General features: G+C 40.0%; 1 protein-coding gene and 1 non-coding gene across 3 annotated transcripts; both read right to left on the bottom strand.

Moving 5' to 3' along the window:
* Positions 1–15,705: 15,705 nt before the first annotated feature.
* TRNAS-CGA (transfer RNA serine (anticodon CGA)) lies at positions 15,706–15,787 on the bottom strand. The gene has a single exon. It is a non-coding gene; the product is annotated as a tRNA-Ser (tRNA).
* A 1,282-nt stretch (positions 15,788–17,069) lies between these two features.
* Positions 17,070–29,811, bottom strand: LOC104093861 (probable beta-1,4-xylosyltransferase IRX9H). Of its 2 annotated transcripts, none has more exons than XM_009599695.4 (4): positions 28,070–29,811; positions 27,424–27,673; positions 27,014–27,220; positions 17,070–17,391 (listed from the first exon to the last, which is right to left on the bottom strand). In XM_009599695.4, exons 1-3 carry the CDS (start codon positions 28,969–28,971, stop codon positions 27,044–27,046), a joined length of 1,329 nt encoding a protein of 442 aa, XP_009597990.1. In that variant the 5' UTR covers positions 28,972–29,811; the 3' UTR covers positions 17,070–17,391; positions 27,014–27,043. The 2 variants fall into 2 exon arrangements, with proteins under 2 accessions (XP_009597990.1, XP_009597989.1); XM_009599694.4 differs by having other exon boundaries at positions 17,070–17,386.
* Positions 29,812–60,948: the final 31,137 nt, after the last annotated feature.

Raw genomic sequence — 60,948 nt, 5'->3', positions numbered from 1 at the left:
CGGACACTCATCAAGCGCCACTATGTTGATAATCTGCACGAGTGGAGTGTGATATGGATCATAATTTATGCAAAAATAGTAACACGTTGCCAAGTATTTGCATGATAAAAGTGCATAAAAACAATAAATAACACGGTAAAGATGAAAAAGAAAAGCAAGATAAAAGAAAGAAGTCAGTTTAACTCATGAAAATGTGAGAGAACGTAATGAAGCAAATAGGAAAATAGGGACAGGAGAGTCATGATATAGCAGTCTTAGACAAGATGAAAGAAGCGGGAGAGGGCGTACATGTCATAGCAATAAAGGCAAATAAGGGAAGGGATGTGCATGCCATAGCAATTTAGACAAATAAAGGAAAATAAGGGAAGGAATGTGCATGCCATAGCAATTTATACAAAAAGGGGAAATAAGGGAAATAATCCACATAATTTAAATTTGTTATGGCAAGAGCCTAAGTATTTCCCTAGCAGAGTCGCCATGTTGTCGCACCCGATTTTCTCGTGAAGGCGAGTTTCGATATGTGACAACTCTTTTAAATAGGTATTAAAAGATAAGAGTCACCACCTAACAATTTTTAAGGTGCGTTAAGGCAACTATTTGCAAATAACTCTGTTTGACTCAACGTCACCAAAGTTCGGGTAAGGGCTCAAATTACCTCAAAGGGAAGGTGTTAGGCAATATTCAAAGTCCACAATTGTGGGTCCCGGTCGATGTTTACACTATGTGGGTTAGATAATTAAGCTAGGTGATCAAATAAGCAAAGAAAAATGTAGAAGTTGAAAAATTTATTATAATATAAGAATTAACTATATGACTAATTGATACAAGTCTTAAAAAATCACAAGGAGTGCAATTACGTCGAACTTTGATAGTGCGAACAGCTAGTATAGAAAAGAATGGAGGGTCTTATGTTTTTTATCCTAAAGGATCACCCCGTGAAACATAAATAATACTTTACGTAGTATTGAGGAGCACGAGCAGCATTTGAGATTAGTGCTTCAGATCTTACGGGAGCAGAAGCTTTATGCTAAGTTCTCCAAGTGTGAGTTCTGGTTGGATTCCGTGGCATTCTTGTTGCATGTTGTATCGGGTGAGGGCATTAAGGTGGATCCCAAGAATATTGAGGCAGTTCAGGGTTGGCCTCGTCCTACCACGAAGACTGACATCAGGAGTTTCTTGGGGTTAACAGGGTATTATTGTCAGTTTATGGAGGGTTTCTCGTCTATTGCAGCGCCCTCAACTAGATTGACCCAGAAGGGTGCTCTGTTCAGATGGTCCAATGATTGCGAGGTAAGCTTTCAGAAGCTCAAGTCTGCCTTGACTACAACACCGGTTTTAGTGTTGCCTTCCAGCTCAGGGCATGTATAATATGTATTGAGATGCTTCACGCATTGGATTGTGTTGCGTATTGATGCATGATGGGCGAGTTATTGCATATGCTTCACGTCAGTTGAAGCCCTATGAGAAGAATTACCCCGTGCATGATTTGGAGTTGGCCACGGTAGTTCATGCTCTCAAAATATTGATGCATTATCTTTATGGGGTGTCATGTGAGGTTTACACCGATCATCACAGCTTGCAGCATTTGTTCAAGCAAATGGAACTTAATTTGAGGCAGCACGGGTACTTTGAGTTATTAAAGGACTATGATATTACCATCATTTACCATCCAGGCAAGACGAATGTGGTTGCAGATGACTTGAGCAGAAAGGCTGAGAGTATAGGCAGTTTGGCATTTATTTCAGCGGAGGAGAGGCCATTGGCTTTGGACATTCAGTCCTTAGCTAACAGACTTGTGAGGTTGGATATTTCAGAGCCCAGTCGAGCTCTTGCATGCGTTGTGGCTCAATCTTCATTACTTGAGCAGATTAAGGCTCGTCAGTGCGATGATCCACACTTGCTGGTTCTCATAGAGACGATACTACAGGGTGATTCCAAGGAGGTTACTATCGGTGAGGATGGTGTCCTGAGGCTCCAGGGTCACCTATGTGTTCCTAATGTTGATGGTTTGAGGGAGTAAATTCTAGAGAAGGCGCACAATTCTCGGTATTCTATACATCCAGGGGCTACGAAAATGTATCGCGATCTGAGGCAGCATTATTAGTGGTAGCAGGTGAAGAAGTATATAGTTGAGTATGTGGCGAGATGTCTAAACTGCCAGCATATCAAGTATGAGCACCAGAGGCTAGGTGGCCTACTCCAGCAGATGGTTATACTAGAATGGATGTAGGAGCGCATCACTATGGACTTCGTTGTTGGGTTTTCGTGGACGTTGAGGAAATTTTATGCCATTTGGGTCATTGTTGATAGATTGACCAAGTCGGCACATTTTATTCCGGTGGTGACTACTTACTCTTCAGAGAGGTTGGCCCTGATTTACATTCAGGAGATTATTCGGTTGCATGGTGTGCCTATTTCCATCATATCAGATAGAGGCCCTCAGTTCACTTTGCATTTTCAGAGGGTAGTACAGAGCGAGTTGGGTACCGAGTAAAGCTCAACACATCTTTTCATCCACAGATCGACTGGCAGTTAGAGCGGGTAGTTCAGATTCTGGAGGATATGCTCAGGGCATGAGTCATTGACTTCGGAGGGCATTGGGATATATTCTTGCCCTTGGCCGAATTTGCTTACAATAATATTTATCAGTCGAGAATCGAGATGGCCCAATTTAAGGCTTTATATGGTAGGCGATGTCGTTTTCCCATCGGATGGTTTGAGCCCGGTGAGGCTATGTTATATGGTACTAATTTAGTGAAAGATTCCTTGGAAAAGGTAAAGTTGATTTAGGAGCGACTTCACATCGCACAGTCCAGAAAAAAGAGTTACGCGGATCAGAAAGCACGTGACTTATCATTTATGGTGGGCGAGAAGGTTCTCTTGAAATTCTCGCCGATGAAGGGAATCACGAGGTTCGGGAAGAAAGGTAGTTGAGCCCAAGGTTTATTGGCCCATTTGAGGTATTGAGAAGTTGGGGAGGTTGCTTATGAGCTTACTTTGCCTCCTAGTCTATAAGAGTTAATCCGGTCTTCCATGTGTCTATGCTCCGGAGGTATCATGCCGATAGGTCGCACGTGCTAGATTACAGCACGGTTCAGCTAGATGAGGGTCTTGGTTATGAAGAGGAGCCAGTTGCCACTGTTGACAGGCAGGTTCTCCAGTTGAGGTCCAAGAGGATTACTACTGTAAAAGTCCAGTGGAGGGGTCAAGCAATCTAGGAAGTGACTTGGGAGGCCGAGGAGGACATGAGGAGCAGATATCCGCACTTTTTCAGCACTTCAGGTATGATTTTAGACCCATTTGAGGACGAACGTTTGTTTAAGAGGTGGAGAATGAAACGACCCGACCAGTCATTTTTCTTTCTACATCCCCGTTCACCTAAATAAGAATCCCAGTATATTCTTTTATTATTTTATGACTTGCGGGGATGGTTGGTTTAGGTTTGGAAAGGTTCAAGTTGAAATCAAAACACTTAGTTCCTTAATAGTGGCCTATAATAGTTAAGTTTGACTTGAGTCAACATTTGATTAAATGAACTCGGAACCAGGATTTGACGGTCCCAATAGGATCGTATGATGATTTTGGACGTGGGCGTGTGTTTGGATTGGGTTTCGGATAACCCGGGAACGTTTCGGCGCTTAATGTTGAAAGTTGGCGCATTGAAGGTTTTTCAAGTTCTTTAAGTTTGGTTTGGAGTAGACTTTTGTGTCTTCGAGGTCTGTTTGGGATTCCGAGCCTATGAATAGTTCTATATGGTAATTTATGACTTGAACGCAAAATTTAGCGTCATTCCGAGTTGATTTGATAGGAATCAGACGAGCGAAAGTATTTTTAGAAATTTTTGAGTTTCATGTCGGATTCATGCATTTTGGCATCCGATTCGTAATTCTAGATGTTATCTTGGTGTTTCGATCACGCGAGCGAGCCCGTATTATGTTTTTGTATGCGTGAGTGTAATTGGGTGGGGTCCCGGGGGCCCCGAATGCAAAATGAATTGGAATCGGACTAGATTTTGGACTTGGTGGATTGCTAGTGGCTTCAGGTCTGGTGCGTTAGCACCTGCATGGAATTGGCCGTAGGTGCGAGCTCGCAGAAGCAGCCCAATGATCGCAAAAGAGGACTGGAGTAGGTTGGTCAATGGTCGCAGAAGCGGAGTGCTTTTCGCACCTACGAGCTCGCAGGTGTGAGGGGAGTGATCGCAGATGCGGGCGAGGCTAAGAAGGCCTGAGGTCGCAGGCGCGAGTGCGCAGGTGCGGACAATATCCGCAGGATTGGATACGCAAGTGTGTATGCTTCTCTGCAGAAGCGGACTTGTCTGTGCTTGGTGAGGACCGCACCTACGATGAATTTTATGCAGGTGTAGCGTCGCAGGTACGACCCAAGGTCCGCAGAAGCGGCAACCGTTGGGCAGTGAGTCTTTTTAATTCGAGACTTAGGCTATTTTACCTCACATTTCATTTGGTATTGGGCGATTTTGAGAGCACATTTGAGGGATATTCTCATCAACATCCTAAGGTAAGTAACTCCTACCCATTTTTAAGTTAATTATGCGGATTTTAGGAAGAAAAACATGGATAATTGTGAAAACTTGTGGGATTAGCGAAGAACATAGGGTTTTCGTAAATTTGGGATTTGATCAAGAATTTTGTGATGGAAATGGGAGAAAATTATGTATTTGAGTTCGGGAGCTCATGGGTAACATTTATCTTCAAAATTTCCGGAATCCGGGCATGTGGGCCTGGGGTTGAAATTTAGGAATCTTCCAATTTGGGTTGGGTAATTACTCTAATAGCTACATTATGAATTTTTGAGCATATATTTACTAGTTTATATGACTTTTGATTAGTTTCGGAGTTCTCGGTGTCGTTTGGAGAGTTCTAGTGAGGTTGGAGAGCCGGATTGAGGACTTAGGACCGAGGTAAGTCTCTTGCCTAACCTTGTAAGAGGGAACTTATCCCCTTAGGCGTATTATTGTTGTTTGCTACTTGTGTGGGGAGCTACATATGCACAAGTTGACGAGAGTCCGTGCGTAGCTATATTTCATGATATGTCAATGGACAATGATTCACATCATGCTTTTAATTGTACTATTTATGCCTACCATATGTATTAATTGTCTTGATTAGAGTTGAGACTGGGGATTTAAATTTGAATTATTTCAAAAAAGGGGGAATACCTAATAAACTATGAAAATCCATGTCTTCCCGTACCATAAGTACTTCCGCGAGCAAGGTAAATTTCTCTACTTTTATGGGATCGGTTTGTTCGCTTCGGCAGTATGTTAACACCACTCTTATAGGATCAAGTTGTTAGCCTCGGCAGTATGATAACACCACTCTTATGGGATCGGTCCGTTCGCCTCACCAGTATGATGATAACACTATTCTTATGGGATCGGGTCGTTCGCCTCAGCAGTACTGAGTACCCCTATTATTATGGGATCGAGTCGTTCGCCTCGACAACTTTGTGCATAATAATTGAAATGGCTTCCGATTTAGGGATAATTGAGTTAGCGCCTTCACGGCCAGTCATGCCATGTTGGTAGTTTGATACGGACTCCTGATTTTATTTATTGTAGTTGCTCTTATTTGCTTCATTGATACTTGTTGTATTCTCACCATGTCTACTTTATGCACTTATATTATTATTATTTGACCTCTAGTAAGTGTCTAGTCGACCTCTCGTCACTACTTCTTTGAGGTTAGACTAGATACTTAATGGGTACGCATTATTTTCCGTACTCACGCTACACTTCTGCATTGATGTGTAGGTACTGAGACAGGTTCTACTAGTGGTTACATCGGCGCGTAGCCGATCATCCTAGAACACGGCCTCGATCAGTTCCCTATTTGTTTGAATGTTCAATAAAGATGGCAGGTCACCCAGTACTCTCCTCACATGATTCTTGTCACAAGGCGCAAGGTCTTTCCACCAGTCAAGTAGTGAAGGCGGGATATTCTGGACCATACCGAACTTGGGGATTTCGTGCTTCATTTTCTGTAAACAAACAAAGGTTATCCATTTCCCCCTCCAGATTTGACTACTTACGTAATAATAGTCAATAGGTTGGCACATTTTCTCCAAGTAATACACATAATATGATAGCGTCCATTGGGACTGTGGAAATCTCGTCGGACTTTGTACAAGGCTCATCTTAGCGGGTTGTTACGTTAACAACGCTTCAACCCATACTAGGTTTAGCATGATGCGTGTACATTTCAAATTAGAGTAGGGTTTCTAGAAGGGTATACACTGGTACTCCCAAGTGGACAACTTGAGAGGGAAAGGCACGGGACCGTCGACTGCACCATTGATCGACTAGTCTATTGCAAGTAAGCCTTTTTAATTTAAAAAGGGTGATTTCAGGAAAGCGCAGACACTCATCAAGCGCCGCTATGTTGATAATTGGCACGAGTGGAATATGATGCGGAGCATGCTTTATGCTTGCATGATAAAAATACGTAAAAGCAGTAAATAAAATAGCAAAAGTGAACATGAAGAGAAAAGAAAATAAAGACAGAAAAGAGAAGTCAGTTTAGCTCAAAATATGTGCGAGAACGTAATGAAGCAGGTAGGGAAATAGGGATGGAAGAGTCATAATATAGAAGTCTTAGACAAGATGAAGGAGATGGAGAGAGGTCGTACATGCCATAGCAATTTAAAACAAATAAAGGAGAATAAGGGAAGGGATGTGCACGTCATAGCAGTTTAAAGCAAATAAAGGTGAATAAGGAAAGGGATGTGCATGTAATAGCAATTTAAAACAAATAAAGGTGAATAACGAAAGGGATGAGCATGTAATAGTAGTTTAAAACAATAAAAGAAAGTAATCCACATAAGTCAAGTTCATTATGGTAAAAACCTAAGTTTCCCCAGCAGAGTCGCAGTGTTGTCGCACCCCGTTTTCTCGTGAAAGCGGGTTTTGACATGTGACAACTCTTTTTAAATGGGTATTGAAAGAGAAGAGTCGCCACCTAATGATTTTTAAGGTGCGTTAGGACACCCATTTGTAAATAACTCTGTTTGACTAGTCAACGCCACCAAAGATCGGGTAAGGGCTTAAATTACCTCAGAGAGAAGGTGTTAGGCACTCTTGGAGGTCCACAACTGTGTACCCCGGCCGAACTTTAGACTATGTGGATTATGTAATTAAGCTAGGTGATCAAATAAATAGAAGGAAAATTCAGAAATTGTAGAGTCTTATCAAAACATATGAGAATCGGTACAAGTCTTAATAACTACAAAGGTACAAACTGTATTGATCTATGTTGAATGACTAAGTGTAAATAACATGCACATAAAAAAGAGGAGGGGGTCCTAAGTTTTTTAGCCTAAAGGATCACCCCGTGCAATATAAATAATACTTCGCAACTCTCTTAAGGTAGAGGTTACTCGTATTATTCAGCGGGCACAGACTATCATCTACTGCTACCCGATTACTATGTTGAAGTTGTTTACTTAAAGGCATTCTAATTCAATTCTATATCATTCCCTATGCGTGCACTACCCGTCCCATGCCTATGGTCCAGGAGGCTTTGGACCTAGTATTAGGTGATTCTAGACTTTACTTAGGTTTCTCAAAAATGATAAAACTAGGCGACATTCAAAACAAATAGGACTGCATACAATAGCAATAAAAGGTTAACCTCCACACATAAGCACGAAAGAACGCAAACAGATTTCTGGTTAGGTAGTAGACAGAATTAAGACGTATTATAATCATTAAGCCCTATATGCATGATTTCTATATAATTCTGGTATTTTACAGGCAGTGCTGTAATTTCTGGACTGACATATAGGCATATTAGAGCGTTACAAGTCCTATAGACAGGATATCTAATCGTTTGTGTAATAAGGTGGTGAAAACAATCCCATAATTCTATGGACATGTTCTCTAATAGTCGCATGATTAGGCAGTGAAGCCTCTTGAAAACACAGGATTAGTAGCGTCAATAAACACCCTATAGGCAGGATTTCTAACAATTAGACTTGATTTTATAACACTTTATCCCTATAGGCAGGCTATCTAAGTGAGGCAGTAGAAAAGCAGAATGAAGCAGTTGATTAATTTTAAACCTTATAGCCATAGTATCTAGATTAGCAAAAGTATTGCATTGTTGTATCCTATAGGCATATTATCTAAGAACGTTGAATAGTGGACATGGAAATAAGTGTAGCATATTTTGACAAGTTAAGTGAAGTGTGTGCATGATTCCTATCAGTGTGCAACATAAGTTAAACGAAACAAATAAGACATGCTGGATGTAATAGCAAATAGAACACATAGACCCTATATGCATGTTTTCTACCCATTCATGCAAGTATTAGAATTAACTTCCACATCATTCGTTATTACAAGTTATTACAGCCCGAATGAAATAATCAAATATAAATAATTACAGAAAAGACCACTATATACCCAATGATAGGACCAGTACAGATAACCCAGTGTTTTTCTAAGCCTCCGACAACTCCATTAGACTCAAAAACCCAGCTCATAAGACCTGTAGTAAGTTTGAATCCAACAACCAAGCCCAAAAGCAACAGACTATATGTTGAACTAACTAACCCGGGAAGAAAGCCCACACACTAATTTTCTTAAAGCTGTAAAGCTAATTATCACCAAGATGTATAGACAAAATCATGTGACATGTTGGCAGGACACACACAAGACGAGTTCATGCTTGTATTTTTAGGGTACATGATTGATTATCTTGGGATAACAGACTCTTTCGAATGAAGTTGGAAACACTAGCATGGTCAAAACCAGCTTAAGAAAATTTTCAAATAGGGGATCTGATCATGAAAAGCAAAGGGAGCAATAAAGAACAGCCTCAATGTAGTAAGTTCAATATGGAAATTAACTGTATAGGTTCATGGTCGAGCAATTACTTAACAAGATAAAGTTATCACAGTACAAGAGACAATATCAAACTTCAACAGTAAGAGAAGCAATCATCAAATCTAATACTATTTTGCCATATATGGTGAAAGAAGGTCAGCTGTAAGATTTATTCCTAAGGTTTGAACTAGTATTAAGGAGTGCAGGATTCAGCAAAATAGCAGGTCCTCATGAACGACAGAACTAAAAGAGTAACAAGTTAGGCATGGACTAAATTACTTCCTAAGCAAGAGTTTAGTTGACATAACAATCCAGGACAGGGTAGGAAAGCAAGATTGACAACAAACATCATCATAACATAGCAAACTAAATAGGTTTAGTAGAGCCGGAATTCTCAATATGCAAAGACACATTAAGAGCTAGATTGTCCCATAAAGGCTGGATATTGCATTTTACCTTACAGACTATAAGTATTATTAAATAACCCGGGATTGAACTAAGCATGGAACACACAATAAAGCTCACAATTGGTTGGCATCACAGTTAAGAATTGGTCACAGTAGAGTATCAGATACATTAGAACACATGAGTTTGTCTATCGTAAGGATGCAGAACAAAGTAGGGGATAAATTAAGGGAGAGTAGCAGGTAATAAGCATTCAAACACACATATTAAGGTAAACATGCTTAAGAGAGACAACAATCATTCATATTAAACACAGGTAATAGACAAATCAGATTTGGGAATTTTAGGCAAGTTCAAATACTAGAATAAGTTCAGAGTCACAAGACAACTTCAGAGCCTATAAGGCTGCATACAGATATGGAATAGAAACATATTGACTCACATAAATTTCAGTGGCATGAGTGTATAGAATACGAACACAAACAAAAGAGAATGAAATTGCGAAGGCCAAGGAACTTACCAGTTATCAAGTGATAAACAGATAAACAAGAAGAACAATCTCAACAGTACTCCAAATGTCAACAAAGAGGAGTAGAACCCAAAATCTCAGTGCGTCAGAGTTCCCAAGGGTTTCAGATGAACCCTTGGCAGTGCTCACACCAAGAAAAGTTAATTAGTCGAATTCCGGTGGTCCTGGCTTTCAGCCAGCCAAGAGCCAAATTTCATAATAATATAAAGTGAAAGAGTAAAAAAATAATAGTGATTAATGTCTCCTCCTTGGGGAATTTGAGAGAGGGGTTTATATAGTGTTGAATCAGGCGAGTAATCAAGGAAAGAAATCAAGCAAACATAAACCATAAAAAGAAAAATATTGCATGCAATCAGTAGAGTAACTGGTGAAGGAAAGAAATCAAATTCCAAACCCTAATTAGGGTTCCTGGGTCACAAGCCAGCAAGTAAAGGCGAGAATCACCCTTTTCTCTCATGTATATGGACATAATATCGTCCAAATTCTATAGATCAAAGTCGATCTAGTCCGATCTCAGAAGGTCATACTTGCCAAAATCGAGCAAGTACTCAAGTAATTCCACAGACGCATACATAATAGCGAGGTATTACGAATAAGGTAAGTGAATCACAGAATGATTTCATATTTTAGGTCGGAATCGGAGAAGATTAGGGGAGGCGGTTGCTAGGGTTTGTTAGAAGAGAGGGGGAGTTGAGAGTATTTTGGGGCGGCCATTTTGGAGGTAATGGGTTAGGGTTTCAAGGATTTGGGTAATAAAAATAAGGGGGAGGTTGTGGGCCATTGATCTTTGAGATCAACGGCCAGGATTTAGTGAGTGGCAGATCGGGTTAGCGGATGGGTATAGGGTAGTGGGTTGCTGGTTTTAGGTTATGGGTTATTGGGCTGAGGTTTGGGGTACTTGGGCCATTAATTTGGCCCGAATAATTGGCTTAAGATTGGGCTGGATTTTAAATACAAGAAATTAAGGGAAACTAATTTAATAAAATAATTAAATAAAATATAAAAAATACTATTTGTGAAACTTAATACTTTAAAATAATAACTGAAGATTATAAAAATATGAAAAAATTATTTTGACCCTAATTAAAATGACAAATGCAATTAATTGTAGAGTATAGGCTATTATTATAAAATTATGTAAATAGCTCAAAAAATACAAATGTAATTATATAAAATGAAGTAGAATATTATAATACATACAAGTGGGTGTAGATAATAAATTTTGATGATTAATTCATCACAAAATAATTTGAAAGGATAATTAATAAATATTTAAACAATTTAAATGCAAGAAAAAATCATTTTTAAAGCCTTAAGAATTATGAAAAATTACTAAAAGCCCTTATATGACTGTTGTAAATTGATGACGATGCAGAAATGATATTTTAAAAGTATATATAATATTTATAAAATATGGGGACAAAATTGGGTATCAACAATGATGTTGTTTAAGCTTCTTGGGTCAACCAAAACACACTTAATTTTGAAATCTAAAACATTAAGAGAGATTACCAAAGTATCGTTATGTGGAAGAATAAGTTCGTCAGCGTCCTCCTCCGTGAAAGTGATATCATCTTTCGCGACTTCCCGGAGCCTCTTGTTATGAGTCACCGATATCTTTGTTTTCTTTGCTGACGAGAAGGTCACACCATTGACTTCATTTCCTCCAAAGATCATGTTGATAGTCATCCATTGTGACCCTTCTATTGCCTTCGAAGGCTCTGCATTATCCCGGCTTCTGCCATAGTTGTTCTTAGCTCGATCACTTAAGAACTCCCTAAGATTGCCATTCTTTAACAATGTCGCCACCTCTTCACGTAGATGCCGGCAATCCCCAGTTCTATGGTCGTGAGTCCCATGATATTCACACCACAAATTGGGATCCCTCTAGCTAGGATCAGATCGAATTGGCTTCGGGAACCGTGCTTCTTTGATATTCCTCATTGCTGATACCAACTCTATTAAGCTGATGTTGAAGTTGTAATCTGAAAACCCGGGATATGTGAAGTCTCGGGCCCCTGGAACCTCCTTCTCCTATAACAACCTGTTGTTCCGGCCATGATCGGTTCTTCTATCGAGAGAAAACCTACCCGATGACTGAGACCCTTTACTGCTACGACCTCCGGTTCTTTCATACAGTAGAAACAATCTCTAAAGGATCGCCGATCTGCATCAAAGTCACTTTTAAACTGGTTTTTCTCTTGACACGTCCCTTGGTTAATACTCGGGACCCAAGTTGATCGTCTTTTATCCTTATTTTTGACTCATAACATTTATGGACATCTGTCTATGTGGTTGCTTGAAACTCGAGAAGGATTTCCTTCATCTTTTGGGAGACGTCGGAGCTCCGCGGATTTAAACCCTTTGTGAATGCCTCTGCTGCCCACTCATCTGGTATCGCCGGTAGCAGCATCATCTCTGCATGGAATCAGATCACAAATTCTCGCAGCAGTTTGGACTCGCCCTACGTAATCCTGAATATGTATGCCTTTCTAGCTTAAACCTTCCTTCCTCCGGCATGGGCCTTAATGAACGAGTCTACAAGCATATCAAAAGATTCAATTGAATGGTCGGGTAAGAGAGATTACCATGTCAGGGCCCCTTTTGTGAGAGTTTTACCAAACTTCTTCAGCAAGTCCAACTCGATCTCATTTTAAGCCAAATCGTTCCATTTTACAGCCGTGGTGTAGGTTGTGATGTGCTCCTGCGGATCCGAAGTCCCATCGTATTTTGATATGTCCGGCATCTTGAACATATTTGGAATTAACTCTGGTGTTGCGCTCGTCTTAAACGGCAATTGTGTGTATTTCTTTGAATCTGGGCCTTTTGATATTGGCGCTGCGCCCGGAATCTGATCCATCCAAGCGTGAAACTCCTTCGCATTTCGATCCATTCGTTTGTTCATTTCCCTCAATAACCTCATGAGCTCAGTTTTGAAGGGATCATTCCCGTTGTTATTCCCTAATCCGCTATCGGTCCCTACGACTTCGTCGAAACCGACTTCACCCCTTGGGGTATTGTTATCAACCCTCTGAGTCGTTTGCTTTGCAGGAACACTGGGAGGAATTAGGACCCTTCTGTTCGTGTTATTAGAGACGCCTGACTGCTTGCTTTAACTTCGTTATCTCCCGATCCTGCCTTGAAAGGTGTTTCATGATCGCTTTCTACTATTCTCTCAAGATTTTTACCGTTTCCACAACATGTTCCTCCTCCGCATCATCGGGAGTTGGTTCCCGCACATGCCGAGGGTACTATCCTTTACGAACCGGAGTTGTTTTTTCACCTTCATTACGGGTGTCGTTGATTGAGTCATCATGTTGAGGCAAATCTTCGCGTTCCTTAACGTTTTGTGTGATGTTGACATCATTATCTGCCATATCTGGTTCTTACTAAGGAAAGAATCAAAAAAGGTTAGTAATAAACGAATGAATCAAAGCAATTGTGCAGTTGTCTATGCTTTACGGTGGGCGCCAAACTATTTACCCGCAAAACGATACAGTTGAATTTGTTACATGGTTAATAGACAAATGAATTGATTTGATCCAAAAATAATAAATAGATAAGATTAAAATTGAGATTTAACGATTGAAATTGAAGATGATAATGAGCTTAGATACGAACTCCACGTCTCCGAGAGCACAAATGGGAATAATAATAAAATGAAATAAAGATGTTAATTTCATAGCAAAATATTAAAGTATAACCTTTTTTGTATAAAATGGTTCATGTCTTTACAATGGCTTATGAGCAGGGGCGAAGCTACAATAGTAAATGTGGGTTCGGACGAACCTAGTGACTTTTTCTCGAATTCTGTATTTGTATTGAAAAATTTATTAAAAGAATATAAATATACAACGACGAACCCAGTAATAAAAAAGCTTTGGGTTCAGTGGATAGAGTTTTGGGTTCGGAGGCAACCCATACGGACCACGCGGGTTCTATACTGCCCAGAAGCAGTGCAATTTTAACTCATTTTAACTACGCTTCCTTTTCCTTCTTTTGAAAAAACCCACAAACTTATTACTGAGGCGAAAAAGAAAATGACAAAAGCTCCAAAACAACCCCAGTTGTCCTTCACTTCTTTGAAAGAGTTGTTCCCCAATCAAAATCAAAAGAAAAGTGAGGGAAAGAGTTAAGGTTTTAAAGTTTTTGTCATTACTTAAAATCAAAATCAAATGTACCAACTAGTCATATTTTTCTTCAAGGTTCATCCCTGCTATTCCATCTTCTTTTATTTGCTTGCCTTTCTTTTATCTTTTGATTTTTTAAGTAAATGTTACTTGATTTTAAAATTTTTGATTCCAAAGGCTGATTTTTCATTTCGACTTTTTATATTTGTATTTGTATGCATCCCCTAAAATCTTAGACCCCTCTCTTAATTTTTCTCAGCTTTGCCACGTGAATATGATTTGTGTATTAATTGGAGGGTGGATCATATATTTTGTTCTTTTCCATTACTTATAAATTTTTATAATATTTATATGGCTTCAAAAATTTTATTGACAAACAATAAGCGATTTAAATTCTTCACCTCTTTTATTTATATTTATTTTATTGTGCAAAATCAAATTAAAGTGAGATATTCAATTTGTAATGGTTGACTACAAAATAACTTTTTAAAAATAAAATAAAATTATATTTTATAGCAATATTTGCTTAGGCTAGAAAAGGATGTGGACATTAAGCCGGTGAGGGAACTTTGCATCATCTGATAATCTTTTTCATATATTAGCAAAAAGAAAAAAGGAAAGTACAAAAACTTTTCTATGCATCTAGTATTCATTATTCAGTAAACTTTTAGAACAATTATTCACGAGATATGGAGACTTGTTAATTTGCTTAAATTTGATATTTTCTTTGGCTACTGCAATGGTAGAAAGAACTTTTAATTTTATAAAGTTTTGCATTGATGATAACTTTTTGAATGATTGTTTATTTTTTATACAAAGAAGAAAATGTTGAAACTTAAAGACCTACCTAATGATGCATCACTTTTTATTTTTCAAAACATGACGAGCCGTCAAGTGCAATTATAACGATAATGTTTATAGTCATATATTGTGTTAAGTGGCCGTTACTTTTTAAATATATATTAAATATTAGTACTCGTTTCTTAGTGTTATAATTGTGTATATTAGCTTGAGGTCGCGGTCATGTCTTAAAATTCTGAACTCATACACTTAAAATCTTGACTCCACCTCTGCTAATGAGCCTGCTATTTATAGCTCTACCTAGGGAAATAAGATTCTAGGATCAAACCCCTCTTAAATGGTAATAAAAGAGTCATTGATTTGCATGTAACGGTTGACCTTCAATGCAAATATTCTCTGCAACGATCGTTTATTTATTATTAATGAATATTCTCCCATTGAATGTTATCCGATGATAGACCTTTAGACTTCTACCACCGATTGCACTCCCTTCGAGATTTATCCTGTATCGATTACATTCGTTGTATCATGTATTGGTTGTTTTCTGACTTGCCCTTTGTCTATCTTTGATTCCACGTGTTATGTTATCATTCGACCATCAGTTGTAAACCAATTTTACCCCATACAAAAGTACTACTAGTAAAGACAATACAAGAATAAAACAGAAAGTTGAAAAAAACAATTAGCAGTTTCAAATTAATTTGTGAAATTGATTTAAACTTTTTATTTCTTTTTGTAAAGGACTAAGAGTGGCTAAGATTTATGACAAAAATAAAGTTTGAGAAGCGAGTAATTTTTAATTATAGCTCTTCTGTTGTCAGTCTTCGGCATTAATGTTAAGATAGGCATCATAACCCTCGAAGTTCTTTTTTAGTTTTTTTGGGTCTATCCTCGAAGATTTATTCAGTCGAAAAAGAAAAGTAATACTAGTAAAGACAATAATGTAAGTTTTCAGACAAAAAGCATAAAACATAAAGTTGAAAATAAAAAATACTTAGCGTCGACAGCAGGATTCGAACCTGCGCAGGCAAAGCCCAACAGATTTCGAGTCTGTCTCCTTAACCACTCGGACATATCGACGCTTTCTTTATTTTTTTCCTCATCATCACTATATTATTGTATTCTTAACAATGGGTAAGTCGCCTAAAAAATATCATCAGCCGCCTTTATTATTCAGAGGATACCAAATATCGGGTGAGAAACCAAAAGGAAAAAATAATTCAATCATTCTTTTACTTTCATGAGAACAAAGAATTTGCTAGTGTAACTTTTTTTTGGGGGGGGGGGGGAGGGGGAGTAACTCAGGAATTCTCTATTTATTCAAATCATGTGTTCACACCTTTTTTGTGAAATAATTAAGAGAAATGGAATAATAGTGAAATGATTGTCTCTAAATCGAGAATTGATTTCCTCGGAGAAACAGTATTAGCAACTGAAACTCCGCGAACAATAATAGCAACCAGAGGCGGATCTAGGATTTTAGTTCTATGGGTTCAGCATTTAAATTTACGGATTCATATCTATTATTTATTGTAATTTTAGTGAATTTTTATACATAAATTTATGTTCCGCGTCAAAAGTACTGGGTTCAGTTGAATCCTATAGTTGTATGGTCCCGGTTAGAAACCAGCTTAATTTGAATCTTTAATGAATAGTTTTCTTACAAAATAACTTTTACTGAAAAAGGTTTTATTTGTGAAAGTCATAATCATCTAAATCTGAAATCTTCTGTGAAGGTCCGATGTTTTCGGGAAAAATCGACTGAAATATAATAATAAGATAATAGGCTTGCTTTTTCATTTTTTTTTATTGAAACTAGTAGGCTTGTCTCCTTATACCTGGTGTATCCTAATTCACCCTTGTTTTAAAAAAAACAAAATTATTCCATGAAAAAAAGATAGCCAGTAGGCCCATTTAAAAATATACTATAAATAATTGAATGCATACTAAAATTGTTAAAGAAAACAATAAAAGAAATTCGCTTTATGATTTTGCTACTCCACATTTAGTCCTGGGCTGCAGTTGGATTTTTATAAATGCATTCCACTACACAGAAGAAGAATCGAAAAGATAAATACTCCATGCATTCCATCTTATATGTAAAAAAAAAATGGACTAGACACAGTTTTAATGATTTATAAATTATATTAGTTATTACTAGAAGAAGATATTAAAGTAATGGTTTAAAAATTAGCTTGATAAAGAAAAATCAGATCAAAGATTGAAAGTTGAAGAACATTGAATTTGAAATTTGGTATCTGTGAAAGAATTGTATAAAAATGAGATAATGTCAAACAATTTGAGATGTTAGCGGAGAACTAGCACTTTAAAATATGCACAAGTCTTACTGAAATGCAGCCAGTTCAAGAACAAAACTCCTTTGCAGCATCAACTTGGATTACAAAAACTTCGGTTGATAGAATTGACTGGGAACTTGAAACTCACCTATCAGTTGTAAATAATTTCCAACATGGCCACAATTTTTCTGCTTACACCGCTATGCAACTGTACAAATTAATATCTACTGATATAGCAGCAGAACAGGAAAAGGGAAGAGGAGGGTCGGGGGAGGCAGGAAGGGGCAGAGAACTGGTTTCCTTCGTCTCTCTAGATGCTATAGCGTGTAGTTAACTGATAGCATTCCGGTGGTTGGTCCGATAAATATTTGCAGCAGATTCCCTGCACTAGAAAAAAAAACGGGAATAACACCATCATGAAAAGTCAAGGGAAGTCTTTCTCCAAATTTCAGAGTCAAATAAGAATGCAGCAATGAATTTAGATGCTATTGTTCTCCTGATCGCTTATATATTTATCCTCTACGGCACCATTCAAGATGAGGTCACTCTCCCAATACCTTCTGCCTTGATGTTACCAAAGATCATTGTATAAAATTTGATGGTGCACAATCCAGAAGGCTTTCTATTTCTTGTGTATATGAACAGTTGAGGTCTTAGCAAGCATATTTCTCTTTGTATGATATTAGTTTTTCTCCACGAAGAGTTCATACAATATTTTTGTTCTAAGAATAGCAGTTTTAGTGTGAGCTCCAAACACTTTTAGAGTTAAAAGACATTCAATCTTTCAGTCATTTGGGTAGCATATACAAAAACATTGCACGTGGCGACTAGGAAACTGATCCCTGAATCTCAAAATGCATTTGTAGAGGGGAGGCAAATTGTGGATGCGCATAGTGGCCAACAAATGTTTGGATGCAAGGAAAAAGCAAAGGGTAAAAGGTGTCGTTTGCTAACTAGACCTGGAGAAAGCATATGACCGTGCTAACTGGGCCTCTTTGCTAGATTTGATGAGAACTATGGGATTTCGAATAAATGGAATCAATATTAGGAAGCATGCAACTTGACGAGACAGCCAGGTAGTTGATCCTAATCAATGGCACCCCAATAGACTACTTCCAGCCACAAAAAAGGTTGAAGCAAGGGACCCCTGGTCCCCTTTCCTCTTTGTGTTACTTGTGCAAGTCCTCAGTAAAATGATTAGCAGGCAGTAAAAAAGGAAATTGATCAAGGAAATTTCACTGGTAGGGAAACACAAAACATGATTGGTATTCCACATCCTATATGCAGGCGATATCCTGGTACTCTGGTTCAGAGGAATCACAACCAAGATACTTGAGAGGGAACATATTGAAAGCTGTTTCTGGGTTACATGTCAATTTGGGAAAAAGTGAACTCTTTTCTGTTAGAAATGGGAACATGAAGTCATTAGCAGCTATATAGGGACGTAAAATGGAAATTTTCCTTCTATGTACTTGGGCCTTCGCGCCGGAGCTAAACATGGTCACATAGACATGCTGATCTGTGACAGAATGTGGTGGAAAACGTGAAAACAGGCTTGCTTTATGGGAAAGGCGATATCTTTCTTTGGGGAATAGAATCACCCTAAAAAATAGTTTAGTGGATGGGATTCCATGTCATAACATTCAACACCTCAAAAGGAAGTGAAACAACTGGAATATACTTGGTAAGGTGGAGCTGGGTTACACACCCTTAAAAGTGGGGAGGTCTGGGAATTAGAGAGTTCAGGATGCAATGTGGAAGAAAGTTATCATCACAAAAGTATGGTTTGGATGGGCCATGGTGCACTAAACAAACAGCTCGGGCATATGGTGTATCTCTCTCGAAGAGAATTAACAGCCGCTTGGGTGAATTTCAAAAATTAACACAGATTGTAGTACGTGATGGACAAAACCAGAACGTGGATTGACCCATGGTTTGATCAAATCCCTTAAGAGAGGCCTTCCCTGAGTTTTGGGCATAGTTGTAACCAAGAGGCACTATTGCAGAATACTGGAATAGTGAAAGATTCAATTTAGGGCTTAGGAGGAACTTTTTGACTGTGAAATAGAAAACTTAGCACAATTACTATTCATACTAGCAGGCATACAAACTCAGCCAGATAAACCAGATTCTCTAGTCTGGAAAGGAGACAAGAATGGCAATTCACTGTAAAACTATGCTACCAATTGCTGAAGTTTCCAGCTGATGCACAAGAGAATTGGCCCTTGAAAGCAATCTGGAGAACAAAAGCTTCCCTAGAGCAGCTTGTTGCGGCTGGTTGGTTGTATATGAAGCATGCTTGATGGAGGAAAATTTATCAAAAAATGAGGATTTAAAGTGTACAGTAAACTTTTTCTATGTGAAGACTACACTGAGTTCTCTGCTAAACCCTGTCCTTAAATGTTTTTGTGGTGCAATGGCCATATCTGTCAATACTAAAGGAGGCAAGTACTCGAATGGACAGAAATTGAAGAAGCGACTCACAAACTTTTGGAAGACTTTCCCATTGTACAATTCTTGGTCTTTGAGGAAGGTAAGTGATAGCATCCCTGAAATCTTAACTCCAATGGAGACAAAGGAATTTCAAGACAAGCTTATTAGGCTTCAATTAGCAGTTAAAAAGTATATTATGGTGGAAGAAGAGCTCGAGCCCAAGGAAGATCTTTTGGCCAAGTCTTACAACTAATTGATGGCCCAAATTGACGTCCAAGAGGAGGTGGGTTGGGGACCAAGTCAACCCAAAAATGGAGCAAGTCAAGCGGTCCAAACTAGTGTTTTAACTTAGTTTCTACAAATTGCCTTCAGACTTATTCCATTCTATGTTGACCCCGCCTTTAAGGCTTGTTGAATAGCAATGTGTTGCAGCCATCTATGCACCTATGTAATATCATAGGGTTGGTAGCAACCCTCTTATATGTTCCTATGTAAAGGGGTGCTTTCTTCATGATTGTAACTTCACTTTTGATGAATATTATTACTTGAGAGTTCTTTTGAACATTTGATGCTTCTTGTTTTGAGATTTATGTTTCAACCTAACTAGTTTGTAGATCAAGGTAGTAAGATAACTTCTTCTTTGATACCTTTTAGTTTCTTCTTGGTATTCTTAGTGATTAGTGCTTGTTACTAATTGTTGTCTAACATTACTCACGAAGCGGTCAAGATCCAAATATGAGTTTTTGATTTGTTTCTCAAGATTCGAATCAAGTTTTTGATTTGCATTTAATTTTAATTTATCGTCCAACTACCGAAAGATCATGTGACACAGCCCCACCTGGCACCCCAAATGCAACTCACCTCATCCGGTGGCGAAGCCACCGGATGAGGTGAGTCAATTGACACCCCTTCGTCGAAAAGTCACACTGTGTAGCTAGGCCAAATTTATCTTTTTACGTGTATAGACTATATATTGAATCTCCTTAGTTTCTTCGAGTGTATACTTCTTTATATCTTGACACCTCTTAGTAAAATTACTGGCCCCGCCACTGGTCCTCATCCTCCCCCCACCCCTCTCCCATTCCCGTCCCTCCCCCATTCCTCTTATCGTGCCCACATATTGTTCCTCCATCGCCATCCCAGATCCTCTCGAGTGGTGCTAGGTACTGCCTTTCCCCTCATTGCCATCCCTACTCTTGGTGGGTGGAAGATCTTAGGGTAATTTGGTAGCAAAGAAGCAGCAATTTGGATCCAAGCTGCTTCGTAGGATAAGTTAGGTAGCAAATAAGCAAGGGTTTGATATAAGCTATTTTATGTTGCTAAAATTCTTGTTGTGTATACCATATTAGAGGAAAGAAAAAAAAAACTCAGAATTACGGAGAATGTAAATTGATATTAGTAGAGTGGTATAGAGAAAGTCAATAACTTTAGTTTCTGTTTAGATCTTGAACACCCTTGCACCACAATTCAACAGAGGAAACACAAGTTAAATAGTTTGATCTTCCCATTAAGGGCTCCGAAGTAATCATGAAGCTTGAATTTCCGGAACCCTTGTTTTTAGAACCAAATATATCGACTCCCAAAGACATTGTTAGACCAAATAATTAAGAGGTCACAGAAACAGTCAAGAAGCAGCAGAAAAAGGACATTGTAGCCGCTGGAAACTAGAAACAGTCGTCGGAACTTGCAACAAGTCGCCAAAAAAGAAAAGGTTATCGGAATTAGGTGTAACCTGGATGGTTAGGGTGGGAATTGCCTTGTGAACAAGCTTTCCTGAAGAAGGTTGGCCAAAAAATGGCCGGAAAAGGTCCCACGCGCCGGTGCGGGGACCAGATCTCGCCGGGAAAAAACTTACTTTGATTGGCGCGTGACACCTCTGATGCCGGAGATTTTTTTGGGGTTTGGTCGCCGGGAGTTGGGGGACCTTGTGGTGATGTTGGTTTTCGAACAATACAGACAGAAATTGATTTGACGTAAATTTGCCCTAGAAAGTCGCCGGAAATTGATGCACGACGACTGTCTGAGCTTTGATACCATGTGAGAAATAATACACGGGAAAACTATATTATTGATGTACATTAACTATAATACAAGTACCCCTATTTATAACAATACATAATATATACGCTACTCCTATTGTATGTAGGACTACACTTAACCAAAAAAAGGTTAGTGATGGAGATGAAAATGCCAAAGCACTTTGGGAAAAGATAGATGCTCAATTGCATAGTATCTTGTGGCGATCTATTGATCTCAAGCTGATGCCCTTGTTTTGTTCACTCCAGACGTGTCATTTAGTTTGGGAAAAGGCTCACACTTTATATACTAATGACATATCTCATTTCTATGATGTGATAGCGCGAATGACAAACTTGACAAATAGGAATTGGTTATGTCTACTTACGTGGAACAAGTACATGCAATCATGGAGGAATTTGAGAAGTTGATAACAGTTTCTGCTAGTATTGAAAAGCAACAAGAGTAACGACAGAATATGTTTTTAGCTCTTACACTAGCTGGACTTCCTAATGGCCTTCATTCAGTACGTGACCAGATTTTGGCTAGTCCGACTGTCCCTACAGTTAATGAATTATTCTCTCAATTATTTCGCCTTGTTGCAGCACCAAATGATCTCATCACAGACACTTGACTCCTCTGTTCTCGCATCCCGGACAGTGAAAAACCGGGCATCTCAAACTATGGAGAATAGACGAGGAGGAGGTCGTTTTGGAAAATCTCAACCCAAATGTTCTTATTGTAATAAACTTGGACACAGTTATACAGTGTGTTATTCTTTACATAGTCGACCACCCAAAAATGCTTATGTTGCTCGGACCGAGACTACAGCTAACCAGGGATTTTCTGTATCTGAAAGGGAATATAATGAGTTCCTTCAGTATCGAGCAAGTAAGCAGACATCTCCACAAGTAGCCTCGGTTGCTCAGACTGATACTTCTGTTATTGGTAATTCTTTTGCTTGTGTTTCTAAGTCTAGTACTCTTGGACCGTGGGTCATGGACTCAGGCGCTTCTGATCATATACCTAGTAATAAATCACTTTTGTCGGATATTATATATTCACAGTCTCTTTCCACTGTTACTTTAGCCAATAGATTCCAAACTAAAGCAAAAGGAGTTGGACAAGCTAATCTCATATCTTCTGTCACTCTAAATTCAATCTTTATGTCCCTGGCTGTCCTTTTAGTCTTGCATTTGTTAGTTGTTTGACTCGTGCCCTCCATTGTGGTATATATTTTATTGATGATTCTTTTATTATGCGGGACCACAGTGCGGGACAAATGATTGGCACAGGGCGTGAATTACAAGGCCTTTACTACCTTAACTCACTCAATCCCTCCTGAGCATGTCCTGTTACAGATCCTCCAAACCTAATTCGCAGACGTTTAGGACATCCGAATTTTTCCAAGCTTCAGAAGATGGTGCCTAATTTGCCTACATTAGATTGTTGAGTCGTGTCAGCTTGGGAACATACCTGAGCCACCTTTCCGCGTAGTGTTGAGAGTCATGCAAAATATGTTTTCTCTTTAGTTCATTCTGATATACGGGGTCCTAGTAGAGTCAGCTCAATCTTGGAATTTCGTTATTTTGTTAGTTTCTTTAATGATTATTCAAGATGTACTTGGCTTTTCTTAATGAAAGATCGTTCTGAGTTGTTTTCTATATTCCAGAGTTGTGTTGAAATCAAAAATCAATTTGGTGTTTCTATTCGCACTTTTCGCAGTGATAATGCCTTAGAATATTTATCCTCTCAGTTTCAGCAGCTTATAACTTCTCAAGGAATTATTCATCAGACATCTCCTTATTACCTCTCAGCATAATGGGTCTGCAGAGAAAGAATAGGCATCTCATTAAGACTGGTTGCACACTTCTTATTGAGTCTCATGTTCCGTTGCATTTTTCGGCGATACAGTTCTCACAACTTGTTATTTGATTAATCGGATGCCTTCATCTCCCATCCAAACTCAGATTCAGCATTCAGTATTATTTCCCCAATCACCCTTTATACTCTCTTCCCTCTCCTATTTTCGGGAGCACATGTTTCATTCATAACTTAGCCCCTGGGAAAGATAAGTTAGTTACTTGTACTTTCAAGTGTGTTTTCCTTGGTTATTCTCGTGTTCAAAAGGAATATCGTTGTACTCACTTGATCTTCGCAGGTACCTTATGTCAGTTGTCGTCACATTTTTTGAGTCTAGACCTTGCTTTACCTCTTCCGACCACCTTGATATATCTGAGGTCTTACCTATACCGACCTTTGAGGAGTTTACTATAGCTCCTCCAACATCCTCACCCACAGAAGTCTTACCCATACCAACCATTGAGGAGTTTTATACTTTTATATCTTTTTTGTCCTCTATTTTCATCCCTAAGTCTACAGGTGAAGCTCTGTCTCATCCAGGATGGCGACATACTATGATTGACGAGATGTCTGCTTACATACGAGTGTTACTGGGGAGCTTGTTCTTCTTCCAAGTAAATCTATTGTTAGTTGTCGTTGGGTTTATGCAGTCAAAGTTGGTCTGGATGGCCAGGTTGATCGACATAAGGCTCGTCTTGTTGCCAAAGGATATACTCAGATATTTGGGCTCGATTACAATGATACTTTCTCTCCTATGACTAAAATAGCACCAGTCCGTCTTTATCTATCCATGGCTGATGTTCGGTATTGGCCTCTCTATCAGTTGAACATTAAGAATGTTTTTCTTCACGGTGACCTTGATGATGAAGTTTACATAGAGCAACCACCTGATTTTGAGCATTGTTGCTCACGGGGAGTCTCGTGGCCTTGTCTGTCGCTTGCACCGATTACTTCATCGTCTAAAGCAGTCTCCTTGAGCCTGGTTGGGTAAGTTCAACACAGTTATCCAGGAGATTGGCATGACTCATAGTGAAGCTGATCACTCTGTGTTTTATCGGCATTCTGCTTCAAATGTCAATGGTATTACTAAATTGAAGCAATACCTCTTTCAATACTTTCAAACTCATGATCTGGGCAGATTAAAGTATTTTTTAGGTATTGAGGTTGTTCAGTCTAGCTCAAGTATTGTGATCTCACAATGGAAGTATACCTTAGACATTCTTGAGGAGACAGGAATGACAGGCTGTAGACCTGTTGACACTGAGATGGATCTGAATTCTAAACTTATGCCAGGACAGAGGGAGTCGCTTAGCGATCCTGCAAGATATAGGCGGTTGGTTGGTAAATTAAATTACCTCACAGTGACAAGACCTGTTGTAAGTCAGTTAATGAACTCTCCATGTGATAGTCATTAGGATGAAATTGTCCACATTTTTTGGTCTGTAAAATCAGCTCCGGGCATAGGGTTATTGTTTGAGGATCGAGGCCATGAGTAGATCGTTAGATACTCAGATACTGATTGGGAATGATCATCTTTTGATAGACGTTCTACGTACGGATATTGTGTTTTAGTAAAGACGCAATTTGGTGCCTTGGAAGAGTAAGAAACGGAATGTGGTTGCTCGGTCTAGTACAAAAGCAGAATATCGAGCAATGGCTATGGCAACATGTGAGCTAGTTTGGATCAAACAATTGCTCAAGGAGTTGAAATTTGGTGAAATTAGCAGGATGGAACTTGTGTGCGATAATTAGAGTCGTCAAAATGGGCTTGGCCTGTGAGGCCAGCCCAACCCAGCCTGCTACTTGGGTAGGGTTGAGCTAGGATTTTTTGAGTCCATCTAAAACTAAGGCTTATAAGCCTGACCCAAGTCAGCCCGCTGGCCCTTGAGGCTTGACTGAGGCTGGGCCTGGGACGGCCCGTGGGCCAAAAATTAATTAAATTCAAATTAATTAACTATTAAATATTTAACATTTAAAAAAGTAAAAACTAAAAAAACTATTAAATGCAATCCCCATTCCCCAACCCTAGATTGCTTATTTACCCTTCCATATCAACTATAATTTAGATTTTTGACATGCATGTAATATGACAAAACTAGTTTTTCTTTCGCTTAATTAATAACGAACTCGAAAAGTTTTAGGTGGCCAATAATAATCTTGTTTCAAAAGAAAATATTACTTTAAGTGGCCAATGATCAGTTTGGATTACTTTAATATCTTACTAATATTTAAACTGCTCTTCAGTATAGAAAAATATCAATTTTAAATACACAAAAAACAAAAATTGACCACTAGCAAATTTCAGGAATTTTAAAAAATTTAAGGACTGTAATGATGAAATCAGCAAATGATGTTAATCCTAAGTTAAAAAACCTCAGCATATAAACTTAATGAAGCAATCCCTGAATTTGAGGAAAATGAAAGAAAAGCATTAAGAAAATATTCATGTAACTTCAAAAAAGAAGAGCTAGAGATATAGAGAATTTGCATTTCAATTACGAGATTCCTCGTCACATATCAAGCTTTTTGTACGCATATCAAGCAAACAGATGTTGTTTACATGATTAATCGACTATGCCACAAAAAATTATTTAAGGATTTAAAGAAATTCTTTTTTCTAAAAAAACATTGAAGGGCTGGGTTGGGCTGGTCATTTTAAGGCCCATTCATGTGGCGGGCCGAGCCGTCCTAGCCCACCAAATTTAAAAGCCCATGAGGCTTGGGCTGGCCCGTTTTGACAGCTCTAGCGATAATGCTACCCTTCATATTGCATAAAATCTGATGTTCCATGAGAGAACTAAACACATTGAGATTGACTGTCACTTCATCAGAGAAAAGATACTCTTAGGAGATATTACTACAAAGTTTGTGAAGTCGAATGATCAGCTTGCAAATATTTTCACCAAGTCTCTCACTGATCCTCATATTAGTTACATATGTAAGAAGCTCGGTACGTGTGATTTGTATACACCGGTTTGAGGGGGAGTGTTAGATAATTAGTTGTTATGTAAATAAGCATAGTCCTACATAGAATAGGAATAGCGTAGGTATTGTATATTTTTATAAAATAGGGGTTCTTGTATTATAGTTAATGTACATCAATAATATCGGAAACAGCTCGGACAAGAGTGGGTTGCTCTAGTGGTGAGCACCATCCACTTCCAACCAAGAGGTTGTGAGTTCGAGTCACCCCAAGAGCAAGGTGGGGAGTTCTTGGAGGGAGGGCGCCGAGGGTCTATCGGAAACAGCCTCTCTACCCCAGGGTAGGGGTAAGGTCTGCGTACACACTACCCTCCCCAAACCCCACTAGTGGGATTATACTGGGTTGTTGTTGTTGTTGTTGTACATCAATAATATAGTTTTCCAGTGTATTATTTCTCATAGTTTTCATAATTGGAAATTGTGACTTAGGTTGGAGACTCCTCAGCATGTGATTTCCCAAAATACTTAATAATGATGATGATGATGTCGTCATAAACATATGGAAATCGCTGAAATTATAGCAGCAAATTGAAAACCGACAGTGGAGAAGGAGGAAATGGAAGAAGGGGGTTATTTCTTCTAGCATGACAAGCGGACAACTCATACGGTAGAAGTTACAACAGATAAATGAATAAACTTAAAACTGGAAACAAAGAAAACTGTAAAAGAGCTAGTAAGGAGCTTCATGGGGAATATATAGACATAATTCACGCACCTTGTTAATGCTCAAGAATCTCTCTGTATGTCAAAATTGTAATCCAATTGAAGTAATGGTGCTTGAGTAATTCTTCACAAGCCACTCATGAGGATATGGGTACAACGTGTCTGTGTTGAATTGCCAAACCGTGATTCTCGAACAGTGCATTGGTAAGCATTCCATTTGGCTTTCATCTTCTACCACTTGTTCGATAAATGTGCTCACCTGCAAATAAAATCATTAGGGTTGACATATTCGCACACGGTAACACAGATAACAGCTGTAATATCCCTTTCTCCCAAGGGTGATTGGGTACAGTGCTCCAACTTCAAATACATTTTCACTAGCCATGCTCTTGAAGAAGTATCCACTAACAGAATATCTATTTTTATTAACAATCATCAAAGATCCAGGAACACAAAACTCACTTGGGAACCAGCTATGGCTGTATCAGACTGCCTTATAGGTTCTAGCGTTGGTCGGTGCCACCTCTTAGGATCCCAAAGTATCGTACTATTGAACGCAAATCCCGATATTTCTGCATAGAATCTCTGAAATCTTTTTGCTCTACCTTCAGTGTGCCAACCTATAACCTGAGAGGCGTTACAGATTGGACCCTGCAAGATAACGTTCCTATTATTTTCAGCTAGTCTTGCCACAATCCATGTCCCGAACCGGCTGCATACAACAATTTTTTATCAAAAAAGTTGATAAATAGGATTACAGACTCAGCGGATTACCTAGAAGGGCGTGATTCATCGCGTTTAAAACAAATGCTTATAATGAGAAAAGATATAGTGAGAGGCACCCAAGATCAGAGTGATCAAGATGCAAATGACAGTTGACCTGTTAAGGATTTAAACATGAATTTCCCAATATAACTATAAACAAAATAATAACAGCTTATGCGAGATTATCGAAATGAGAACAAGCAATTATGAACCAAATTGAGCATAGGTAATGTTCCCTAAGGATATATCCTACTGGAAACTTTCTTCCACTTGGCTTTATGTCACAAAAGTAAAATAAGGTCGCTAACACGCAAAAAGTAAGAAAATTTAACAAATAGAGTACCTGATCTGTCTCATCTGCTCGAATAAATCAGCAGAGTATATGTTGTACTCATCAGCAAAATAGACAATACCATCTAGATGGTGTGTTTCAATGTGAGAGAGTGCAACATTCCTTAGGTGCACATTTTTTTCTTTCACATCAGTTATGTTCTTGCTGCACACAAGATGCCTGTACATAACTCCAGTTCTTCTCAATATATCAGCAGTTTCAACAGACTGAGAATTCATCTCAACAACTATCCACAGCAAAGGAGAAGGCACCAACTTTAATCCATAGGCTAGACGATTCAGATAGTATGCTTGAAATGGCCGAGTTTCTGTAGGTGTCACAATAATCAAAAGGTTACGGGACAACATAAACTCTTGTTCAAGTGACTGGTTAAAGGAGGTATTGTTGGAAATTTCTTTTTTCAGTTCAACATGTAATAAGTTAGGCTCTGATGTCGAATTATCCACGATAGGCAAGTCCTCAGTGGTTGAAGTCACATTTCTAGATACGTCATATGAGCGAGCATTTTCTTCGACCTCAAAGGAGAAAGCTTGATGTTTAGATATAAAATTTGTTGACAAATTTAGTGAAACAAATGGAGTGAGGCCAATAAATACTCCAAGCACGAAGCAGAAAAAGAATTGAAGAAGAGCTCTCCTCCAAATGAGCCCCTTCAACTTTGACCTTTCCAGGGGCCTAGAAGATCTTCGCGACAAAAAACCAAGTACAAATGTTTGAACCTTGTACAATGCATAATCCAATGAACCAAGAGAAGACAGCAACGTACCAGTTGGTGTATAGCTATGAGTACATGATGATGACTTGGACAAAGGAGAGGCAACAAGACATGCTTCTCCATTCATAGTACTACCAGGACGAGGCACTGGGGACAATGTTCTTCTAATAGAAGCCATAATAGTAATCAGACAACCTTAAATTGTTTCAAAGAGACTCTTGCCAGAAGTAACCAATATGATGTCCACTGAATTTGACACACGAAACTAATACCTTAGGCCTTATCCAACTCTATCAATATAATGAAAATTTCTGAAACTATATTAGCTTAAAAAGAGGGAAAGCTTATAAAGACCAGAATAGATAATAACTCCATCTTAGTACATCAAGTACACTGAAAATATCCTCAATAATGACAAATTCAGCACAAGCTCAATCAACCTCGAAGCAAAGTTCAACCAACTATTTGACTCTTTTAGCAGCACAAGAGTCAATCACAATACACTGTCAATTGCTCAACATTCAAAACTTTTCTTACACTGTCAATTGCTCAACATTCAAAACTTTTCTAAGTATTGATCTATACTCAAACAATGAAAAGCCATGTCTATCAAGAATCAAAACATTGTAACAGAAGAGCACAATACCATCAACCGAATCTTGAATGAAGTCAACAAAAGGCCAATACCCATAAAAGAAAAAGTCAATTCTGACCTCAAGAAAACGCCAGATTTGAACTTGAAATGAGCAAATCTTGAGTTCAACTGCAAACGGTTACTTCATTTTCTTCCAATAAGAAAAGGGTCATCGATCTTTTTTCGGTATTCAACTCAATAGGAGCACAACGAACAAGAAAAAGGAACAACCTCTTTTTGAGACAATTTAGTTAAGGGCAATGACGAAAAGAGAAACTTCAAAAACCTTTGTTGGGGCAATTAGTCAAACACAAAATGAGCTGAAAGTGTTCAATGTTTTGAATCTTGAGCGAAAGAGTGACTGCCGTGGACACAGTAAAAATAAAAAACAGAGCAATGGCATTTACGAGCACTCTTTTATCTTTTCTTTTTCTTTTTCTTTTTCTTTTTCTTTTTCCTTTTCAATTACATTACTTTATAATATGACTTTTTATGTTGAAACATCTCACAAATTTTTCAATCATTGCATGAGCGGTATTACTGTTTCAAAAAAAATTATTTTGATATAATATTTTTATAAGACAAAATTAACAAGTTACTACTTTAATAATGTTCTAGCACTGCTCAAGAATTGTATAGTTAATTAATTAATAATGTGACAATATGAGCCCAATATATTTTACTACTTTCCATTTTTGTTTTAAAAAATACTGTTCCTACTAAAGAATAATAAGAATACTAAAAGGGACCACACAAGAGAAAATGTCTCCACCTTATAGATTCCTCATGTTATAGTGTCATGGGAAAGTTTTAGTGTCAGAATAATAACTTTCAGAATTTGTTTTAGTTTATAGTGTCATGCGAAAGTTATACATTGTGATAAGAATCTTTGAGAGTGAATAATTAGATGGGGATATTTTGCAAATACCCATTCGCCACAAACTATTTACTCATCCCTATGGGTGTTCGTCGGTCGGTACGGTATTTTGACGTTTCGGTTTGGTATTTTCGGTATTTGGTATCCTAAAATGCTATACCAATATCATACCTAATAAAATTCGGTTTTTGCCTTTCGATTTCGGTTTATTCGGTACGGTAATTTCAGTTTATTTGGTTCTAAAGTAACTTCTGAACGTTATATTTAGGGGAGAATAACACCTTAACTAGCCAGCAAAATTAAAATTATAACTAACCAACAAAATCAATATTATGAATACAACAACACTATACATCATATATGGGACTTCTATAAACAAGAGCATAAGATTAGAATAGCGTTTACAAACTTCATCAACATGTAAGTATGTCTGGTCTAAAGCTCTAACTTGCATCTCCATAATATACCAGACACCAGTAAGCTTCTCAAATGTGACCAAAATAAGTTTTTCACAAGTGTTGTTTACCTAAATCATTCGGGTAACATCCATTAACCACATAGACAAAAATAGGTGGTGCACAGGCCACAGGCTTTAACTAAAGAATATGGAACTAGAAACATTCTCCTTAAGCTCTATAGTAATTGCGGGCTGCAAGGATGACATGAAATTTAAAATTAATCCAATATATATTTCGGTACGGTATCGGTATTTCGGTATTTTAAAAAAAAATACCAAATACCATACCTAATATCCAACTTTTAAAAAATATAAACCAAATACCATACCAAATATCAAAATACCAAATACCAAAAATTTTGATTTCGGTATGGTAATTCGGTATTTACCAAATTATGCACAGCCCTACTCACCCCTACCCATAAAGTTTTCTCCCTACCTATTTTTTTTAGCCAAGCCAAGTCATGTCGAACCAAGCCGAGCCGAGCCAAATCGAGCCGAACCAAGCCAAATCAAGCTAAGCTAGGTTAGGTAATTAGTTTTAACTGGATAATAGGTATATATCGTAAATAATTTTTAAATGGGTAGAGAAGGATAATTATTTTAAGCTCAATGGGTATTTTGTATAAATTACCCTATTTTTAGATTTCTTCTATGACTGGCACGTGATGAACTAATAATTAAAGAGACTAATTTTACAGTCTATAAATCAACAATTACACATCTCGTAAGCTTTTCCTAATTATGTTAACTAAATTATCACCCAAAATATTGACTTCACAAAATAAACGTGTATTCATGTCTTCAACTATACCATGGACAGGAGAGAGAGTATTTAGTTATTTTTCAGTGTGTATATAGTTGCTAAATCTATTTCCAAATTAATCTCCGGTGGGGTGGGTGTATCTATTTCCTAAATTTAGGGGGTGATAATTGCAATTTGCACATGGTATAATAAGAAAATGTATGTTCATGTTTGATGTTTTTCTTCTTTTCAAATTATAGTATAATAATTATTGGGAAATATATTGGTAGCAGCTAAGAGGTGCATGCAATATAGCCAGCAAACAATACTAATGTCTAGCATTTAATTCTTTTCATTCGTGCATCTATTGATACAACGTCACGAATCCATAATCAATTATGTTAGGGAGTTCTTCAGTGTCTTAGTTAATGTTGCTTCAAAACTCACAAAAGTATCTCAACTGCAGTGATTAAATTAAGTTATACTATGAACTATACCCTGTACCTTTCCCTAGCTAGTAATAATTCTCATTTTTTATCCTTAAAGGGTCTCAATACTGTAGCTCACAGCATATATGATGATCATTTTGTATTTCAAACGAAGCTCCATTGTTATTTTACATAACAAACTCGCATCAAAGTACTGAAAGTGAAGAACCGACAAATATATATATATATATATATAATAGAAACTTTTGAATAATATTCGATAAGGATTCTCACAAGTATTTCCAATTTCCCTTTTAATTACATCAAAATCTGCGTTTAAATTTAAGAGCTTATCTCTGCAGCTGTCCATGAATTTTATATCATCAAGTGTGTATCCACATATGGTTTCTTATACTCATTTTACTTGACATAATATGAATTATGCTTATGTAAGGTACAAGACGATCCAATTTACTTATATATTTGTTTTAACAAAATGCTAAGTTGGTTTCTTGTTTTTCCTCTAGCAAGAACTTCTAATTTTAATTGCATATTTTAATTTTGTTTAAAGCTACATCGAGATACAATTATATTTGTAATTGTCTGTCATACATGGGCGGAGCCAGTATGTTACATATGTGTTCGGCCGAACCCGATAACTTTTGTCAAAATCCATTTATATTAAGAAATTCATGCTGCTATTATAAATTTTTGAACCCATAAAATTTAAATTCTAGTGACGCCTTTGTTCTCATTGTTTACCCCAAAAATGAATAACAATTAAATTTATACGTGGTTTAAAGGATACGTAGTTTAATTCAATACGAATAATTAAGAACAACAAGTAAATGAGTTAAAGACAAAATAAATGATCAAACCAATCGCAATGTAGTGACCAAGCCTGATCTTAGACTGCACACTGAAATTCATCCTCAATTGGACTCTCGGACAAGTTCAGTCGTGAGTAAAGAAAAGAACAAATGAATAATGCTTTTAACAATAGCTAGAAGACAAAACTAAACTTTTATTGCTTTGATTTGCATGTCATAATATATTAGAATAAAGAAAATATTTCCCTTTATATAGTAAGAGCATTTCAGTCATAGTACAAGTCTAAAAAAGGTAAAATCTTCTTTTCCCGATAAATGTTGATCTATAGTTGATATTGAACGTGATTTGTGCCGTAATATCCGGTTGAGGGCGAATATTACGGCCCCCTGCTCGTCATACGTAACCGTTCATCGCGTCCCCCTAGGTCCAGAAGCTATACTTGATCCGGGTCCGTTAATTCATCGTGTCCGATCTCAGATACATTATTCATTCCTCCCGGGTTTCGATATGAGGGGCTCTTGGGCCTCAATTATAATCACTTCAAGCCGCACTTCCCCTTTGTTCCTTTATCGGGGAAAACTTTGCCCTCGATTTCACCTGTACGCAGATAGTCCCCTCGTTTCCTGGAGAGTAGATTCCTCGAAGCGATTAGAATCGATAAACTAACCCCAATTCCTTCTTCCATACCCTACAACCGAGTTGACGGGTCAGCGAAACATCCCATTACTCGCGTCGTTCTGACTTCGGACACGTGTCAGCCGCCGGTTGACCGTTCTCGAATGTGAAATGTCACGCATTGATTGCCCTTTCCCTATAAAAGCTTCGACCCTTTTTCACGTTTTTACTTTTCGATTCCAGAGGACTTAGCCTTGAATTCTTCACTTATTTCTAACCCCTTCAAACCTCCATCCATTGTTTTCCAGATCTTCATATTTTTATCTTCAAAAGTTCATACTCCTTCAAATCTTCAAATCAGACCTCCATACCTTCATCCCTATCTACAAATCTTTATCCTCGTCTTCAAACCTTCATCCTTACCTTCAAACCTTCATATTTTCTATAATCCGATGGAAAAAACTTCCAAATTTGTGCCTCAAGAGACCGTCCCTTCAACTTCCAACCCGGCCACGGATGCCGAGGTGGCCCCAGAACCCCCTTTGAAGAGCTTCGTCCCCGGAGGCTGTTCCATTGAGAACGACTTCAAAGTCGAGAAGACCTCCAGTCAACAGGACTGAGTTGAGGGAGCATGGAGGTACATATGCTCCGTTACCAAGGATACACTTCTCACAGTTCGGGTGGACTGCAACTAGGAGAGCAAGGAAGTGGTCATCCCCGGGCCCAACGAAGACATTACCACTCACGTGGAGGGGTATCTAATTATTTACATTTACTCATTTATGCTCGTCCCGGTGGACCCTATAATTCTCGGCTTCTGCAAAAGGTACGAGGTCTGCCTTGGGTAGATTCACCTGTCCTTTTGGAGGATCGTAATCCTCCTCCACCACTTCATCAACAACACCAAAGCACCTCGATTTACCCTCGACCACCTGCTTCGTCTCTATAGTCCCTAAGTCTTCCGAGAGGGGTTGATCAAGCTCGTTTGTCGAACAAGTTGATAAGTGGGTATTTTACCAACTTTTCTCATCTTTAATGAACAATGCAAATCTGCCCAGTGAATTACCCTTCGCGAACGTGAAGGAGTAATGCGAACGCGAAGCAGAAGAAAACCAAACCTTCACGAGCGCGAAGGAGAGATCGCGAATGCGAAGTTGCAGAAAACAAACCTTCGCGAACGCGAAGAAGAAACAGGCGGACAAATTGGGCAGTTTTGGAATTTTACGTTTTGACCCCCCCTCACGATTTTGACCCCAAACCATTTAATACACGACCTAGCTTATTGGAAACACATCTTTGGGCTTATTTTCAGTCTCTTGACTAGAGAACATAAGTTTTGAAGTTAGGGTTCTTGCACACACACTTGGGGCTTGAAGATTTGAAGCTTTTGGTTGAGATTTTTTTACCCATTTATGTTCATTTCTTCATTTTCTTGCTATGTATTGAATATCTAAGTGTGTCGTATTTTCTCCAACACTTGAATCTTATTTATGGGAATATTCATATTTGAAGTGTGGATTAAATATCTTGTTGTGCTTATGTATTGAATGATTTTTATCTATATTGAAGTGAGTTATTATTTCTTTAATTATTCTTGTTCTTTAATGTTTCCAAAGGGATTAGCTAACCCCTAGGACTCACCCATTAACTTTGGATTAATTTTGAAAAAGATAATTGGGGGTTGAGAAAGATTAATTAACAAGAACTTGAGGCATTAACCCTCACTTTATAGATTCTACATAGGGATAGGATTGAACTACTTGTAGCCATATTCGAGTGTGCGTAATCTCTTAATCAGTAGCTGCTGGAAATTACATAAGCATTTCTTCGCGATCGCGAAGGGTAATAAAATTTTAAGCCGACGCGTCCGTGATGTCTTTGTCACGTTCGCGACTGTTTGGCCAACTTTAACCCTTAGCGAATGCGGTAGGTCCCACACGAATGCGAGCCTCAAGTAAGTTTAAAATATCAAAACACTGGAAATCAATGTTTAATCCCTCTCTTTGCTCAAGAACCATTTATTCCTACTCCTTAACCCCTAAAATCAAATTTTCCATAATCTTCAAGTCCATTGCAATTCTCCCTCGCCATTTTCAAGGCATGTTATTTCCTCTCTGGTCTTTTAACTTTTCCCTCCCTTTCTTGGTGTGAGTTGATAGATGGGCAACCATATTTGTTTCATGCTTAGAGTTGAAGTTTTGAATAGTAGAAGTGAAAATCTTATATGCTTTACATGCTTGTTTGCTGGGTGAAGTTGGTTGAGTGAGAGTGTATTATTATAAAATTTGGGCGAGATGGGTGCTAAAATTGACTGAAAAATGAACAAAGGAAAGAAGGCACACAAACTGTTTGACAAAATGCCTGAAAGGAAAATAGGTCCGGGCGATGAAGATGATCTTCGCGAACGCGAAGGTTTATTTCTGGGCGAATTTTTTTTTTGCTCTTCGCAAATATGTGGACCTTACGCGGATGCGAAGAGCAATTCCTGGCAGTCCCCAAAATGGCAAAAAATAGTAGCTTTGCACAGCTCTGCCCGGGACCCTTTTGCCCTTTTTTTGGCTTAAATACTTCTTAATACATTATTTTAAGTGTCTATATAAGCTTTTAAAATTTTTAGTCTATTTTGTAGGTATTTTGGGCATACAATGAATCCGGTGCACAATGAAATTGAGCAAGAACGTGTCCCCAAAGCTGAACAAAACAAACCCTTTGATCATGACAAGATTTTATTTGCGGAATGTGAACGAAAATATAACGAACTCTTGTCCAAAACAATCGTCAAGGAAAGAGGCATAAACATGGAAAAGGTTGAAGCTAAAATGCCGGGCTTCTACACAAGATTGGTAGAAAGCAGGTGGATTTGTTTTACCGCTCAACCAAATGATGCCAACTGCACAGTAGTGTTGGAATTTTATGCAAATGCCTTGAGGACCGACTTCCATGAAACCTTAGTTGCTACTGTGCAGGGTGTACAATTCAACTTTAACCCTGAGATAATCAACAAATTTATGGCCTTCCCAATGCAGATAATGAGGTTTATAGAGACAGAGCAAAAGCAGAAGGAAACCAATGGTTGGTGGACAAATTGCATGACGAGGTGATCCCGGAGTGGTTAACATGCACAAGGGAGTTGATTCTCATGACTTCACTACTAAGGCAAAGTCTTGGCTCTCCATTATCTGTGCGAGGATCTTGCCTTCTACAAATGACACTGATGTGACAATAGATAGGGAACTGATAATTGTTGTTATCATGGATGGACTACCCGTGAACGTAGAGGAGCACATTGTTAGAGAAATCGAGGAAGCCACCCATGGGAGGTCCAAGAGCCTATTCTTCCCATCATTGATTACTCGGCTATGCTATGATGATGGGGTGTTAAAACGCCTAAATGATGATGAGAGAGGTCCAGGAAAGCCGATGATCCACCCATTGCTTGAAAGGGGACCCACTGACAAGCAGAAAAAAGGCGAATTGATGTTGCATCCTCTTCATTTGGGCAGTTCTCTGAGGCCACCATTGATCCCACGGATCCTTTTCACCTGCACCAGGGTCATTTGACCCCATGGGACCACTCTAGTCCGGCCCTCATACCATGTATCACCTCTCCAGTCAAATACATAGAGTAGATGCATACATTAGGCAGCTTATAGTTGGTCTTCCTACTGGCCCATCTGGGGCTCGCACATCTACTGGCCTTGCTTCCCCACCATCCCTGGATGACGTGGTCAAAGAGAAAAAAGCAATAACGGGCAAGATGGAGGCCATGAACAACATGTTGGAAAATATAAGTCGGCAGTAGGGGAAGATTGAAAAGCAACAGAGAAAGTTCAAGGAGCACGAAAAGAAAAAGAGAAAACTCCTGAAAATAATGATGGATAAGCTGAGGTCGCTTTGTATTTCAAATGACTCTGATGATGATGAGGAGGAGGAGGAGGAGGTCAAATTTCCTTCTACCTCCGACTCCGACTCAGGCCGATTCAGGGAGCCCCTCTAACTATTATACTTTTTGTTTTGATATTGTGCAGTGAGTACACTGCAATGATTTTAGTTGGGGGTGGCACACTTTATTTATATATTTATGATTTACTTATGTCCTTGTCGGGCTTATGAGTTTGTATGGATATTGTGTGTCATTGCCGGGCTTGTGTTGTGATTAATACAGTTATGGATTAGTCGCTTTTGTTATTTTATTTTCTTTAGTAGTTTTTAGTTATTTTATTTTTATTCCTTTAGTAGTTTTTAGTTTATATTATTTTTATCTCTTTAGTAGTAATATACTTTTTAATAGATCTCCTTGGATTTTCTTTATGCTACGGTTATTTTCCGAGGAATATTTTTCTGTTGAACCTGGTGACTTTTTTCTATGATGGATGGCGTGACAACTTTCTTAAAGGATTAGTCTTGTTTAGTTTTTCTTTTTTTTTAGGTAAATTGTTTGTTATTTTAGTAGCTAGTAGTGAATAAATTGATTATTGGGTGTGATCCTTTTGTCCATAAGGAAAGTTATGGCTTGCTTGATACCAACATGATTTAAACTTTGGTATATGAATTCTTGATCTTTGAAAAAGAAAAATGATTGAAGTAAAGATTGTTGTCATGACTTTTAGACTCAATTTTTGGCTCTTTAATTCATTGAATAGTCTCTTTAGGCTATGAGTGATTTTGTTTTAGTTCATTTGTTTTAATTGGGTTTTGGATACATATTTCACTTGAATTCGCATGTGTCATGTGTGGTGAGGTTTGTTGTGGGTTCTTTTGCATGATTTATAGTCTAGAACTTGCCCTGAATGTGCTTCAAGGAGAAATCCTAGACTAACTTGGTTTGAAAAATGATGTTAGGCCTTCCTTGGACCGTTGTTTTGCCTTAAATTTCTCACCCTTGAATATTTTCCCTAGTCAACCTCTTTTGAGCCTTTAACCTTTTCTTTGACAACCATGTTACAAGCTTTAACCTTTTGTTCTTTATTGATCTATCCTTTGGCATCCCACCTCCCTAAGTGCTTTAAAAGTGTGAACATAGGCTAAAAGCCTAAGTTTGGGGGTGACGGTTGGAAAAGTTATGATCTGGAAGTAGTTTATAAGGTGAAAGGATAAAAAGAAATATATATATATATATATATATATATATATATATATATATATATATATATAAGAAAGAAGAAAAAGGAAGGAAAATTAAGGAATTGTGAATAAATGGAAGACTAGGTGATGAAATGAAAAATGAAGAAAGGGTGAAAAAGTTGTTGAAGGAAGTGTACTTTGATTGTTGAAAAATTGTAGTGCTTAGGGAGGTTTTGAGTCACTCTAACCAAAATTATGCCCTACCTTAACCAAAACCCCACACTATAACCCTTTAAGTCCTAATTGATTTTGAACTAAGTGTGTCTATATTAGTGGAGAAATACATGAAGGGCAAGCCTATGGTACTACTTGGGTGCATTTGAACATCTTTGTGAGAGAGTTAATCCTTTCCACTTGATATCCCATTTATGTTTTGATTGCCATTTATGAGTGTGGGATTATCTCTTGCTTGCGAGGGTACATTAAGATTTGAGTTGTTAATTTGTTCCATTTTCCAATTGAAAAGAATGGACAAAAGAAAAGTCGTTTTATGACGAAGAGGCAAATTTTGAAGCTTTAGTGCCATAACTTTATTGCTACTTTGACTAACTTGGTGTTTGAGCACTTGAAATAAAATGATATTCTTAAGAAGTTGTTGGTGATTCATATGCCTTGGATTAATTGTTGGTACTAATTAAAGTCATGTGTTTGTACTTAAAGTAGACTTTTTGACTTGGTATGATATTGATGCACTGTTGAGTTAAATACTTAGAAGGAGATTTTGTGCTTTGATTGCTTTAGGATAGGCAATAGTTTAAGTTTGAGGGTTTGATTAGTGGCTATTTTACCAACTTATCTCGTCTTTAATCCTATATTTTTGTTATGTTTGATTGATAAAATCGTATGTTAATGCCATTTACTTCTATTTTACAGGTTTTATGTGATTTAGAAGTGATCATGAAGAAACCAAGTGAAAACGAGTCAAAAAGGAGCTAAAATGAACAATGGAAATCTGCCCAGTGAGTTACCCTTCGTGAACGCGAAGCAGCATGAAACCAAACCTTCATGAACTAGAAGGAGAGATCGCGAACGCGAAGTTGTAGAAAACAAACCTTCGCGAACGTGAAGAAAAAATGGGCGGAAAAACTGGGTAGTTCTGGAATTTCATGTTTTTGACCCCCAAATTATTTTTAATACACGACCTAACTTATTGGAAACACATCTTTGGGCTTATTTTTCAGTCTCTTGACTAGAGAACACATATTTTGGATCTAGGGTTCTTGCACACACACTTGGGGCTTGAAGATTTGAAGCTTTTGGTTGAGAATTTCTCACCTATTTATGTTCATTTCTTCATTTTCTTGCTTTGTATTGAATATCTAAGTGTGTAGTATTTTTTTCAACACTTGAATCTTATTTATGGGAATATTCATATTTAAGGTGTGGATTAAATATCTTGTTGTGCTTATGTATTGAACGATTTTTATCTATATTGAAGTGAGTTATTTTTCTTTAATTATCCTTGTTCTTTAATGTTTCCAAAGGGATTAGCTAACACTAGGACTCGCCCATTAACTTCGAATTAATGTTGGAAAAGATAATTCGAGGTTGGGAAAGATTAATTAACAAGAACTTGAGGCGTTAACCCTCACTTTATAGATTCTACCTAGGGATAGGATTGAACTACTTGTAGCCATATTCAAGTGTGCTTAATCTCTTAATTGTTTTAGGGATAATTTAATTAGGAAGTCTTGTTAGTCTTCGGAAGAACATAATATAGAATTATTACTCGAGGCTAATTAACATAAACTCGCTCATATTTGTAAAATCGTAAAATACATTGGATCGTTACTTGAGTTTAATTTTCCTTGTATCCATGCTTGTAGCCATATATCATTTTACTTGCTTTCTAGGTAAGTTTACATTTTCTCATTTAGTTATAAATATTTTGTCAAAACCCTTTTAAGTGTTTGGCTTAGCATAATAAGTGATAATTTTCTTACACGCCTAGTCGCCTACATATTGTTCTCTATGGGATTCGGCCCCGACTCATAGTTGGGTAAATTATATTGCATGCGAACGTGTCCATTTATCGTTTAGTAGTGGATTTGGACGTCATCACAAGCAAAGCTCCATTATTGAGCATCGATGAATATCGAGATCGAGGATGGCAGGGGAGGTTCGTTTGGGTGAAAATCGAAGACCTCATTCCCCCTGAATTCTTACTGTTCCCTGCAAAGTGGAACTCATCTCGTATGTTTTCTCTTCTTCCTGAGTACTTGGTACTTCCTTTTTTTCTTTTTTCTAATTGCGTGTGCCCACCGTTGTGCAGCGGTCGCCCAAGTTCTCAATGCAGTACCCCACTTCAAGGAGTGGATCGAGGGGATCTGCAAACAAATGTCTTATTTTGAGCGCGAATGGCGCAAACTTTGTGCTCGTTCCCATGGTGAGTCTTCCTCCCGAACAATTCTATTTTCATACTTAGCTTTTATTTCTGCTAATTCCCTTTCCCTTCTATAGGTTTTCCCAAGACCACTAAGCTTCAGCCATTGGATGAGGAAGAGGCCCCGTCCTCACTTGATGAACCATCAGCCTCGGGACAACCCAGAGCTGCTGCACAGGAGGAGAAGAAGAAGAAAAAGAGGAAATCCTCTGGCTCCCCGGACGCCGAGGTTAAGAACAAGGGGGTAATTGTTCGAGTCCGGAAAAGCAACAAAAAGAGTACCAAAGCTAGAGTATCGGACCCCGATTCCCCCTTCCGGCTCAAGGATTACCCTGAGGATGACGATCTGGAATTTATCACTCATGGGTCGACCGTCGACGAAGGAGAACATGCAGCAACCGGAGAAGGTGGCCTAGAGGCCGATCCCCCTCTAGCTCGTGAGCCAGAAAGAGAATCAGAGGCCACGACCTCCTGAGAAACTGCCCTTGTCCTGAAGGAAGTAGCCGGTGTCATCGATATCATGGAGTCACCATCCCACATAGAGTCTATGTTCGGCAAGGCTCAATCCGAAAAAGAGAAATCAAACGAGATAACACGGGGCGCAGATGAGGCCCTCAACATGTTTTTGGACGACATGGACATGGGCGCGTTGGAGGATTATTCCAGGCTTGGTCACTTGGGTACCCTAAAAAAAGATGTTCCATCGAGAGCAGGCGAGCCAAGCTCGAGCTCGAAGCTGGTGAGGCAGTTCCTTGTTTCGAGTGTGGATCCCAACCATAAAAGAACGGTCGTGATTACTATCCCAGCGGACACCCGAGTGTTGTCCGCTCCGGTGGGTGTGGCCATTTATCTTCACTGCCTGGTGACCGAAGAGGACCAGGCAAAGATGAACGAAGCAGGCTCATCGAGCCTCTTCAACGTGGCACAATAGGCACTGAATCGAGTAAGCTTCCTATTCCTTGTGCCTTTTGCGAATCTTGCTTAGCTTCAGCATGTTCTAACAATCTTATCGTTTTGTTCTTCAGGCTTCGGTGCTCCATCATGAAAGCTTCCTTCGGTCTCGAATGGAATTCAGCCAGATCGAGTTCGAGCTCAAAGAGTAGGTTCAGTAGAAGGACATGTATAGGGTTCACAGAGAACAAAAAGACGATGCCCTCAAGTATCTCCCAATTCTCCAAGCCGAGTTGGAAAAAGCACAGAAGGAGGCCTTGTTTATGAAATGGGAGCATGCCGATCTGGTTGAGAAGGTAAGGATATTTGAGATTAAAAGAGAGAGGATCGCGTGATGACTAACAACGCAACCTCGCATGTTCAAGAGAAGATAGAACAGGCTGAGATGGATGAGGTCAAGACTACGCCGAGGCGCTGAGGGGCAGGATGGACCTACTGGATTCAGAAAAAGGAGGCTACAAAAGAGGATTTAGCATCAGTCAAGGACCAACTCTGGGTGGCAAAGTACAAGGCGGACAAGTGGTCTCGGCTAAACAACAAACCCGGGGCACAACTGGATATAGCCATCTCGGAATGGGACGACCTCGGCCGGGAATATGCTGCACTGTAGTCCAAATTAGAGGCAACCTCGATTTATTCTTCCGAGGTTGAAGAAATGCTGGCCCAGTATAAAGCCGATGTGGAGATAGCCAAGGCCCATTTAAGAACGAAGACCGAGTATGTAAAGCGGTTGTCCCGGAGGCAAACCCCCGAGGAGGTTCACTCCTGGGGATTCAACCTGTCATCTGAGATTGAAGAAGCCAAGTGGCATGACGCCGAGGCAAAGGAACTTTATGAGCCTGAAGGTCCCGGTGCCAAGTCGAGCTCCGATGAAGATAAGGCGGAGATGCCTTAGCTCTATTTTGTTCCCTTTTTGTACATTTTCTTTCTTGTTTATTTTGAGGACTTATTATCATGCCTTTGTAAATATTTTTGAGATATATATATACAATTTTCCCTTAGGCAACACCGTGTTTTTACTTTCCAGCATCTAATTTCAATTTTGTATTTGTGTATCGTCGTCCCTAATGCCTTAGCATCGAATCAAACATAATCTGGAGCATTCGTTCTCTGGAAGCTCGAATGGGGCCCGGATTCGATGGTAACTTCGGATTGCTCGTGGTTTTGAATTTTTGATAGAAATCGAAGGCCTTTAAGAGGCTTAAGTTTTTCAGTCATATGCGACGGTGTTTTTCCAAGGGTAACCCTTTAATAGGTTTTAATTGTACGTAAGGACTTACTTTCTAAGTACGGACTTCGGACGTTTCTGAGCCGTTTTAAGGCGGCCGTAGCCTTTCATGTTCAGGCCCTGCCTAATAGGCTCGGTACCCCAGGGATTCGATCGTCCGGTCCATCTAATGTTTTATCGGACGACAGTCCCCAAGTCAAAGTAGCCCGTGGGCTTTCGGATTTAGGATCCGTTGTGAAGCATCGACGCGGCGAAATGCATAGTAATAAAGTATAAAGAAAGCAAAGATTTCTTTTATAGTTTTGTATGTAGAGTACATAATCGGAGGCGTATAAGCCTTGTGTCATGGCTAGAGTAGGCTACATGGGTACGGTTCATTTTACCGTTTGACCCTTACAATGAATCCTAACTACCAAGCCTTAGCTTTTAATATAAAGTGATTGCACCTTCTAAAGATCTTAACCTAGGGGTAACGGCCCCCAGTATTTGAGGCAGAACTTGTGAGGGCTCGAATAATGTTGGTTCGGTGCAAATAATTAACAACTCCGGTTTAAGGCCGACCTTCAAAAATGAGGTAGAATGTTTTACTATTGCCTCATTAAAAACCTTGTCGAAAACCCCACTTCAGGAAAAAATCGGTTCAAGGAAAAAAGAGTACAACACGTGCTTTCAGACCTAATAGTCACATTTTCCCTCGGTGTACACCGTTTCCCAACTCGAGTTTAAACGAGCCTTTGCCGATTATTCCGGCAACTCTATATGGTCCTTCCAAATTCGGGCCCAGTTTTCCATCGTTTGGGTTCCTAGTATGTAGCGTCGTTACCTTTCTCCACACCAAGTCCGCGACTTGAAAATGTCGAAGGTTTTCTCTTCAGTTGTAGTACCTCCCTACTCGCTGCTTCTGGGCAGCCAACCGGACCAGGGCGGCTTCCCGCCTTTCGTCTAATAATTCTAGGCTCGTGGTCATGGCTTCACCGTTTGACATTTTGGTAGCAAACTGGAACCTGAGTCTCGGTTCCCCTACCTTGACTGGTATTAAGGCTTCCGCTCTGTAGACTAGAGATAACGGATTCACCCCGGTACTTGATTTCTTTCTCCCGGACAGTAATGACCCGGCCGGTCGTTTTGAGTAATTTAGCCTTGATCCCATATTTATTGCATCCTATATATTGTATTTTGATTATGTGACTTTCTGGGGTGTTTGGTTTTGGTTCGTGTAAGTTTCTGAGTGAAATGAGACACATAGTCCCTAAGTTGGAGGCTTAAGTTGAAAGAGTTTACCGTAGTTGTACTTTTGTGTAAATGACTACGGAATCGAGTTTTGACGGTTCCAATAGCTCCGTATGGTAATTTTGAACTTAGAAGCGTGTCTTGATGTTGATTTTGAGGTTCGTAGGCTGCTTCGACTTGAATTGGCGAAAGTTATAACACGTGCTTTCAGACCTAATAGTCAGATTTGCCCTTGGTCGAGTACCTGCATAAGCTAGTCCATAATATAACAAAATTAAAAAGGGAATTGAGCTCATACCTTAGAATTAGTACAACTTTAAGTGTGCCACGTTCCAGTTGTCTAGTAGTTGTACACCATTTTTCGACTCGAGTTTATACGAGAATTTGCCGATTATTCCGGCAACTCTATACGGTCCTTCCGAATTCGGGCCCAGTTTCCCATCGTTTGGGTTCCTAGTGTGTAGACCTTTCTCCACACCAAGTCCCCGACTTGAAAATGTCGAAGGTTTGCTCTTCAGTTGTAGTACCTCCTTACTCGCTGCTTCTGGGCAGCCAACCGGACCAGGGCGGCTTCCCGCCTTTCGTCCAATAATTCCAGGCTCGTGGTCATGGCTTCACCGTTTGACATTTTCGTAGCAAACTGGAACCTGAGTCTCGGTTCCCCTACCTCGACTGGTATTAAGGCTTCCGCTCTATAGACTAGAGAGAACGGATTCACCCCGGTACTTGACTTCTTTCTCCCGGACTGTAATGACCCGGCCGGTCGTTTTGAGTAATTTTGCCTTGATCCCATATTTATTGCATCCTCTATATTTTATTTTGATTATGTGAGTTTCCGGGGTGTTTGGTTTTGGTTCGGGTGAGTTTCAGAGTGAAATGGGACACAAAGTCCCTAAGTTTGGAGGCTTAAGTTGAAAGAGTTGACCGTAGTTGGACTTTTGTGTAGAATAGAGTTTTGACAATTCCAAAAGCTCCGTATGGTGATTTTGAACTTAAGAGCGTGTCCTGATGTTGATTTTGAGGCCCGTAGGTTGCTTCGGCTTGAATTGGCGAAAGTTAGTATGTTGAAGTTTTGGAAGGTTCAGAAGTTTGACCGGGAGTTGACTTTATTGATATCGGGGTCGGATTCCGATTACTAAAGTTGGAATATGTCTGTCATTTCATTTAGGACTTGTGTGCAAAATTTGATGTCAATAAGAGTTGATTTGGTATGATTCGACATTAGTTTTGGAAGTCGGATGTTCATAGTTTCAATAGGCTGGAATTGAGTTGCGATTCATTGAATCGATGTTGGTTGATGTGATTTTTTACCTCGAGTAGGTCCGTTATGTGTTTTGGAACTTTTTGGTATATTCAGACAGGGTCCCGGAGGCCCCAGGTGTGATTCAAATTGAATCCGGAACAATTTTGGACTTGTGTGATTGTTAAAGCACTACTGCGTTGGTGCAATCGCACCTGCGCACTTTGAGCCGTAGGTGCGGCACCGTAGAAGCGGTCCTCGAGCCACAAAAGTAAAGTTGGACCTACCTAGCTGGGACCGCAGGTGTGGTCAGTGTTCCGCAGAAGTGGACTCGCTGGTGCGAGTGAGAAAGTGTAGGAGCAGATATGTTAGCCAAGTTTGGGGTCGTAGAAGCGGAGACCCTTCCGTAGATGCGAGAGCGCAGATGCGCCTTGGTTCCACAGGAGCGGATGTGCAGGTGCGCGATTTAGTTTGCAGAAGCGAAATTCTCTGATATTAGCGGGAACCGTACCTGTGATGGATTTTCCGCAGGTGCGACAGTTAACCCGTAGGTGCGCAAATCATTAGGCAGAAAAGGCTTAGTTCGAGGGTTTAATCTAAGTTTCATTTTTGGACCTAGAGAGCTCGGTTTGTGGCAATTGTTCAAGAGTTTTACAAGGAAATCATCGGGGTAAGAGATTCTAACTTGGTTTTGGCTATATTACATGAATCAATTGTTATTTCCATCATTTAATTAGTGATTTGAGTTGGAAATTTGGAGAAAATTATGAAAACTTCTTAGACTAAATTTTGGGGATTTGAAATTTGAAGTTGTATTTGAGTAATTCTTGCATGGTTGAACTTGTTATCGAATGGGTGTTCGGATTTTGTAATTTTGGTCAGGTTCCGAGACGCGGGCATGGGTTTGACGTTTTGAGTTGACCTTTTATTTCTCTTTAAAGATTGCAACTTTATTGTTCGGAATAGCTTCCTATAGTTTATATTTATGGAATGAAGTTGTTTTGTCTAGATTCAAGCCGTTCAGAATTGGATAATCGAGGGAAAGACTTACTAGTGGATTAAGTAGCGTGTTTTGAGGTATGTGTCTTGCCTAACCTTGTGTGGGGGAATTAACCCTTAGGATTGGTGTTGTTTTGTGTTTATTGTGAAATGTGAAATCCTTGTACGCAAGGTGACGAGTGTGTACACGGGCTAAATATGGTAATTGAGCGGTTCTAGCTATGTAGATTTTTTCATGCCTTTAATTGAGTTACCATAATATGTTATATTTATCATCTTGAGTCTATCTTCACATGCTTTACTTGTCTTACCTCTTACTTGTTACATGCCTAGTTGAAATTATTATTTCCTTTATCCCTTATTCATTATTTAACTGTTGAGTTCCTTATTTGAAATTGTTATTTCTTGGAATATCTTGTTGTTGAAATTGGTATTGAGTTATAAAGGTCGTGATTCACATTGAGGCAAAGTTGTTAAGTTGTGAAATACTATTCTTGTTGAGTTATTCACTTCCGGTTGTTATTGTTGAGACTCATGTGCATATTGTGGTTGAGTCATGGTCTATTGATTGTGGAAACATTACTATTGTTGACTTCTTTTGCAAGTTGTGATAGTGGGCACTTGAGGTGCGATTTTTGATACGTTGTGATATTGATACCCATGCGGTGGTATACGGATTGGGGTTGAAATGCATGCGGTGAGATAAGGTGGCTTGATATGCGTGTTTCTAGTAGGGGAACTACTTGAAGCCACGCGGTGTGATAAGATGGGGTAAAACACGGGAAGCTAATTCGGGAAAAATAATTTTCAAAACTAAATGCAAGGCTCCCGCGGTGATATAAGAAAAAATTGTGATTTGTTTTGTGAGTTGAGGCTATAAGGTGGTACCTCGGTAGTGATTCTTTTTGATACATTTGCATTACTTCACTTGTGTTTTGGTTGCTTTGTTCCCTTGGAATATCATTCCTTGTTTTCTTCCATGATGCATTATTTTCCTTAGTTTAGTGTAGCTAATCTTGGTATATTTCTTTATTGTTTCATTTCCATTGTTATCATTATTACACTGTTATATACATGTTCAGTTTCTTATTTATTCACCTGACCTCATCATTACTCTATCGAGGTTAGGCTTGGCACTTACTGGGTACCGTTGTGGTGTACTCATGATATGCTTCTGCACATCTTTTTGTGCAGACCTAGGTAACACTTACCAATCCAGACACCAGTGAGACGAGCTCAGCTTCGAAGACTTCAAGGTATACCTGCCAGCGTCCGCAGGCCTCGGAGTCACCCTCTGTCTAGTCTATTTCATTTTATTTCCCTTTTATAGACACTGTTGTATAGGGATGTTCAGTACTTTCTTGTAGAGCTTGTGACTTGTTATCACCAGATTTTGGGGAGTTTGTTTATGCTGAGTTGCGGAGTTTCCTTTATGATAGTAGTTGAGTATTTGAGAGTTTTATCATTATTTCAGATATATTCTGCATGTGTATTAGGCTTGCCTAATCTTAAAGACTAGGTGCCATCACGACATCCTATGGAGGGAAATTGGGATTGTAACAAGTTGTTATCAGAGCTCTAGGTTCATAGGTGTTATGAGACACACGCAGGTTTAGTAGAGTCTCAGGGATCGGTACATAGACGTCTGTGCTTATCTTCGGAAGGCTATGGAAATGTTAGGAACAGCTTCACTTCTTTGATTTGTTATCATGCGAATTCATTGACTTCGAAATTCTAAATCTCTATATTTCTATTCTCTCACAGACGGTGAGGACACGTACAACTGATATGATGATCAGACACTCGTGCCCCTGCTAAAGCCACGAGAGGCCGGGGCTGGGGTAGAGGCCGCGGACGGGCACATGGTGCAGCCAGAGCACATGCCCGAGCAGCTATAGAGGAGACACCAGTATCTCCAGTTGGGGGCAGTCACTTGATGTGCCTGTTACTACCCCCGCATTTCAGGAGACTCTCGCCCAGTTCTTGAGTATGTTTACTAGCTCAGGCAGGGTTGATTAATATTCTACTTGATCCTGCCACACCTCAGGCTGGGGGAGGAGCACAGATTTCCACCGCCCATACCCCAGAGCAGCGGGTCCAAATTGACCAGGTACTAGAGGTCATACGAGTACAATCAGTTGTCCCATTTTAGCCTGAGGTTAGGGCAGCAACATCTGAGGGGGAGCAGCTCAGTCTCGAGAGGTACCAAAAGTACCACCCCTACTTTCAACAACTTAGCTTCAGAGGATGCACATGGTTTTCTTGAGAAGTGCCACCATATCCTCCGTACTATGAGTATTGTAGAGATGAGTGGGGATTGCTTTCACTATGTTCCAGCTTAAGGGAGCGACTTATTAGTGGTGGCGAGCGTACAAGTTGGGTAGCCTGGCCGAGGCAGCTTCACTCATATGGGCTCAATTTTTAGAGATGTTCATGAGAGAGTTTGTTCCCTAGAGCCTTCGAGATGCTTGGCGCGCAGAGTTTGAGCAGTTGTGCCAGGTTGTTATGACCATGTCGGAGTATGCTGTCAGGTTCAGCGAGTTGTCCAGACATGAACCATCCTTAGTATCCACAGTCAAAGAGCGAGTTCGCCGATTTATCGAGAGGCTCAACCATGGTATTAGATTTAGCATGGCTCGAGAGTTGGAGACTGATACCCCATACCAGCAGGTGGTGGAGATCGCTTAGAGATTGGAGGGTATGTTGGGTCGGGAGTGAGAGGACAGGGAGGTCAAGAGGCCTCGAGATTCTGGCACATACAGTGGTGCACGTGCCCCAATTGTAGCCCGTCATAGTAGAGGCTATGTGAGCCAACAAATTCATTCAGTACTTCCAGCTTCTAGTAGTATTCTAGCTACTTCCAAGTCTCACGTTGCCCATTATGCACCGCCATTATCTAGTGCACCTTCTGCACGGGGTGCTTTCAGCGGCCAGTCCAACCGACCAGGCCCGAGCCAGTTTCAGCAGTCACGTCCTTCGAGAGCTTGTTTTGAGTGTGGTGATACTCGTCATATGGTGAGTGACTGCCCCAGACTCAGGAAGGGTGCACCTCCATAGACCATTCAGGCTCTACGTCTTCCTCCGGGTCCTCAGACTTCTCGGACCGTGGTTATCGCACCAGTTGCCACTCCAATTACACAACCAGCTAGAGGTGGAGGTGGGGCGGGTAGGGTTTCCCTAGAGGGGGGAGGTCACGCCAGATGTTATGCTCTACCGACTAGGTCAGAGGCAGTTGCATCAGACTCAGTCATCACATGTATTGTTCCGGTTTGTCATAGAGATGCATCAGTCTTATTTGATCCAGGCTCCACTTATTCCTATGTATCATCTTACTTTGCTCCATATTTAGGTATATCCCTTGATTCCTTGAGTTCTTCTATCTATGTGTCCACGCCAGTGGGAGATTCTATTGTTGTTGACCGAGTTTATCAGTCGTGTTTAGTAGTTCTTGGTGGTTTTGAGACTAGAGTTGATCTATTGTTGCTCAGTATATCCGGATGTGTTTTTGGTGGATCTTCTGAGCATGCCGCCTGATAGGGATATCGATTTTTGTATTGACTTGTTGTCGGGCACTCAGCCCATTTCTATTCCACTATATCGTATGGCCCCAGCGGAGTTGATGGAGTTAAAGAATTAGTTGCAAGAGTTGCTTGATAAGGGTTTCATTCGGCCCAATGTGTCACCTTGGGGTGCTCTGGTCTTTTTTGTAAAGAAGAAGGATGGTTCTATGCGCATGTGTATCGATTATTGTCAGTTGAACAAGGTTACAGTGGAGAACAAATATCCATTACCACTCATTGATGACCTATTTACAGGGTGCCATAGTGTTCTCAAATATTGATTTGCGGTCAAGATATCATCAACTGAAGATTCGGGATCCAGATATTCTGAAGACTGCCTTCAGGACTCGATATAGTCATTACGAGTTCCTTGTGATGTCATTTGGGCTGACCAACGCCCCAACAACATTCATGCACTTGATGAACAGTGTATTCCAGCCCTATCTTAACTCATTTGTCATTGTGTTTATTGATGATATCTTGGTGTACTCCCAGAACCAGGAGGGTCATGAGCAGCACCTGAGGATCATGCTTTAGACCTTGAGAGAAAAAAGTTGTATGCAAAATTTTCAAAGTGTGAATTCTGGCTTGACTCGGTGGCATTTTTGGGTCATGTGGTGTCAAGTGAGGGGATCAAGGTAGATCTGAAGAAGATTGAAGTAGTGTAGAGTTGGCCCATATTGTCTTCAGCTACTGAGATTCAGAGTTTTCTTGGTTTGGCAGGGTATTACCGTCGATTCGTAGAAGGTTTCTCATCTATTTATGTACCTATGACTAGATTGACCTAGAAGGGTGCTCCGTTCAAGTGGACTGAGGAGTGTGATGAGAGCTTTCAAAAGCTCAAGACTGCCTTGACTACAACCCCAATGTTGGTGTTGCCTACAGGTTCGGGGTCTTACACTGTGTACTGTTATGCGTCACGTGTTAGCCTCTACGTGGTGTTGATGCAAAATGGTAGGGTGATTGCCTATGCGTCTAGACAACTGAAGGTACACGAGAAGAATTATCCTTTCCATGACCTTGAGTTAGTAGCTATTGTTCATGCCTTAAAGATTTGGCGGCACTATTTGTATGGTGTCCCTTTTGAGGTCTATACCGACCAGCGGAGTCTACAACATCTATTAAAACAGAAGGATCTTAACTTTCGGCAACATAGATTGTTAGAGCTGCTTAAGGACTATGATATCACTATTCTATATCATCCTAGGAAAGCTAATGTGGTGGCCGATGCCTTGATAAAGGCAAAGAGCTTGGGCAGTTTAGCATATCTACTGACAGCGGAGAGGCCATTAGCATTGGATGTTCAGGCCTCGGCCAACCAGTTTATTAGATTGGATGTTTCGGAGCCGAGTCGAGTTTTGGCTTGCGTGGTTTCTTGGTCTTCCCTATATGATCGTATTAGAGAGCGCCAGTATGACGACCCCCATTTGCTTGTTCTCAAGGACAGGGTTCAGCACAACGATGCCAAGGAGGTTACTATTGGAGATAACGGTGTGTTACGGATGCAGGGCCGGCTATGTTTGCCCAATGTAGATGGCTTGCGTGAGTTGATTCTTCAGGAGGCCCACAGTTCGTAGTACTCCAATCATCCGGGTGCCGCTAAGATGTATCAGGACTTGAGGCATCACTATTAATGGAGAAAGATGAAGAAATACATAGTGGAGTATGTAGCTCGGTGCCAACATTTTCAGCAGGTGAAGTATGAGCATCAGTGTTCTGGTGGGTTGCTTCAGAGGCTTGAGATTCTCGAGTGGAAATAGGAGCGAGTTACCATGAATTTTGTTGTTGGGCTCCCACAGACTCAAAAGAAGTTTGATGCAGTATGGGTGATTGTGGATAGGTTGACCAAGTCGGCTCATTTCATTCCAGTAGTGACTACTTATTCTTCAGAGCAGTTGGATCAGGTCTATATTCATGAGATTGTTAGACTTCATGGCGTGCCGGTATCCATCATCTCTGACCGGGTACACAGTTTGCATCGCGATTCTGGAAGGTCGTACAACTTGAGTTAGGCACACGGGTTGAGTTGAGTACATCATCCCACCCTTAGACGGACGGGCAGTCCGAGCGCACTATTTAGATATTAGAGGATATGCTCCGTACATGTGTTATGGATTTTGGGGGTTCTTTGGATTAGTTCTTGCCGCTTGCGAAGTTTGCCTATAACAACAACTACCAATCAAGCATACATATGTCTACGTATGAGGCCTTGTATGGGAGGCGGTGTTGGTCTCTGGTGGATTGGTTTGAGCCAAGGAGGCTACGCTATTGGGTACTGACGTGGTTCAGGATGCTTTAGAAAAGGTTAAATTTATTCAAGACCGGCTTCATACAACCCAATCTAGACATAAGAGTTATGCGGATCGGAAGGTTCATGATGTTGTATTCATGGTTTTAGAGCGGGTCTTACTCCGTGTTTCGCCCATGAAAGGTGTTATGAGGTTCGAGAAGAAGGGCAAGTTGATCCCTAGGTATATCAGACCTTTTGAGATTCTTGAAAGGATTGGAGAGGTGGCGTACAAGCTTGTACTGCCACCTAGTCTAGCTGCAGTTCAACCAGTATTCCATGTTTCTATGCTCCAAAAGTATTACGGTGATCCGTCTAATATCTTAGATTTTAGCTCAGTCCAATTGGACAAGGATTTGTCTTATGTTGAGGAGTCCGCAGCCATTTTGGAAAGACAGGTCCAAAAGTTGAGGTCGAAGAACGTTGCTTCAGTGAAGGTTCAGTGGAGGGGTCAACCAGTCGAGGAGGTGACTTGAGAGACCGAGCATGCTATGGTAGCCGTTATCCTCATATTTTTACCACTTCAGTTATGTCTCTATACTCGTTCGTCCTCGAACAAACGTTCGTCCGGGGTGTTTAAGAGAGGAGTGAGTTTTGGAATGAAATGGGACACATAATCCCTAAGTTAGAGGCTTATGTTGAAAGAGTTGACCGTAGTTGGACTTTTGTGTAGACAACTCCAAAATGGAGTTTTTACGGTTCCAATAGCTCTGTATGGTGATTTTTGGACTTAGGAGTGTGTCCGGATGTTGATTTGGAGGTCCGTAGGTCGTTTCGGCTTGAATTGGTGAAAGTTAAAAAGTTGAAGGTTTGGAAGGTTGATAAGTTTGACCGGGAGTTGACTTTATTAATATGGGGGTCAGATTCTAATTCTGGAAATTGGAATAGGTCTGTCATGTCATTTAGGACTTGTTTGCAAAATTTGAGGTCAATCGGAGTTGATTTGGTATGATTCGACGTTAGTTTTGGAAGTCGGATGTTCATAGTTTCAATAGGCTTGTATTGGGTTGCGATTCGTTGAATCGATGTTGGTTGATGTGATTTTTGGCCTCGAGTACGTCTGTTATGTGTTTTGGAACTTGTTGGTATATTCGGATGGAGTCCCGGGAGGTGGGGGTGTGTTTGGATTGAATCCGGAACAATTTTGGATTGCTGTGTCTGGTGCAATTGCACCTGTGCACTTTGGGCTGCATGTGCAGCACCTGCCCAGCTAGGATTGCAGGTGCAATCAGTGTTCCACAGAAGCGGACTCGCTGATGCAAGTGAGGAAGCGCAGGAGCGGAAAGGTTAGCCAAGCCTGGGGTCGCAGAAGCGGAGACCCATCCGCAGGCGCGAGAGCGCAGATGCGCCCATGTTCCACATGAGTGAACGTGTAGGTGCGCGATTTGGTCCACAGAAGCGGAATTCTCTGATATTTATGGGAACCGCACCTGCGATGGATTTTCCGCAAGTGCAACAGTGATCCTGCAGATGCGCAAATCGCCGAGCAGAAAAGGCATAGTTCGAGGGTTTGATCTCATTTTTATTTTTGGACCTAGAGAGCTCGGTTTGTGGTGATATTTCGAGAGATTTTCAAGAAAATCATAGGGGTAAGAGATTCTTTCTTAGTTTTGGCTATATTACACGAATCCATTGTTATTTTCATCATTTAATTAGTGATTTGAGATGAAAATTTGGGAAACAATTGTGAAAACTTCTTTGACGAAATTTTGGGGATTTGAAGTCGGATTTGAGTAATTTTTGCATGGTTTGACTCGTTATCGAATGGGTGTTCGAATTTTGTAATTTTGTTCGGGTCCCAAGACATGGGCCCGGGGTTGACGTTTTGAGTTGACTTTTTATTTCTCTTTAAAGATTGCAACTTTATTGTTTGGAATAGCTTGCTATAGTTTATATTTATGGTATGAAGTTGTTTTGTCTAGATTCAAGCCGTTCAGAGTTGGATAACCGAGGGAAAGACTTACTATTGGATTGAGTAGCGTATTTTGAGGTAAGTGTTTTGCCTAACCTTGTGTGGGGGAATTACCCCTTAGGATTGGTGTTGTTTTGTGTTAATTGTGATATGTGGAAGCCTTGTACGCAAGGTGACGAGTGTGTACACGGGCTAAATGTGGTAATTGACCGGTTCTAAATATGTAAATTCTTTTCATGCCTTTAATTGAGTTACCATAATATGTTATATTCATCATCTTGAGCCTATCTTCACATGCTTTACTTGTCTTACCTCTTACTTGTTATTTGCCTTTACATGCCTAGTTGAAATTATTATTTCCTCTATTCCTTATTCATTATTTAACCATTGAGTTCCTTACTTTAAATTGTTATTTCTTGGAATGTCTTGTTGTTGAAATTGGTATTGAGTTATAAAAGTCGTGATTCACATTGAGGCAAATATGTTAAGTTATGAAATGCTATTCTTGTTGAGTTATTCACTTCCGGTTGTAATTGTTGAGATCTTGTGCATATTGCGGTTAAGCCATGGGATATTGATTATGGAAACACCATTATTGTTGACTTCTTTGGCAAGTTGTGATATTGAGGTGCAATTTTTGATAAGTTGTGATATTGATTCGCATGCGGTGGTATAAAGATTGGGGTTAAAACACATGCGGTGAGATAGGGCTTGATACGCTTGTTGCTAGTAGGGAAACTACTTGAACCCATGTGGTGTGATAAGGTGGGCTAAAACGCGGGAAGCTATTTCGAAAAAAATGATTTTCAAAATTAAATGCAAGGCTCCCGCGGTGATATACGGAAAGATTGTGATTTGTTTTGTGAGTTGAGACAACGAGGCGGTACCTCAATAGTAATTCTTATTGATACCTTTCTATTACTTCACTTGTGTTTTGGTTACTTTGTTCCCTTGGCATATCATTCCTTGTTTTCTTTCGTGATGCATTATTTGCCTTAGTTCAGTGTAGCTAATCTTGGTATATTTCTTTATTATTTCATTTCCATTGTTATCGTTATTACACTATTATATACCTGTCCAGTTTCTTATTTATTCCTGTAGGGTCTTGACCTGGCCTCGTCATTACTCTACCGAGGTTAGGCTTGGCACTTATTGGGTACCGTTGTGGTGTACTCATGCTATGCTTCTACACATCTTTTTGTACAGACCCAGGGACCTCTTACCAGTCCAGACACCAGTGAGACGATCTGAGCTTCAGAGATTTCAAGGTATACCTGCCGACGTCTGCAGGCTTTAGAGTCACCCTCTATCTAGTCTATTTAATTTTCTTTCCCTTCTATAGACATTGTTGTATAGGGACGTTCAGTACGTTCCTGTAGAGCTTGTGATTTGTTATCACCAGATTTTGGGGAGTTTGTTTATGCTGAGTTGTGGAGTTTCCTTTATGATAGTTGTTGAGTATTTGAGGGTTTTATCATTATTTCAGTTATATTCTGCATGTATATTAAGCTTACCTAGTCTTAAAGACTATATGTCATCATGACATCCTACGGAGGAAAATTGGGGTCGTGACACGGACCTTCTCGAATGCCTGAGCCTCGTCCCATTTAGTAAAATAATCGGTCATGAGTAGTATATAATGGGCCTTACCTGGCGCCCATGGCAGGGGACCAATGATATCCATCCCCCATTTCATAAACATCCTTGGCGATAGGACCGGGTGTAGCATCTCTCCCGGTTGATGAATCATCGGGGCGTGTCTTTGACACTCATTGCAATTTCATTTGAAGTCTTTCGCATCCTTCTCCATTTCATTCTAGTAGTAACCGGCTCTGATTAGCTTCTGAACTAGGGATTCTGCCCCCGAGTGGTTCCCTCAAGTGCCCTCGTGGACCTCTCTCATGACATATTCTCTCTCTCCCGGACCTAAGCACCTAGCCAGTGGGCTGAAGAAGGATCTTCTGAACAATTGCCCTTTGACTAAGCTAAACATGGCAGCTTTGGTGCGCAGAGCTTTTGATTCCCTGGGATCCGATGGCAATTTTCCTGTCTTCAGGTAGTCTATGTATTTGTTTCTCAAATCCCAAGTCAAACTTGTCAGGTTTACTTCGGCGTAACCTTCTTCTACCACCGAGTTCATCAGTTGTACCACTTCCCCAGAGTCAAATTCATCGGAGTCGACAGACAGCCCCAAGTTGGCCAGTGCATCGGCCTCACTATTTTGATCCCGACGTACGTGGTGCAAAGTCCATTCCTTGAATTGGTGTAGGGTTGCCTACAATTTGTCCAAGTACCTCCGCATCCGTTCCTCTTTTACTTTGAACGTTTCATTGACTTGATTTACGACGATGATGAAGTCACATTTGGCTTCGATCACTTCGGCCCTGAGGCTCTTAGCTAGTTCAAGACCTGCAATCATAGCTTCATACTCGGCTTAATTGTTAGTCAAGTTTACAGTTCTAATGGACTGTCTAATTATGTTACCCGTAGGTGGTTTTAATACGATACTGAGCCCAGACCCTTTCGCGTTGGAGGCACCATCCATGAATAGGATACATATCCTAGAGCTAGCCCCCGAGGTGAGCAACAATTCCGTTTTGACCTCGGGTATCAAGGCCGACATAAAGTTGACCACAAAGTCTGCCAAAATCTGAAATACAGTTCGAAGTCTGTACTCGATATCGTACTCACTAATCTCTACGGCCCATTTGGCTAGCCGACCCGAGAGCTCGGGCTTATGCATGACATTCCTCAGGGGGTAAGAGGTTACGACACATATGGGATGGCATTGAAAGTATGTTTTAAATTTCCTAGAAGCGCTTAGCAAGGCGGGCACTAATTTTTCTAGGTGAGTATACCTTGTTTTAGCATCGCTTAGTGTTCTACTAACATAATAAATAGGAAATTGTGTACCTTCTTCTTCCCGGACTAGGACTCAACTTACCTCCACCTCGAAAATTGCCAAGTAGAGGTACAACTGTTCGTCTTCCTTTGGAGTGTACAACAAAAGGGGGCTCGATAGGTATCGCTTGAGTTCTTCCAAAGCTTGCTGGCATTCCGAAGTCCAAGAAAAATTGTTCTTCTTTTTCAATAGTGAGAAGAACCGATGACTTTTATCCAACGATCTCGAGATGAACCGGCCCAATGCGGCTATCCGCCAGCTCAGTCTTTGAACTGCATTGGCGTTGTCGACCATTATGATGTCCTCTATGGTGTTTATTTTGTCGGGGTTGACCTCTATCCCCCGATTAGATACCATAAATACGAGAAACTTGCCCCAGCCGACCCCAAATGCACACTTCTCCGGATTTAGCTTCATGTTGTGCTTTCTTAATATGTTGAAGATTTCCTGCAAATGTTTCAAATGGTCCTCTATTCGCAGGGACTTGACCAATATATCGTCAATATAAACTTTCATTGATTTTCCTATTTGTTCTTCGAACATCTGATTTACTAGGAGTTAGTATGTGGCACCAGCGTTCTTTAATTCGAACGGCATTACGTTATATTTGTAGGTGCCAAACTTATTTAAGAAAGAAGTCTTTTCTTGATCGTCCGGGTCCATCTGAATTTGGTTGTACCCATAGTAGGCATCTAGAAAACTGAGTATCTCGTGTCCGACCATCGCGTCTATCATTCGATCGATGTTAGGCAAATGGAAAGAATCCTTCGGGCATGCCTTGTTTATATCCTTATAATCTACACACATCCGCAGTTTATATCCTTTTTAGGTACTACCACTAACGTTATCTAACCAATCCAGGTATTTAACTTCCCGGATGGAACCTATTTTAAGAAGTTTGGATACCTCATCCTTGATGAACGCGTGTTAGATCTCAAACTATGGCCTTCTCTTCTACTTAACCGGATGGAACTTCGGATTCTAACTCAACTTGTGAGTGGTTACCTTCGACGGGATCCCTGTCATGGCTAGATGGGACCATACAAAACAATGGGTGTTAGATTTAAGAAAATCAATATGGTTTTTCCTGAGCTTGGGGGTTAACCCCGTGCCCATGTATACCTTTCGATCCGGTAAGCACTTGATCAATATAACTTGCTCCAACTCCTCGATCATTAATTTGGTGGTGTCGGTGTCATCGGGTGCTACGAATGATCTCGGGACACTAAAATCGTCCTCATCATCCGCTCTATGCTTCTTCTAGTCTTCTGGACCGGTTAGGCCTCTGTCATTGATTGCTATTTAGTTACCTCTTTTTTGGTCGATTCTGTGCCCTTTGAAATCACGGGCGCCGGGATCACTTCATCGACAACGAACATTTCCCTTGCGACCGGCTATTCTCCTTAGACCATTTTGACTCTTTCTAATGTGGGAAATTTCAGCGCTTGGTGTAAGGTCAAAGGCACCACTCTTATGTTGTGGACCCACGACCTTCTGAATAAAGCATTGTACCTCATGTCCCTTTCGATCACATAAAACTTTGTTTTTTGGGTGGTTCCAACAGTGTTTACCAGTAAGGTTATCTCACCTTTCGTGGTCTCGCACACCATGTTGAATCCATTTAATACCCAGACCGCCGACACGATTTGATCATGTAAGCACAGTTACTCTACGCCCCTCAATCTAATAATGTTGGCCAAGCTACCTGGATCAATCAGCACATGCTTAACCGAGATTTATTGATAAGTATAGATATTACTAGTGCATCGTTGTGAGGCTGTACGATGCCCTCGGTGTCTTCGTTGCTGAAAGAGATATTTCCTTCCGGGACTTAATCCCGGGTGCATGTTTCCCTCATAATAGACACTTTAGTTCATTTTATCATCGGACCTTGGGGTACATCGACTCCCCCAATGATCATGTTGATTACATGTTGAGGCACCTCTTGTTCAACCTGTTTGTTGGCGTCCCTGTTTCTGAAGTGGTTCCTGGCTCGCTCGCTTCGGAATTCTCGAAGGTTCCCATTGTTGAATAATAGAGCAACTTCTTCTCTTAATTGTCAGAAATCTTCGGTCTTATGACCGTGAGTACCATGGTACCTACACATCAAATTTGATGTGCCCTATGGATGACACTATGATTGAAGCGTCCACGTTGAAATTATACTCTGATAATATTGTCGCTTCCCTTCTCCCGAGCGACCTGTCAAACCTGCTCTTGCTCATCAGGCCCCGGTCGCTCTCGATCACTTCTCTTCCGATTCCTTATCGGGTGATGCCCGGATCCGTTCCCCCTTCAATCTACATTATATGGTTGATACGGATCTTGGACCTACCTTGTCTACTGATCAATGGCTCTCTTAAATCTGTCATCGGTTCTGATGGGGTAAACAGATCCAGAAGTGGCTCGAGTTGGTCGTCTTCGACCCTGATCTTTCACTAGTATTGTTTTGGACGTCGTCCCAGGTCACTACTGCGTACTCCACCAAATTTTGTTTTAGGTGTTGAGAGGCCACAGAACTTTAGGGGTTAAGCCCTTGAGTGAATGCCGGAACGACCATATCATCCACAACTAGTGGAAGATCCATTCGTTCCATCTGGGATCTAGACACAAGCTCCCTGAGCATCTCGTTATCCCTCTACTTGACCTTGATAAGATCCAACTTTCTGGTATCGACCTTGATGGCTCCGGCGTGGGCCTTCACTAAAGCATCTGCGAGCATAGCAAATGAGTCAATAAAATTCAGAGGCAAGTTGTGATACCATATCATTGCCCACTTGGACAAAGTTTCCCCAAACTTTTTCAGCAACCCCGACTTAATTTCGTCATCTTCCAAGTTGTTCCCTTTGATCGCGCATGTATAGCAGGTTACATGCTCATTTGGATTCGTGGTCACATTGTACTTAGGAATTTCGGGCATTCGAAACCTCTTCGGGATCGGCTTCAGTGCCGTGCTCAGGGGGGAGAGATTTTGAATATGCGTTTTGGAGTCCGGTCCCTTCAATATCAGAGGTGCTCCCGGGATCTAATAGACCTTGGAGTTGTATATTTCCACCTTCTTGTCGTTGGCCTCAATATTTTTCTCTCCTGACTCCATCCGTTTTGTTAATGCTTCGAGCATCTTCATCACCTCAGAATTTTCTCCGGGCCTGACTTCACCCGGTTCCATGGAAACTTATTCATCTCTCCGAGTATTTTTCCAGGATTATTCGGGTTCGACCTTATGAGGGGCATGGCTTTGGTTCTGCAGCTATGCTATTGCCGCTTGTTGATCCTACAACATTTCAAAAATTAGTCGTAGGCTCACCCCATCACCTTCACCTTCGGGCGCTTCTTGAGCCGCTGGTCGGGATCCCCCACGAACACTGTTTTCGAGATCAGTTGGAAAATTGATGATGATGGCCACCTGCGAGTTAGCATCGACTGGGTCGGCGACTGGTATACCATTGGGATCGATAGGAGGTACATCATTGCTAGGCACCACATTATTATTCTCGCCTTGATAGTCTGACTCAGCATCAACATGCAAGTGAGTAGACTGAGAGTTTGACATCCTTAGGCTAACCTGGAATTAAAATTTCAAAGAACAAGAATACAATAGGGTGTGTTATGGAGATTCGTATCAAATCACCACTATTATCCTTAGCCCCACGATGGGTGCCAAACTATTTACCCCAAAAATGAGTAACGATTAAATTTATACGCGGTTTAAAGGATACGTGGTATAATTCAATACGAATAATTAAGAACAA

The sequence above is a fragment of the Nicotiana tomentosiformis genome, chromosome 8 (assembly GCF_000390325.3).
Source record: "Nicotiana tomentosiformis chromosome 8, ASM39032v3, whole genome shotgun sequence".
In the NCBI taxonomy this organism is placed as follows: domain Eukaryota; kingdom Viridiplantae; phylum Streptophyta; class Magnoliopsida; order Solanales; family Solanaceae; genus Nicotiana; species Nicotiana tomentosiformis.
This window is presented reverse-complemented; position numbering and strand designations above follow the sequence as displayed.

Bases quoted from the DNA above. Each gene is read 5' to 3' on its own strand.
- LOC104093861 (XM_009599695.4), bottom strand. From the start codon at position 28,971: ATGGCTTCTATTAGAAGAACATTGTCCCCAGTGCCTCGTCCTGGTAGT. The intron at 27,674-28,069 runs GTACTCTATTTG...TGTTGTATGCAG, and splicing joins GAGCAGATGAGACAGATCAG to CCGGTTCGGGACATGGATTG. The intron at 27,221-27,423 runs GTGAGTTTTGTG...TTTTATTTGCAG, and splicing joins CAGCCATAGCTGGTTCCCAA to GTGAGCACATTTATCGAACA.